Source organism: Ursus arctos, unplaced genomic scaffold, assembly GCF_023065955.2.
Source record: "Ursus arctos isolate Adak ecotype North America unplaced genomic scaffold, UrsArc2.0 scaffold_16, whole genome shotgun sequence".
Classification (NCBI taxonomy): Eukaryota; Metazoa; Chordata; class Mammalia; order Carnivora; family Ursidae; genus Ursus; species Ursus arctos.
In genome coordinates, this window is record NW_026622830.1 from 48,764,576 (window position 1) to 48,825,523 (window position 60,948).

Sequence of the window (60,948 nt, forward strand, 5' to 3'; positions counted from 1 at the left end):
AACATGCTGTTGTACATGAGATGAAGCTAAAGTTTATAAACTATTAGGAATATCTTAACAGTCCCATGGCTCTGAGAGATGGACCAGTGTCACTTTTAGTTGGCTGTGTTAGTTCCAAAAAGGAGTGTAGTTTTTCTGTCCGCTCAGAAGTGCGTTGATAGTTAATAGTTGTAAGACAGTACCTAACTCGTCCTGTTACAGTTAGCTCTTCCGTGAACAGATGCAGGAGGAACTGGGCAGCTGGTGGTTTATGTTCGCACCAGGCAGATGAATGTGGTGTCCTGGAGTCTAAACTGGATTGGTTCGTGTTTGACATTAGCGTTATATGTAATTTAGGAATTACAGACTCTAGATTATAGCAGTCCGTGCAGAGATTTGCTGTTTTTGGTGATATATGGCTGCCCTATAGAAGTTGAGGCTTAGAGGGGAGCGTTTGGAAATGGGTTTATGTCTGAGAAAGTTTCCCTTTTCCTGTTGACAGGACTGTGACCTCCATTAAGGGCCGAGTGTCATGAATGGCAAAGATCTAAGAAATGATGGAATTCAGTGGTGGTGTAGACGTTAGAAGTGAAAACCCCTAGGCTGTTTAAAATATCACCCTTAAGATTTCAGGCTGGGGATAATTGTGATTCCAGTGTAGGTAAAAAGTTTGGCGTCTCCTTGGCTGTGTCATGGCAAAAAAAAGCTTTGCTTTCTGCTTTGGGAAAAATACATTAGTTGTGTCCTAAGGAATTGACTTGATAAAAGAGGTAGCAGGAGTAACTTAGTTTAAATGCAAGTTGTCTACATATGAATTAATTTTTGTCGGGTGACGGTTGATGATTTGGTTGGTGAAGAGTTGATGTTTGATTTTCGTCTTTGAGTCTGCCCTTTCAACTATTTCATTGGAAATTCTAAACTTTTCCACTGGGTGTTTGCCTCCTTTATTTTTATTGTTTTAGGTAGTCTAGGGTTTTAGAGGTTGATCTAAATTTAGGGATCAGCTGGTCCGGGGCTCCCACTGTAGAGAGGAAGAAATAACAGGGTAAGGCTCCTTGGGTAAATGGCTCCTTGATACTGACAGAGGAGAACTCTCAAGATTCTCTCAGCTGTCTTGACCTTTAGCTCACGGGTGATCTTTTTAGTAGATGAGAAGGGTATGAAGACAGCTTCTAAAACTCAGGTTTCCTATTAACTGTCAGGAGATTGAAAAAAATGGATGTAATTGAAAAATGGGTGAGAAATGGACACCGTTGAATCCGTTGTTCACACTGTATCCAAGTAACTTGTGGTTTGCATTCAGTCATTTATTTCTACATTGTCTTGGATATTTGAGGAATGACAAAACAAATCTCACACGTGTATATAGTCTAAGTTTTAGAAGACTAATAATGCCAGTTGTTCTCACTTCTCTACCAGATTTAGAGCATTGTCCTGAGTCACTCTTGACTCTTGAGCATCTTGTCCTGATGGGGATTCATTAAAAAGAAGACAGTCCTGGGGTGCCTAGCTGGCCCAGTGGGTGGAGCATGTGGTTCTTAATCTTGGGGTTGTGAGTTTGAGCCCCACGTTGTGTGTAGAGATTATATAAGTGAGTAAGTAAGTAAGTAAATTAAAAAAAAAAAAAGACGGTCACTGCCTCAGGAAGCTTTTGGGTACGTCAGTGGTCCTGAAAGTAGTGTATGTAAGAATCACCAAGGAGAGTATATGAGAGATGCAGGCAGGGGGGCCTGGTGCCTTAGTCAGTTAAGCGTCCTACTCTTGTTTTGGGCTTAGGTCATGATCTCAGGGTCATAAGATCCAGCCCTGTGTCAGGCTCTGTGCTCAGTGTGGAGTCTCCTTTCCTGCCCCACCGCCTCGTGATCTGGCTTTTTCTTTCTCAAAAAAAAAATTTTTTTTAATGCAAATGCCTGGTGTTATCCCACAGAGATGTTGGATGATCATTGCTGATGTGGACGCCTGTCACCTGCATTTTATTTATTTTTTATTTTAGTTTAGTTTATTTGTTTTTTAAAGATTTTATTTATTCGACAGAGACAGAGACAGCCAGCGAGAGAGGGAACACAAGCAGGGGGAGTGGGAGAGGAAGTAGCAGACTCCCAGCAGAGGAGCCTGATGTGGGGCTTGATCCCATAATGCTGGGATCACGCCCTGAGCAGAAGGCAGACGCTTAACCGCTGTGCCACCCAGGCGCCCCTGTCACCTGCATTTTAAACTAGCATCTCCTCGTGCTGAAAGAACACTGCTGTAGTGTTGCTGTAAGGACGTTGTAAATCATCAGGACCTAGAGTTTGGGAGGCCCCCAAGACTACCTGCAGGTTCCGTGGTTCACTAGAAGGACTTAGAGAACTGCGAGAAGCCATTATCCTCATGGTTATGGTTTATTACAGGGCAAGGATGCGGACAGAAGTCAGTGAAGGAAAGGCACACCGGGCGAAGTCCAGGGAAGACCAAGCATGAGCTTCTAGTTGTCCTCTCGCAGTGCAGGTGTGCTGACTTCTCCCAGCACCGATGCTGCCAACCAGGGAAGCTCACCTGAGCCTTGGTGTCCAGGATATGTATTGGGGGTTGTCCCATAGGCACTGCCTACATGGCTGAGTTTAGTCTCCAGTCCCTCTGGAGATCAAACTGGTGTCGTGTGTGGCGCAAGGCTCCACCAGAAATCAAATTGTTAGCATGGACTGTCTGGTGTGGCCGAAGGCCCCCAGCTAAACAAAGACCGCCTTATCAGGCAGGGGATTCCAAAGGCTCAGAGGTGACTTCCCAGGAGCTGGGCAATGGCCAAATCTTCCCTGGGGCAAGCTTAATCCTTTCCTGCATACAGCCTAGAAAGTAAATTGTTATTCCTGTCATTACTAGGGAGTTCAAGAAATTACTGCTTTTGGGGCGCCTGGGTAGCGCAGTCCTTAAGCATCTGCCTCCGGCTCAGGGTGTGATCCCGGCGTTCCGGGATCGAGTCCCACATCGGGCTCCTCCGCTGGGAGCCTGCTTCTTCCTCTCCCACTCGCCTGCTGTGTTCTCTCTGTCACATAAATAAATAAAATCTTCCAAAAAAAAAGAAAAGAAATTACTGCTTGTAGGTAGAAGATACATTGCAACCACATGTAGTGTAATTTGCCACAAAACTAAAATACCAGAATTTCTGCACCCAAGTGAAGATGTCTCCAGAAGTGTGTCATACTTGACACCTGTCGTAATGTTTTCATCAAGAATTTGAGTAAAGAACAGGAGTTAATGCTGGGAGACCGTTCATTTTTAGAATCAGGATTTGAAAATACTTCGACAGGTTGTAATGAAGTGCTAAAATCAACAAGGTAAAATTTATAAGGAATAAAGGTAAAATGACAGACTTAAGTTAAAAAGAAAAAAACAGCTGAGAAGTTAAAGATATGTGGTATGTGCCTTAGCTGTACCTGTGGTCAGAAGATCTGGGGAAGATGACTGAAACGGATCGGCAGGCTTCTTTGTGAAGGGGCAGATGGTAGATATTTTAGGTTTTGCAGACTAAGAGGCAAAATGAAGGATATTATGTAAGTACTTACATAACAGGAGAGAACACTAATATCTATAAAATTTTTATTGACAGAATTTCAAATAATAGTTGAGTATGTATATATATTTTAATACAGGTCTAATAAGAATGGAATTTTTTTTCGGGGGAGGGTTGGATAACATGTTTTGTAATTGGAGCTCACAGGTAGTGTTCCGTATCATCACAACCAATGACAAATGTTCAGTCTCGGGGCTGATCGTCACGGAAGGTTACAGATGTCATCTCTGACAGTGTCTGCATACTCGTAGGTGCTCTTGCACACTGATACCAGTTCGGGAGCATATCATTTCAGTTTAGTGTATTCATCGTTTGGCAGACATCGATAGAATTCCACTAGATTCTTTTTGATGTTTGCCTTTCCGCACGTCATTACAGCGCAGATTCCTCTCTCCGATGGATGGTCTGATGGAAGTGCCTCAGTTGCTCGGTGAAGTGGGTTTGAGATACGTGAATTTTCATTGTACTTGCATTGAGGTTTGAGAAATGCCGCTGGAACTGTAGTTTGAGCTCAAAACACATCTGCTACACGTTTGTGTGGGGACATAAATCCACTTCTCTCTTTAACTTTTAATTTTTTTCATTTTTAATTAGCCGCTATGCCCAGCGTGGGGCGTGAACTCCACCCTGAGGTCAGGAGTTGCACGCTCCTCCGAGTGAGTCAGCAGGCGCTGCTCTAACTTGTGGCGGCGGGGGAGCCGTGTGGCCGCGTCGGACGTTGCTTGTGAGTAAGATGCTTGCAGCCACTGAAATGCCTTCACTGCCCGAAGTCCCTCATATGAGCGCTGCTGTGCCTTGTCAATTTAGGCTGAGCTCATGAAGAAATGTTAACATGTAGGAGCAAAAGCTAATTTCCGAAGCAATTGAGTGTTTGGTAATAGTGATGAGTAAAGGGGGGGGTCTTTTTCAAGTAGATTTCAGTCTTGGCTCTGCGGTTGAAAAGTCACAACAGAGCCTTGCACAAACCATTGAACTGCAGTGTGGTAGGACAAGTCAGGCTATTTCATGAGGTTGCCGTTGGTACTACTGGCTCAGTAACACATGATGGGTTCGAATACTTTCCAGAAAGCTCCTGCTCATGAATGATAGACTGAATAACCATAGTTTAAATGCTTTAAGCAACTTATATTTTCATCATTGTAAATTTTCCAGCTAACCCTTTTTCTGCTCTGCAGATATTTTTACTGTCATCAGTTATAATGTGTCTTAGCAGATTCTACTCCAGGTTGTATTAAATCAGGGTTTTCTTAATATCTTTAAAAGTGTTCTCACCAGCAGTTCCACACTGACTGCCCTCAGAGGCCCCTTCTTCAGTCCCATTGACCCCTTGAACAAACAGCCTAGCAGTGTGGGGAACACCTGTTGGCTCAGTCCTTCGCCTCGTTCCTTCACTGACTCTCTGTTGTCATCCATGTAAGATGAGGGACCATTTAGGGTTTGGAGCAGAGAAGCGATGCCGTCTGATCTAGGCTTGGAATCGGTCTGCCGTGGTGAGCGTGTATGCTAGGGTGGCAGGGCTGGGAGCGGGGAGGCCTGTTCCGGAGTGCTGTAGTCATTTCGGTGAGGGATGGTGGCTCCGGTCACGATGGTGTTGGTGAGCATGATGGCGAGGGGACAGCGTCTGGGCCTCTTTTGTGGGAAGAACCAACATTACTTGCTGACAAGACCGGATGGGGAATGTGGGAGGAAGACAGGCGGCAGGGATGACGTCCGTTGTTTCTCGCCTCAGCAGCTGGAAGGCGGACGTTGTCGTGAACGGAGAAGGCTGTGTGTAGGAAGGTTTGTGGAGGGGGCGGGCCAGTCAGCACCTGGGCTTGGAGGTGTCGGACGTTTCACTGAGTTCTCTTCGGTGATGCTCCACTTCCCCAAGGAGCCTACAAGCAGGCCCGGCAGAGAGTACACCTGCCAGGGTTTGGTCAGGAAAACCCGGGCCATTCTCGACAATTAGTCGTACGGGGAATTAGAATCCATCCCTACCTCTGGGAGGGCTGGCAGAGTTGAAGAGAATGATGTTTCTCTTCATTTTGCCCACGTTGCCTCTTATTAGCGTTCACTGCCCGCCGCCCTGAGCTGTAGCGGGAAGGGGTTTTGGGAGAAGTAGCTCTGCCGTCTCGGTGATGCGCAGGAGCAGGCCGCGGTGGGGCTGCGGTGCAGAGTGAACAGCGGTCAGTCCAGCGCAAGGCCAGGCAGTCGGGCTGAGCCGGAGGGACAAGTTTTAGCTTTGTTAGCATAGAAGCAGCATTTGAATGAGCTTGCCTGGGAGGTAAGCATAGCTGAGAGGAGAAAGGACAGAGCCCTGGGCGACTCTGGAAGGAGGGAGCCATCGGTGGGGTAAGAAGAAAATCACGAGAACATGAGTGGGAGATCAGCTCTTGTCAGTTGTCGAAAGGACGAGCCCTGGGCTCTAATGATTGGATTGAGCAGTGCAGAGGTCGTTGGTAGTCTTAGAGGGAGAAGTTCGTGGAGTGGTGGGGGCCAGAGCCAGTGGGTTTAAGAGAGAAAAGGAAAAGAAGAATTTGCGATATCGAGTATGTTGTGTGTATGCTTGTTTGTGGAATTATTTGTACAGTAGTTGTTTTAAAGTCCCTCTGGGCTGATTGTCATATTTGTTCCCTTCTTGATATTGGCTTGTGTTGATTTTCTCCTCCCACGGGAATTGACGCTTTTCTGGTTCTTCCTATGCTGAATAAGTTTGGGGTGTGCCCTCCCCATTTAGGATATCATGCAAGGAGACTTTCCATTGTATTGAAATCTGCTGATTTTGGTCGTGGTTTAAATCCAGTCTTGCTTCCTAATCCCCCTGCTCCAGTTTACTTTTCAGAGTGGTCAGAGAGCTTCTGCAGTTACTCTTTCCAGCCTTCCTAGTTGCTCTTTCTAGGAGAGGCAGGAGGGAATGTGCTTCGTCTTCTTTACCTAGATCTGGGACCCTTCGCTTTGCAAACTGCTTCCATTTGTCCAGGTAGTGATCTCCAGTTCCACCGAGGCCAGTGATGCCCGCACGACTGTGTCTCTTGATCACTTACCACTCCCAGGCCTTGCAGGAGATTTCCTGCTAAGTACTGCACGCATTTGGTTCATGGGTCCTTCCTTTGGTGCCTCTCTCAGGTAGACAGAATGACCCTTAGGTATACCTTAGTAGCCCATTCGTTCATTTGTGTACAATTGAAGCGTTGTCTTGTCTTGAATATGTTAACTGTGCCTATTAATTAATTTGAGTAGAATAGTGTTTCGTATTTTTAATGAGCCTTTGCGCAGTGGAATTTTCTATGGATATTATTTACAGTGTAGAACAGAATGGTGGTTAAGAGGATGGGTGTTGGATAGGTCTTGCTTTGAACCTCAGATTCGATTCTTATTCCCTGCATGTTGACCAGGTTCCTTAAGCTCTAAATCTGTTTTCTTATCTGTTAAGTGGAGATTATCATAACTCTTTGACAAATGTGACAGAACATAGTTCTTAGTACATGGCTAGTTAGAGAAGAATCAGCCTGAGGTTCAGCAAATACAGTTCCCAGTGATGTAGTTATTTCTGTTGTGGGGATTTAAAAGCTAATCTTATTCCCTGATGAGTTTGACCAGCGTATCTAAGAAGTGCAAGCAGTTGGTATTCACCGTGTACTCTGCATGTAGAACGGGCGATTTATTGTTGTTGTTGTTGTTCCTAATACCGGTTTTTCAGCAATTAGTAATATTGCCTCTTCATTTCCCTAATGTATTCACATCATCAGTAGCTTACTACCGGTTGGACCGCAGACCCTGTTCCATGCGCTGGCACACAGATGAATGGGATGCAGTGACCTATGACCTATGAGCTGGTCCACTGTCTAGTATTAGAATGTGTTTGACTAGAAAATTATTTTGAAGCGTAAAGAAGCTTTTGTTTGCCCAGATAACTTTAATAATCATGTTTGCATTCTTTATACATTTTTGGTTTTTCAGAAAGTTTCTTCTGACCTGTGTTCTTCAGAGTACAGGTTACTACGGCTTGCCTGAGTGCAGAAACCTTTGGTACACTGAGCTTAGAGGAAGGGACACCTGTGTGAAGTGGTTATATATTTTGGACATTAGAGACCTTCACAGATAATTTAAATGGTTAGAATGTTGTGCATTGAGAAACAGTGGTTTTGGGCTTTATTTGGCAGTTAGCATCAAGCGGACCATTTCCTGCCAGGGGCTCAGCCTGCATGGTTAATTCAAGCCAGAGATCTTCTAATATGGCAGTGTGTCATGTTGACTGTTACTCAGCTTCAGAAAGAATCTTTCTGTCATGTTTGCTTTGGAAAGCCCAAATCATGTCCATTGTTTTAACAGTAATAAGATCTGGGTAACTTGGGAAGCCAGAATAGCATCGTGATTCTAAGGTAAGCTGGTGTTTGAATGCCTGATCTCTCTCTCCCTTGTCTGCTGTGTGACCTTGGAAAATGTCTTAAGTTTTTTTGGACTTTGTTTTCTCACATGCAAAATGGAACAAGAGTAGTAATCAGTTAGGGCTGTGAGGATTCCAGAGCTGGTGCTTGTAAAGCACTTGGGAGAGATTGCTATGACACCACACCCTCCGCAGAGGGCAGGTTGTCACTGTTGTCCGGGTGAGTGAGAGGTGGGTGTCAGGGACTGTCCAGGTTGGACTGTGCACTGAAACGAGACCATTAGAAGCAAAGTGATCGTGTGGAGTATGTTACCTGTTCAGGAAGCATAGATTCAGAGTGTGTTGTGACTGGTGGGAAATTCTCATTTGCATGTTAGGGGGAAGAGAGTTCAGAGTAGCCTGAGGACCCCGTGTACGTATAAATGTCCCCACTTACGCCAGAAACGTAGAGATTGTCCATCTTACAAATACCTTCAAGGAGCTGGCAATTTATTTCATTGTATAATGAGCCAAGTTTAATTTTTCTTTGTCTGGAGCAAAAGAATTTAAGCATTTTAATTATAGGATTGGGGAAATACCTAGTTTTCTGCCCTAGTTGAACTAGTTCAAATTGTTATGCTTGTATTTTAGTAGTTCCATGCTGGACGTGGCCCTAAGCTGCCCGCAGTTCCAATGGCAGACATCCAGCAGGTCCAGTGTTGATAAATGCGGTGTTGCTATCTGCTTGAATTCTCCTTAAAATAGAAACTAAAGTGAGGAGCAATTATAAGGCCCTCAAAGCCAGTGTATACGCTCATTTATTCATCATTAGTTCATTCACGCATCAAGTGCATGTGTTCTGATCGTGTGTTTTAGGTGTTCGGTCCAGTGCGCGCTGTTGGTTATAGAGTGGCGAACAGAAACCAGACGTGGGGAGTAACTGGGCTGTCTTGTGTTTGCGGTTAGTAAGGAGAATAAAGCCAGTTCCAGCGGACTCGCAAGATTTCCCTGAATGACATTTTCAGGTTTATACTCCTAACAGACAAGAGGCAATAAACAAACAAACAAACAACGACAGTAGAAAAAGAGGGCTTTTAAAGAGCAAATGGTACTCACCTGCTGCAGGCACTGGGGCTTTTTGACCTTCACTTTGGTTTTATTTAATAGTGCTTTAAATATTTGTCTGGGATGGCGGTGCTGAGGCTGCGGAACTTAGGCTGTCGTTGTCCCCAGAATCTTGCTGCTTGGGTGGAGGAAGACACTGACAGGCCAGATTTAACATCCGCTCTAGTTTGTTGCACGGGAAGCTCCACCACCGGAGAGTCCTGCGTCTCTCTCGTCTATTGCCTTGTGTCCTGGGGCCGTGCATGGCATTTGTCAGCGACTCCACAGATACTGGTGTCATGTGAAGGCGTGCTGAGGGGGACAGGAGAGAAGTGTCTCACCTGGGGGAAGGGCACGGCTCCCACCGCACATGTGTCCAGGTCATCCCGGGGAAGAAGGTCCAGGTGGAGGAGGTGTCGAGGAGGGCACAGGTTGTTCTGTACACCGAAAATGGCTTAATGTTGCTGCTTTGTAGGATTCACGGGAGATAGCATGACAGTCAGACTGGGCTTGATCATTCAGGGACCGACAGGTCATATCAAGGAGTTGGGATTTCCTCTTCTTCAAAAGGAGTAATTCTAAAGTACTAGAAACCAGGTGTCCTGATACCCAAGCCGGCACTCTTTTCATATTACACAATGCGTACAATGTCAAGCAAGTGTCATCAGGTCTTGGGTTCCATATCCATTAGTGATAGCCGGACTATTAAAGTTCTGTAAGCCCCTGGTGAACTTTTCATCTTTTGGGGAGAGTGAGGATATAGGAGAAATATTTGTTTTCTCAGGTGTGAAAAAAAGTTGAAACTCTTTAAATTTAAAGGCAAGCAAGGTCCATATGTCTTTGAATTCTAGTTCTCCGGAGGATAGCAGGTATATGTAGTAGATAGTACCCTAATAAATGCAAAAAAATACAAAAACCCTTTACTTTTGTGTATACTCTTGTAGCAGGCGTTGTACTGGACTCTGCAGGGTGATAACTGGATGAGAAATGATCCTCTCCAAAAGGTCTTTGCAGCCGAGGGAGGGAGACAGAGAAGTCAGTCAGTGATGATGGTACAGTGGGTAAGTTCTGTGATAGAGGTGCGCCCAGGGCATTATGATGGGTACTTATCTTTCTTCAGTCCCCCACTTTTTTTTCTTTTTTAAAGATTTTATTTATTTATTCGACAGAGATAGAGACAGCCAGCGAGAGAGGGAACACAAGTAGGGGGAGTGGGAGAGGAAGAAGCAGGCTCCCAGCGGAGGAGCCTGATGTGGGGCTCGATCCCATAACGCCGGGATCACGCCCTGAGCTGAAGGCAGACACTTAACCACTGTGCCACCCAGGTGCCCCATCAGTCCCCCACATTCTTAACCCTTTTTATACCTATTGTAATTTACCCCCTACCCCAGACCTATTTTCCCCATACCATCCAGTAGCCTCTTAGTAATTTTTCTTCATGGTCATACAGACTCATCTCTTCTTCACATTTGATTTCTGGGAGACAGTTTCCTGGAGATCTCTGTTCTGTCCTTTCCGAGCTGCTTGCTCCTTCGGTCTTTTATTGTGTTGTCCCTGGATGTTCCTTTGTTCTCATCGTTTGGCTTTTGTCCAGAGTTGGATTTTATGTTTGTGGCAACTCTTGTCTTTGTCTTTCTTCACTGACTTCTTCCTTTTGGTGGCGTTAATTACTTTAAAAAGATAGTACAGTGTTTTTGGACAAGTTGAAGACAGCCTTCAGCATTCCCTCCTCTTGAGCAACACTGCTCCGGCTTGGACTTGTTTCCCTCTCTCCTGGTGCACAGCCACCATTCTGGAATCTCCCTTCATCGTCGTCCTGGGGATTCCCTTATCCCTTCTAATGGAAGCTCACGCCTTGCTCATTTTTTGTTGATGCTCGTGTTTTGGTGGAAGACTTTCTCCAGGGGCTTTCTGACATAGGATGCTTAGGAGGCAAACCTTTTGGGACCATGCATGATTGAAACTTGATTGATGGTTTCGCTGGGTACAGAGTTCTGTATTGGAATTCATTTTTGTTCATAAATTCAAAGATTGCTCCATTGCCTTCTTGTTTTCATGTTACTGTTTTAGAATTCAGAAGCTATTCTCATTTTCCTTCGTATGTAACTTTTCCCCCCTCCCATCTTTAGAAGCTTGTAGGAGTTTTACAATTTGTCCAAGTCTTTTGAAATATCGTGATGGTGTACCTTGTGTGGTCGGTTTTCATCCACTGTGCTGCATATTCAGCGGGTCCCTTCATTCTGGTAACTGGGAGTTTTCAGTTCTGGGAATACTCTTTGGCATTACTGTGCTGAGGTTTTCTCCCTTGCTTTTCCTTATTTTGTTTTTCTGGAAGTCTTATTATCCAGAACTTGGCTGTCCTGGGCAAAGGTTGTAATTATCTTAATACCTTTTTCTTCTTCTTCTTCTTCTTCCTTCCTTTGCTCCTCCTTTTCTGCCTTTTTTTGGGGGGGGGGGTCTTTTTATTCTCTATTCAGGGAGATGACTTCAGTTTGACTTAACCTTTTCTTTAGTTTATTATTTCTGATTTCAGAAAGGTTCTTTAGATTTCCAAGGGCTCTTTTTCTATTTTTCTAGAAGAACATCCTGTTTTTCTTTCTTGATTGCAGTGTTGTCTTACCTCTATATTATTGATAGTTTGTATAGTCTCTGTTTCTTTTAGGTTGTTTCCTTCCTTCTCCTGTCTGACGTGGTGGGGCCCTTTGACTTTTACATCAGGGTATTCTGGGTGGGCCATGTGTTGGGGGTCCCCAGGGTTAGTATCTTTAGATCTGTCTTTTGGAGCTGATCAGATTCCCCAGAAATATTCTCCAGTCTCTTTCCGGCACAATTCTGACTTCAGAATCTGGAAGCCAGCGGTGTGCGTGTGTGGTCTGTTGTAGGAGAGCTGGAGAATTCACTGTTCACTGTATATACGGTCATTAAGTCCAGCTCTGTTCAGTGCAGCTGGGCAGGGTGACTTCAGTCCATAGACGCCTCTACTTTTCCGGGGAATGCCCCCTCCCATCTTCTTTCAGAGTGAGGGGGCATCACGTTGTGCCTGGCTTGAGGTTGAGGTTCTGGTTTCAGCTTCCATGGCCTTCCCCGGCTCCTCTGTATTTGGGGCTATGCCTTTTTTACCCCCGTTCTGTCTACACTGCTGCTGCCACTTCTGGTCTTCTAGGACACTGCTGTGCAAGTGGAAGTGGTTCCCGTGTGTTCCACTGCTGAATTAGGACCTGGCTTTCTTGGGCCTGCTGCCTCCTTTACTCTACTTCAGTCTGTTATAGTTTCTGTCTCCTCCAGGTTTCTTCTTTTTACTTTTTTGTTTGGGTCTCAATCTTCCATGTTAGAAGATTTCCTCAGTACTTCAAAAATCTTGGCTTTTTTCTCCTTTCAGTTCTCCCTGTGCTGTTTCAAACATTTTTTAAAAAGATTTTATTTATTTACTTATTTGAGGGAGTGAGTGTTTGCACAGGAGAGAGAGCAGAGAGCACAAACGGGGAGGGGCAGAGGGAGAGGGAGTAGCAGACTCCCTGTTGAGCAGGGAGCCTGACCTGGGGCTCCATCCCTGGACCCTGGGATCATGACCTGAGCTGAAGGCAGATGCTTAACAGACTGAGCCACCCAGGCGCCCCTGTTTAGAACATTTTTGAAAAATATCTCTTTAGTATAGTTTTGATGGAAGGCAGTGGAACAGATGTCTATACTCTGTCATTGTATCATGCACTTATTAGCCAACCACACCCTGTTAATTTATGATTTTTGATATGTTTGAATAGTTTCCAGTTGCTTGACATGTATTTCTTTTCTTTCTTTTTTTTTTTTTTAAGATTTTATTTATTTATTTGACAGAGAGAGATACCAGTGAGAGAGGAGACACAGGCAGGGGGAGTGGGAGAGGAAGAAGCAGGCTCCCAGCGTAGGAGCCTGAGGTGGGGCTCGATCCCAGGACTCTGGGATCACGCCCTGAGCCGAAGGCACACGCTTAACGACTGAGCCACCCAGGCACTCCTTCCTGTGTGTTTCTTAAGTAGAAATAGGTTTGAAGACAGGGACATGGTGCCCTCTTCTCACCCCTCATCCCAGGCGTTGCCCAGTAGGCTTGTGTGGGAGGTGATGGAACTGGCTGAGGGGTGAGTTCAGTAGAGCTTCAAGAAGTGAAAGGAAGGGGGTTTTAATGCGCATGTTGTCTCTCCTTGTCAGGTTCTCTGAGGACTATGGAAAGAGGAAAGAGAAACCGGGAGCATTTCCTTTAAACCCACGTTTGATTTCTTCACAGAGGTATCGTGGCCTTCAGAACTGTGAGTATAATTCTCTTGCTACATTTGTGTTTTGGTTTTTCCTTTTGTTTTGATTTTTCTTTCATCTGTCTTAAGGTTTCTTTGACATATACTAGAAACAAATAAAAGCTAGTTGATTTTGCAGAGTAGGTGAGGGAAGAAATATTAGTTGTTTAGTGCCTTTTATGTGTGGAGAGAGGCAGGCAGGATGACAGTCCTGTCCCTGATAGTTGTGACAGTAGCAGCATGTGCCCTAGAAGAGTGGCCCAACAGGGTCAGCACTGGGCCATCCAGCTCCTAGGTGAGTCTCTGGCAGTAATCCCCTGAATGAGGCTACACTTTGCCCGTTTCACATTTGCATAACTGAAACAGAGGTTAAAGGTTACTAAGTTAGTAAAAAGCAAAGCTGGGATTCAGACTCAGTCTGGCTTTGGAGCCTGTGCTTTTTACTCGTGTTTTATTCTTATGGGCTCTGGATTCAGATGTTGGCTTGGCTGCTTACTTACTAACTCTTCTCTAACTACCGAAACCTAGCTTTCTCTCCATGCGAACTCTTCATTGACTACTTTTTTTTTTTTTTTAAGATCTTATTTATTTATTTGACAGAGATAGAGACAGCCAGGGAGAGAGGGAACACAAGCAGGGGGACTGGGAGAGGAAGAAGCAGGCTCATAGCGGAGGAGCCTGACGTGGGGCTCGATCCCATAACGCCGGGATCACGCCCTGAGCCGAAGGCAGACGCTTAACCGCTGTGCCACCCAGGCGCCCCTCTTCACTGACTACTTAAACCTAGCTCTTTCCTCTGACAAAGGGTGCTGGTGATGGGACCGCTCTCCTAGGGTTGTGGTGAAGATGCCATAAGAAATGTGAAATGTGCTCAGCATTCACAAATGTTAGCAATTGCTATTCGGTGGCAGTTCCCCCACTTTAATGAGAGGAAAACTAAGCTCCAGAGATTGGGTTATTTGTGATTTGTTAATTTGTAACCTTGGCACTTGTGCTGCACTCCACAGTTGGGAGGTTATAGAATTGAGATTCTATTCCAGTTTGTCTTATTTCCAAAGACTGCTCTTTCTGGTAGGCCTAGTGGTAAATCGAGGACAGATCGTTGATAGAAGATTCATCAATCTGTCTTGTGGTATTAGCATTGGTAAGATTTTAGCAATACATTGCTTTGGTGTAAAAGCCCCATAAACTTAGACTTCATGGATTCAGAATTCAGAATCATTATAATTACGTTGAATTTGACTTTGGCAAGTGTGTTTGTCTTAGATGTCCAAGGGGCAGGACCCTGGATTGTTTTTCCATTTCCTTCTGGGGGTCAGTTCACTTTCCTCCTTTGTTCTCCTTTCTCCCCCAAACCCACTTTTGTTTCTGCCAGGATTAGGTATTAGGGAAGGGAAGGGAAATTGTGTCACGAAGTTTCAGTTTCCAAGTAAGGCCTGGAAGTCTTGCTCCTTTTTTCTGATTCCTTCTACCCTTTCTTGGCTATGAGAGGCACCTGTTCTGTGTGCTGTGCCAGGTGTGACTCTGCTGTCTTTTGGAGAAGGCCATGCCCAGCTGTTTACATCCCTTGTCTCCTCCCCACCCTCCCTGCACATTTCAATGTTTCTTCCTGTAACAGTGGGCTATATTTATTGGGTACAAGTCTGTTTCTGCATCTTTAAGAGCAAAGATTTTGTTATTTCGTTTCTGCATGTTTTCTGCTTGACCCATGGGTAGTTTTCACTAAATGCTGGATGAAGTAGTGTTTAATGCTTGCCACAAAATCAGTTCTCTTTTCTTAGTGGATCCAAACAAGAGGGAGAATATCAAGTATAACTTTTCATCAGCATTAGCTATTAAAAATCGTTCGTCATGGTAGAGCCCAAGACAGTTTCATATTTAGCAGAAGTTACACAAAATTTTTCTTCTTAATGGGATGTGCAGTGGAACGAAGGCCTGACAGGGAACTGAGAGCCCGTTCTTGGCTCACTGGAACTTTGAACACCGAGATATAATCTGCTGCTTCTAGTTTGGCCCTCCCCTCCCCTCCCCCCCGTTTGAAAATATGTAAACCCAGGAAAAATACCTTATAACCAGTGTTTCTATAATTGTTTCCCCCAATTCTGGACAACTGGTGAGGCCACACGAGTAAGCCTGGCTTTGTACAGCATCGACTTAATGGTGTTCCTCTGAGATCCGGGGCCCTTGATGTACCTGAGTGCCCTGGTCCACTTGAGCCCCTGCAGGATGGATCAGGTTCTTGGTTCTTGATTTGTTTTGGGGTGTTGCATTCTTAAGGCAGAACTTGGGATGGAGGTGTTTTACAATCAGAATTCTAGGAAAGCAAAGCAAAGTTTTGGAGGAGTTGAATTGCTGAAATATGTATGGAGATTATTTTCAGGGTTAATGGGGTGTGGGCAGGCAGTAGACAGAAAAGAAGGTTGCCCGGAGACCCATCTGAAACCCCCCATTTGGTGAATAAAGATAGGTTATTTAGCGTCAGGGCAGCTGAGAACAATCGACATAGATTGAACTGTGAGGTTCTGGGGCTGTTTGTCCAAACAAAGAGTCGCTAGGGTAAGGCGGTGCTGGCTGTCGGCTCCGGAGGCCAGCTGTCCCTCCCTCAGTGTTGAGCCCTGAGATTCGGCTGAGGTTTGAAAGGCTAGTGTGTTGGGAATAGACACTGGTGGTGGGGGTTGGAGGGTGGGGGAGAGTAGAGGACAACCAGGAGATTGTCGGCACGCTGTTCAGGGAACCAGGTGAGCGGCAGCGGAGGCTGGGATTGGAGCAGGAAAACTGGAGGTGGTGAGAAGCAGTTGGGCCTTGGATGTATTTCAAAGGTAGAACCAGTAGGATTTGCTGACAGATTGGATAAGGCATGTGAGGACAAAGGGGAGGAGTTGAGTTGACTAGAAGGCTCTTGGCCTGGGCAACTAGATGGGGGGAAGGCTGTGGGTGGAACTTGGTTTAGAGGGGCAGATGGGGAGCTCACTGTAGGCGTTTTAAGTTTGTGATTCTGTTAGGGATCCAAGTAGAGATGTCATGTAGGCAGTTGTAAATAGGCATTTGGTGGTTGGAAGAGAAGTCTGAGCTGGAAGTGGCCATGAAAACGCAGTGACGGTCTGTGGTCACCGAGGGAGTGAGCACAGAGAAGACAAGCAAGCCTGAGCCTCGGATCACTCTGCCATCGAGTGCTCAAGGACGAACATGAGCAGTGTTTGGCACAGAGCAGGTGTGAAGAAGACCACAAGCACTGGCACCATGGGAAGAAGGGAAGAAGTGTCCAGGAGGAGGATGTGATCAACTCTCTGAAGTGTCAGGAAAGGTCATGATGAGGACTGAGGTTTGGCCTTCGGGTTTGGCGACTTGGAGGACACTCTGGCAAGTGCTCGGCGCAGTGTGGGGGCGTGGTCAGAATGAAAGCCCGCCTGGACGGTGGTGTGAAGGGGGAGAGGGTAGTGAGACAGATTGCATCTGGGTGACTTAGGTCCAGGGTGTACGGTCATCCTCACACTTACTCACCATCTGGGTGCTGAGCAACGCAGCCGGGTCCCTGAGGTCCGTGGTGGTGTTTTCATGTCACGGGCGGGGAAAGGTCAGGTTCAGAGCTTACAGTAGCTTTCTCAAGAGTACGGAGCCGGCAGGCTGACGCCAGGTCTCAGGCCATGCACGCTGTCCTCAGCTGCCCTGCGTCCTGAGGGTGGAGAGACACTGTTGAAGGGGAAAGGGGGTAGCGTGGTTGTAAAATTGTAGGAAAACACTTATGTCCTGCTGGAAGTGCTTCTGTTAGAGATTCTGTTTCTTTTTCTTACTTAGAAATTTCACTTCTATCAGAGGGTGGTAGGTGCATGTGTTCAAAAGTAAAAGAGTGTTGAATGGTTCATGCAGAACCCAGCGGGCTCCTGTCCTGCCTCCACCATCCGCCTCCCAGAGCTGCCTGGAATCCTGCTTATCTGTTTCTTATAGCATTTCTGTCCACGGTTCCCAGCAATATCTATGTAGAGGCAGGGCCATCGATGCGTCACTTTTAGAAAAAGTTACATTTTGAACTCCCATCTTTCCCCACATAGTTGTAGCACAATTTTTGTTTAGAACCATAATTTGGCGAATTGTTTTGACTTTGTTAATGTTGCTCACTATTGAGCTGGTGAATGTAGCATGATTATATTCCCTTTTAGTTCAACTTTTTGTTTTCCTGTTTTCTTGAGCTTAACAGTTGCCACTTTTTTTTTTTTTCTGTTTGCTTGATATTCTTAAGAGTTCTCACTCTCCCTGACAGTAAGGCCTCTTAATAAAATTTGCCATCTGCTCATGTGTATTCCTTCTGTCTTCACCCCCAGGGACATCTGTTTTCTTGCATGCTGGACAGGTTACTCTCCCATGGTAGCAGGGTTGAGGTGCGTAGGGCAGATCCTGCAGGAGCAGGCGAGACCAGGTAGAGAATCCTGATGGGGAAGACAGTGATGGGGAGCTCAGAGGGAGGGGGACGGTGTCCTCCTGAGAGAGCAGGTCCGGGCATGGTGAGTGGGGCTCGCGGTAGTTGGGGAAAGGCATTCCAGGTGGAGAAGGTGAGAAAAAGCAGAGCGGGACGAGATCGGTTACTTTTTGTTAACCTACAAAGCCTGTATTGTGGCGCCTCGCTAGGTGGTACATGTTAACTTAGTTACTGACTCTTCCTTTAAGACCTTTAAATAGATTTCCATGGAAAATGTGAAATTCAGATCGTTAAACATCTGTCATAAATTTTTTATTTTTTGAAAGATTTTATTTTTTAAGTAATCTGTACACCCAATGTGGGGCTCAAACTTACAACCCCGAGGTCAAGAGTCGTACACTCTACTGACTGAGCCAGCCAGGGTCCCCCGTCATAAATTTTAATATTTTCTTAAAACCTGAGCATAGAATATATCAAGACACTTAAATCCAAGAGATCATCTTAAACTGTTGATTCCATGTATTTGTTCATGGAAAAATCTTTATGGATATCCCGTCACTGAGGCGGCCTAGCCAGTCATCGTGCAGTGGTGCGAGTTGTAGATTGGTGGTTGAGTCTCTTCCTATAGCAGCACACACCGCATTCTAGCTCTCTCAACAGATGGGCCTCGGTTGGGCTCCCAGGGCCTGATCGCTTCCCTGGGAATTAATCTCCGTGGGCCTCTGCCACTCCTCTGGGATCGTGGCCATCCGGTCTGACAGCTTAAGTTGCTAATTGACTTGTGGGGAAGACAGATTAAAAATACATTTATATGTGAGCGTGTGAATTTATTTTATAATTGTATATATGTAAATAATCTGGACATCTATACGTTTACAGTAAAAGGTGTTAAATGCTTTCCAGAAGAGTGATGAAGTTTTATGAGTGCCCAGCATGAGGGAACAGCTCGTGGTGCCTGGCACACAGTAGCCCCTCAGTGAGAATGAATGCTGAGCTCCAGTCTGTCCCCCGCTTGCCCTGATGCCAGCGATGTTGTGAGACACTGCCTCCTCTGCACGGGCCTCGCCCTTAGCTCGGCTCTGAAGGGCTCCAGCCTCAGCACTGCCGGCTGGTGCCTCTTCATGCCACCCCCCCCCCCCCCGTTATGCTTTTGTTTCTCCTTTTCTGCTTGGAACATTCATTCTTTTTAAAGGGGAAACTTTGAGGGTTCTGCCCTAGGGCATGGCTGTGTGTGTGTGTGTGTGTCTGCCTGTCTCCCTCTCTCTCATTTGGACCACAGGGCTGGGCTTTGGCATCTTTGTGCATCAGCTCTGCACACACAGGCTTAGCTGGTAACTCATTCAACTTTCTTTATTTGCTTGTCTCACTTCCTTGGTTGTCAGTTCTCGTGGGCCAGGTTCTAACGTTACTGCTTTTTGAATCCATGTGATCTGACATGTTATCAGCACTCAGTGATTGTTGAGTGAAAATAATCCCGAATTGTTGAAATCTGGGGCATTTTTCTAAAGGAGGTGCTGTTTCATGCCGGTGGAGACGGTGGGGAGAGTCTTCCATACTGTAGGAATTCTGGGGGCAAAGGCACTGGGAAATGAACTTGTGTGTGGAGTGTTTAGGCAAACATGGGCTTTCCTGCTGATTATAGTTGGAGGCTGCGTTAAGGTTCGTGGAGAGAGGTGAGTAGGGAAGGCTTGCTCCTCCGCCCACTGTCTCTAAGGGGTGAGGGCGGGGCTCTTGTAAGCCTTTACCCTGCCCCTAAAGATCTGTGCTCCCCAGGTGTGGTTCCAGCCTTTTTGTCTTATCCCTGTCCACCCACTTGACACTGTTCTCTCTTTTCCTGGGAGGCTCACCCACCATTTGGCTTTGCACACCTTGTCTACCTCTGTCCCCCGCTGCCTGGTCACCAGTGCCTTTCCCCTGTACCTGGGGACACCCTGGAAACCACCAAGCCATTCTAGCTTAGATTCCTAGTGTGTGCTCCTTTCCTTGTCAATCCGAATTGTTGGTAAGCGTCAGTGGAATGTGCTTGCGCCCCCAGCATGTGGTAGGTGTGCAGAAGAGGGGAGTTCGTGTTAAGTAGGCCTTTCTGGTGCTGCAAAGAGGCGGGCTGGGCTAGGGGACTGAACACATGGTGCAGGGTGGAGCACCGCAGTAGGGCAGTGCTTGGACAGAGACGGGAGCACAGCCTGGCCAGCGTGTTCTCCGTGAAGGGCTCACCTTTGCTTCTGAGGTCTTAACCGAGAGAGTACAGTGAGCCCCCTTTCAGCCCTAGTTTGGATATTATTAACATCAACTTCCTCATGCACAGAAATAATATGGTGGGTATTATAATTTGTCTCTCAGATTGTTTCACTTTCCTCATTGTGTTTGGAGAAGAAGCCGCTGGTTTCCCCGTGTTCTTTTCATGTGCAGTTTTAGAGCTTTTCGTTTCACGTAGGACCTTTCGTTTCACGTAGCGCGCGCCAGGAAATGTGTGCACCAGCTGATGCTTTATCGCAGGCTTCCGTCCGTCTGTCATGGCCCCCGCCCCCAGTCTCCTGGTTGAGCAGTAATTATATGAACCCGTAGAGTGTGTCGTCCCCCCGATCACCCTCCTCCCGGCACCACTGTCCCCATCTGTCCCGGCGCCCGCTCCTGCTCGCCCTTCTCACCAGCCGGCACACTCTGGGGTCTACTTGTTTGCGCTGTTTGCTGTCCTGCAGTGAAATGCACCGCCCCCCACCAGGCAAGGAACTGCTCATTCCAGATTAATGCTGCACCCCCAGGGCCTCACACTACTAGACTCCTGTAGTGAGCCGATGAGTAGATTGATGGATTTAGTCACCTTGTCTGCTTGCAGAGACAGAGGTTCACATCACTAGAGGCAGATGAGAAGGGTCATGGAGGTTTTTGTGAAAATTAAAAAAACTTCTTTGTAGTGCCTGAATGGTTAGTGACACTGAGTTTTTAAAGCAGATTTCACAAATCTTTCCTTTCAAATTCATCTGTAATTGTTCAAACTATTAGGAATTTATTGTAAATTTAACAGTTTTCTGTATTTCATAACTTTATCTGTTTTCAGTTAAAGAGAAAAATCCATTTTGAAACAATTATCACTGAGTGGTTTTGTTTTGCCTTTGAGTAATATTTGTATAAATGGTAGTGTGATTGACTGTAGCTCCCAGAGCGGAGGTTTATATGCCCGTCTACATTATCTTCTTTACCTTCTTCAGATGATACATGTCGGCATTTCTATACCTTTCTCCTGAAAAGTTGTAGAAAATGAGTCCTATTCTAAATGTTGTATAGGAGTTTGATGTTGAAAACCAAGCAGTGGTGGTAAGTTTTTCCTTTGAGCGTGAAGACCAGCGTGCCGTTGGCTTCTTTCCTGTGCTCTGACGCTCCGGAGTGTGTGTCCGTGTCGCCCTCTGCGCACAGTCTGCGGCGGAGTCTTTGGTCAGGGGCTGGTGCCTTGCCAGTGACAGCAGCTTCCGCAGCTGACAGGCTTCGGGTTCCCTTCTGTTTCAGCTGGGGCCCTGTCACATCTGTGCATCGATTTGGGCGAACTGGCCTGTGGACAATAGTGTGACTTCTGGTCAACCTGTCCAGGTAGCGAGGTCTGTGAGCTCCCTCAGTTGTGTGCGGTACGTCTCAGTTTGGAGGGCTTCGTGCTGTTCCAACGCCGTTGTAAGGGGCAGCGCTTGGCTTATGTGTGGCAGTGGTTCATCTTGTTCGTTTATCTCGTGGCCTTAATATAAATTCACTTATTGGTTCTGGTGGTTTACTGGAGCAAGTAGAAAATCCAAAGAAATCTATGCTCGTGTAATCTGAAAATAACCTTTTCTGTCCAATCTTTATGTCTTTTATTTCTCTGTCTTGCCCTCTCGCCTTGACCGGCACCTTCATTACAGTGTTCTTGTCATGTGCTGGCCTCAGGGAGCAAGTTCTCAGTGTCGAGTAGGGTTTAGTCCTCGTTTTGTCTTTGTTTTGGTAGAGGTCCTCCGCTGAATGTAAAAATTTTCCTTTTAACTCCTGGTTTTCTGAGAGGTGTTGTGTTTTTGTTTTTGTTTTTAAATCGTGAGAGGGTGTTGCATTTTGTCAAGTGCTTTTTCGGTGTGTATTGAATTGCTTGTAGAAATTTTCTGTTTTATAAAATAATGGGTGAATTACGTTTCGATTGTTGAATCAGCCTTGCATTTCTGAGGTAAATCCCACTTGATCATGTTGTATTATCCTTTTATATATTGTTAGATCGATAGGCAATATTTTGTTTAGGAAATCTGTATCTATTTGCGTGGGGGTATCAATCTGTCATTTTTTTTCTTGTGACCTTTTTGTGGTGCTCTCATTTCAAGTACCGCCATTCTCATAGAACAAGCTGGGAGGTGTCCCCTTACGTTTCCGTTTGCATGACCAGTGTATGTAAAGTTAGGGACACTAATCTCTCGTGGCAGTACTGGGAGTCTTAGTCCCATTTGGTGGCGAGGTACTAGTCACAAAGGGCTGTAAAGCAGCAACAGGAATGTGTTATGTCTTGTGGAGTTGTATTCCAGGGATGGGGATGCACACACGCATGTATGCGTGTGCTCATGTAGAAAGCCGTGGAGCTCTGCGCTCGGGATTTGTGCATCTCACACGTTAGGCTCCAGTCCAGACTAGCAGAATTGGACCGTGTGTGCAGCCCCCACGCAGCGATGCAGCTCTGGAGGTCTGGCATTGTGCTCAGTTTGGAAAGGGAAGATCAGACGCATCAACACGGTATCTTAAGCCAGGTTCCTAAAGCCCAGGGAAAAGAGTATATATAAAATCTGAGATACGAGATTTTAAATGCTTAAAAATACCCTAATATTACACGTGTAATAAAGTGGTACAGCGTTAAAGGAATTTGTTAGAAAAAAATGCAGACAAAAACTTATAACAGAAAAGGAAACCATTTCCTAGAACCAGGGAGCAAGGAGAAGAATTGAGGCTTGAATGTTGAGGAAGGGGGCCGAGAGCCGCTGGGCAGGGATTCAGGGGATGAAGGGCGGCTCCTGCAGAGTCGGACTGGAGCGGGTGCCAGAGAGGCCCAGTGCTTCCTTCTGTGTGGCTCTGCTGCTGGGAACATCTGATGAGCTTCCGTCAGTGGCTGATGCTGCAGGTGGAAACATTTCAGACCGGAGCTGTGTTTACACCCCCATCGCTTATACTGTAATGTCTCTGTGCGGTGCTGTGAGAGGTGTCAGGATGTTGACGGAAGAAAGAGCTCTGCAGCAGTCACTTCCACAGGGAGGGTTCCCCTGATTTTCGGACACCTTGCTTTTCAGACTGTAGGTGGTTTCAGTGACCTGCAGATTTTATTTGGATTGCAGCTTGAGACTTTTTCACACAGTCTTGTTTAATGTTATGTAATGAGTTTAGGGGACGTGAATATAAACTTTCCTTATATTTATGTTGGCCAGAAAAATGTTGTATTGAAAGATATACGTAGTCTGTCTTATATTAAAAGCAAACAAACAAAAACCAAGGAAAAAACTTAGGACCTTGTTAAGCAGGATGAGGCCGTATGTTGTATTTCCCCCAAGGTCTGTTTTGTTAACCATTTCAAATTTTTTTAAGAGGAACAAAATACTTCCAGAATATCATATACTAACTTTACTTTTCTACTGTGAAAATCTTACCTATTGTAAAGTTGACAGAATCATTGAGAAGATAATATCAGACTGTCGGGTATTCTGTTTGTTTTAACTTTTATGTAAGATCATGATGGAATGGTGTACTGCTGGTATATTTTCAGTTTAGAAAAATGCATATTGTCTTTTTATAGGGCAAGGTTTAGCGGAAAATTCTTGGAACACTTGTGCTTCATTTGGTCATTGGGTTTAATTACAGATTTCAAACATACCAGATAGTATTATAGTGGGAATGATAGTCTGTTGTTTTCTTTTTTTGACAAGGATTCATAAAGCTTTGAAGTGTGGCAGGAAAGATGCTTTTTAGGGCTATGATGGGACTTTTGAAGTATTAATTAAATGGGGGGGGCCTTTTAGGCTTTCCATTTTGAAAACAATCTTAGCATTTCCCTTTCATCGGCCTAGAGAATTCAGGTTATCCCTCCTAAGCACTGCTGCCGCGGATTGGATGCTGACATCGTCTCTAATATATCTTGGTAATAAGCACTCTACCTTCATTATCTCCTCTAGGATGGTGGGTGTTACTGCTTGTGCTCTGCAGACAAGGAGCCTCTAATAATTTAAGAGTCACTTGTTGGGAGCGGGGGAGGCAGGTATAGTCTTTAACATTAGTAACACGCACTGCTTCTCAGTCGGGATCTTGCTCAGAAGTCACGGCCTCTGGAACCGTCACTGAGACTTGTCTCTTCGGTAGAATTCACAGCCTTCTTCAGTTATAGGCTCAGGGACTAGATTGGGCTCATTCTTTTAAAGGTTTATTTGTGTGATTTAGGTGAAGTTTTAGGTGTCCTATAATCTCTAGGGTGTCTTGCCCATAGAAAGTAAATGGATGGCTCAAGGCAGAGATGCTTTAATAGTCTTGATAATCCAAGGGATGTGCCTGCCTAACCACTGAAAGTCGTCAAAGCCATAATAGTTGAAATGCTATTGTAGTACATTATTTTCCCCATCGTAGGTTGTTAACAGCGTTACTATGGAAATTGCATTCTTTTTTTTTTTTTAAGATTTTATTTATTTATTTGACAGAGATAGAGACAGCCAGCGAGAGAGGGAACACAAGCAGGGGGAGCGGGAGAGGAAGAAGCAGGCTCATAGCAGAGGAGCCTGATGTGGGGCTCGATCCCATAATGCCGGGATCACGCCCTGAGCCGAAGGCAGACGCTTAACGCTGTGCCACGCAGGCGCCCCTGGAAATTGCATTCTTGCACTCAAAATTGGGGATTAAGTGAAGTTAGCCACACTTTCTTTCTCTTTGGCTCCCAGAATCCTGTGAGGAGTCTTTTACCTGATCTTAGCAGGAGATGGAAACGTTCTTTTATAAGGGGACTGGTCCAAGAGAAAAGGCAGACTAACGTTCTGGGGTCTCTAGCCAAGCAGCTGATTCTCTGCTCAGCGCAGAGATCATCAGGTCGCCCGCATGTACAGGGCTCCTCGACAAGCAGGTGTTTAAAGACAGCGTCTGCAGCACAGCAAGAAGAAACAAGTGGGACAACATCAAACTAAAAATTTCCGTGCAGCAAAGGAAACCATCAACCAAAGGGCAAGAAAAGGGCAGCCTGAAGAATGGGAGAAAATATTTGTAAATCATATATCTAATAAAGGACTAATATTTAAAATATATAAGCAACTCATACAACTCGATACCAAAAAAAAAAGTGTTGAAAAAAATGGGCAGAGGATCTGAGTAGACATTTCTCCAAAGAGGACATCCGGATGGCCAACAGATACGTGAAAATATGCCCAGCATCATTCATCGTCAGGGAAATGCGAATCAAAATGACCGTGAGGTATCACCTCACACCTGTCAGAATGGCTGTGATCACGAAGACGAGAATAACAAGTGTTGCTGAGGATGTGGAGAGAAAGGAGCCCTCATGCACTGCTGGTGGGAATACAAACTGGTGCAGCCACTGTGGAGACAGTATGGAAGTTCCTCAAGAAATTAAAAGTAGAATTAACCATATGATCCAGCTGTTTCACTATGAGGTATTTATCCAAAGAAAGTGAAAATACTAATTTGAACAGATATATGTGTACTACAGGATTATTTCCAATAGCCAAGACATGGAAGCAACCCAAGTGTCCATTAATGAGTGAATAGGTGGAGAAGATTGTGTGTGCGTTCGTACACACACATATAAATACATACCGTGTAGTATTATTCCGCCATTAAAATGAAATCTTGCCATTTGCAAGAACATGGGATGGATTGTGAGGACATTATGCTACATGAAATAAGACTAATCTTTCAGAGAAAGACAAATACCTTGTGATCTCAGTAACGAGTGGAACCAAAAAAACCAAAACAAACGAACAAATAAAACTAGATACAGAGAAAAGAACGGTGGTTGCTCAAGGGGGGCTTGGAGGGGTGGGCGAAATGGGTGAGGGGGTCAAGAGGTACAGAATTCCAGTTATCAATAAGTTGTGGGGCTATAACGTACAGCATGCTCCCTGTAGTTGATAATATTGTAGTGTATACCTGAAAGATGCCGAGAGAGTAAATCTTAAAAACTCTCATCACAAGAAAAAAGTTCTTTTTTTGGGTGACTTTTTATGGTGACAAGTGGTAACTAGACTTGTTATGGTGATCATTTCATATTGTATACAAATGTCAAATCATTACATGTACACCTAATACTAATTTGTTGTATGCCAATTATATTTCGATAAAAAAAATAAAGACAGCCTTTGCTTTCAAAATGTGAAGCCAAAACAGAGAGAGAAAACAGTTTTGAGTAACAAAGAGGAAACCACAAGCAGAAAGAAGCTAAAAGAAGATAAAAAATTTAAATGTCAGTAGAACTGCATCCATGAAAGACCAACAGAATCCTTTTTTTTTTTTCTTTTTAGGATTTATTTATTTATTTTTGGGGGGTTGGCAAAGGGAGAGGTGGAGAGAGTCCCAAGCAGACTCTGCTGCTGGGCGCAGAGCCTGACGCAGGGCTCGCTCCGACAGCCCTGAGATCACGACCTGAGCCAAAACCAAAAGTCAGATGCTTTAACCAGCTGCGTCACCCAGGCACCCCTAGAATTCTTTCAAAAAGTGCATTCAAAGAAGAGGAAAATTGAAAGCACCAAAGTAGACATAAACTCAGTAAGAGCAGTGGGAAATAATGTGGAAGATATCTCTCAGAACATGTGTAGGAAAGAAAAATGAGGGAGAAAAGAAAGCAAGTAGGATGATGAGTTGAGAAGGTCCAACATCCAAATAATAAGAGTTGTAGAAAAAGACAAAAGGATTAAATCATCAAAGATCTGATACAAGGACATTTTCTGGAAGCAAAGGGTAAGGGTTTCCAGATTGCAGGTTCCTGGATACTGAAGCCCCGTGGCTACCCCTTGGGCCTCTCCTCCTCCGCCCTTCCCGTGGCAAGACAGCCTCCTTGCGGCCTTGCGGCACCTGTGCAGCTGTGACGTTCTAACTGTGGAAGGGGTGAGGTCTCTTCCTTTACAACTCTTCCTACTCTTGCCATTTTTTAGTAATATTTATTACAGTTGTAATTAGTCACATGTGTGTATCTCCCTTGACTAGGCTGAGAGCTCTGCAGGGTAGGGTCATATATATATATCCACACATCTGTTCCAGTGCCTAGCCTAGTACTTGGTAAAGTAAGTATTTTCAACTTAACTAATCTAAGGGTGGTGTGGCACATTCATTTGCCCCTGGGGGACAGGCATGGCTGGATGACTACATGAAGCATTGTGGCCATGGAAAAGCGGGCAGTAGCAATAGCATATCCAGCTGACCCTTGGCCCAGGACAGGGGTGTGTGGTAACAACATGATGGGCGAATACCTGTTGCCACTCCACTGTGTGTTGCCACGCAGGAGTGAGACCCGCCAGTGACAGTGTTTTCAAGAGAGGATGGGAATCCAGCAGCAGCAGGGCTTGGCAAGCAAGAGCCCAGTCTTGAGGTAGACTGCCTGGCTGTGAGGCTCATGTAGGAGGCATGTGGCCTTGGGCGGGTCACTTCTCTCTGTTCCCACATGTGGAAGGTGGGGAAAAAGAAGGTCTTTTGCTTTGTTTTGTTTTTAAGATTTTATTTATTTTGTCAGAGAGAGAGAGAGAACCCAAGCAGGGGGAGGGACAGGCAGAGGGAGAAGCAGGCTCCTTGCCGATGTGGGACTTGATCCCAGAACCCTGGATCATGACCTGAGCCGAAGGCAGACACTTAACTTACTGAGCCACCCAGGCGCCCCCCAAAATAAGGTTATTATGAGGATTAAATTATTTCATTTTTAAGTTTTTAGAACAGTCCTGGCATGGTAATGTTGCATCAACAATTACCTACAGAAACCTCTGGAAGCCCTGAGTCTAGATGCAAACCTTCCTGTCTCAGGAGCAGCTTTTACCATGATGAGGTCCAGGTCAGTGTTTGTATAGTAGGGAAATTGCTCTTTTATTAGGCACAGCAGTTTAACTCCACATTGGGAGTCTTTGTCATTATGCTGTTTTGCTTTTGCAAAATGCTCGCCAAAGAAAGAACCTATGGAAATATTTTCCCAAAGGTAAATTTACGTCTCTTTCTTAGGAGTACAAAGACTCTGTTATAGCTGTGAAATTATAGGGTTTTTTTGAAAGACTTCAAAGTGCCCCAGTCAGAATATCAGATGCCTCCCCCTTCACCCCCCAGCCTGAGAGCAGATGGGGTCCACCAAGCCTTATTCCGTTTCCCAGAGTTAGCTTCCAGAAGTCCAGCTCCCTGCTCCCCACTCCTTGACTCCAAGCAGGAAGCATCTCTATTCGCATGAGTTCAGGCATGTGGGGCTGTATTGTTCCCAGTAACAAATACCAAACCGAAGTAACTCTTCTGTTTCTTGCTCATCCTCATTCCTCTGACAGTTTCTGCCCCTCTTGTGTTCTATATCTCCATGGAATGGTATCACTTTTCCACTCAGTTACCTGAGCAAGAAAAATGGTTGCTGACTTTCCTTTAATTGTATGTGGGCAATCTAGTCACTCCCTGTCCTCTTGATTTTTTTATAGCTCTCAAATCTTTCCACTTCTTGAGCCATAGTTAGTGCTGTCAGGATTATAACAGAAGCTTTCAGATTGGTCTGTATGGGCTTAATTGCTGCCCAGGTGCAAATCCTAAGACCGTTCAGGCTCCCCACCTGCCTCTGGAGCTGGGCCTTGTCTAGCTTCTCTGCTGTTTGAATTAAAGCCGTGTTGACCTTTGCATTGACTCCCTGGATCACTAACATACACCTGCAGCCATGTCTTTTGTTGGGTGTAACTTTAGACGTACCCATTCTCAAGATCCCGGCTTGGAACTCATATTCTAGGAACTCGACCATGCCCCATGTCTGGGCGGTACCTGTTTTCCCGGCATCACCCCTAACACCATGTTCTTCATGTACTTGTCTGTGCTGGTCTTTCTTATAAGGGCCATAGGGGCAGGGGCTATTTCCTGTGTCCTGCTCTGTCCTGATGACCAGTCTGTCTCTTTCCTAGTATCAGTCTGTCCTGATACCCTGATGCCCAGGAAAGCACCTTATAGTCTACTATAATACGTTTTGGTTGGGGCGAGGGGATGAATGAGTAGGTGGGAAGTAAATAAATACAGTAAAGAAAATTAGAACGTTTCTTTGTTTTGATACAGGTACCTAATGTTGTGGCTCCCAGACAAAACTTGCATAGGGATCTCATGGTAGTTTTGTTGAAGTACAGATTCTTTTTTTTTTTTTTTTTAAGATTTTATTTATTGGAGAGAGTAAGCACACAAGCGAGAGCACAAGTAGAGGGGAGAGGCAGAAGCAGCCCGCCGAGCAGGGCACCTGACTCCAGGCTCGATCCCAGGACCCCGGGACCATGACCTGAGCCAAAGGCAGATGTTTCACCAACTGAGCCCCCCCCGAGGCGTCTCTAAAGCACAGACTCTTCTTAAGTAGGTTTGTGGTAGGGCTCTTACAGCCTCTTGATGATAGGATGCCTGTGCTGCTAGTCCGTGGACCGTCCTCGGATTGGCGGGTGTCTAGTGCGGAAGGGAAAGACAGACTGTGAGCCAGCACAGGGAGTCGCAGGGTCTGGGGCAAGTCGTGCAGCCGCTCACTGTCTGCGCCCCCAGATGAGGCTACTCCTGGGAGCTGCCGTGTGGGGTGGGGTTGCAGATCAGACCCTCAGACCGAGCACATCAGTTCCTGCTGCCTGGTGGACAAGTGTTCATGACCAAATGAATCATTGGCATTGGCTTCCTCGTTGTGTATGTAGCACATTCTAGATCACATTGTCTTTGTATATGTTTTTATATTCAATCCGTGTGATAGTCCTGTGAAGTCACTGCTGTCCTGCTGTCAGCACACTGGTGTTCACAACTAGGTTAAATGTCCTGTTGGCATGTTAACCGCATGTTCGTGGAGCTGGATTTGAAGCCAGCCCAGACCTCTGTCTCAGCACCGTGATACCGTAGTCCCTCCTAACTTAATTTTTCACACTAAGTTCTGGAGTTAGTTTTAAGAGACTGAAATGTTAAGATGATGATCCAAGCCCATTAAAAACATTAATTTTTTCTTTGTGAACCACTGGACAGGACTATTTTAATGAACGAATGAATTCAAATACCCAAATGTTCAAGGGGAGTTCCATGGAGAATTTGGAACTTTTTCTCTGCACGACTTCTGGCAAATTCTAGTTGTCCTGCCTCTCTGTTCTTCTTGAGCTCATCAGGCTCTGTTTGGGTTACCGTCCCTGTGCTGCTGTCCAGAAACTGCCCCCTGGCAGAGAGCCAGGTCTCACTCCATCTGTCCCCTCCTTCAGAGGTCATGGTGAGGTGCTGCGTGTGTCGGGGTAAAAGCAGCTGCTTCCCATGTTCTGTGCAGTTTTCTAGCTGCTTATTGAGGAGGGTGGTCCATCCAGACCCTGCTCCTCCCTCATTTTTATGTCTTCGTTTTTCTCTCCTGTGTTGGGAGGGTTAATGTGTACTTGTTAGGATTTGTATCGGGATTACATTAAGTGAGTAATGTATATAAAAAACTGCTTAGGTGGCTAGCACATTGGCAATATTAAGTAAAAGGCTTTTTGTTTTTTATCTTGTAATACTAGACTCAATTTTGCCTTTTTTTTTTTTTTTTAAGTAAACACTACCCCCGATGTGGGCCTTGAACTCACAACCCTGAGTTCGAGTCTCATGCTCTACAGATTGAGCCAGCCAGGCGCCCCAGGTTTTTTCTTATTTAGTAGAGGCTGAGTATATACTGTGTTCGAGTACAGTGAGATTTTAGTCATGTATTCAGTGAACATCTGCAAAACCTGACCTGACCTGTTTCCAGTTGGTATATCTGTTGTGTGGCTTTCATGTGGCATGCACAGGGCCAGCAGAAGTCCCTGCCTTCTCTGCAGGTGGGTCCCCATGTCTGCATTCTCCCTTTTCAGCAAAATGCCATGAGTTCCTTGCATGTCCTGCCTGCACCTCCTTTCTTTATAAGCTCTGTGGAACTCCCTCTCAGCAGGCATTTCCTCCCCCCATCACTGCACTGGGGTGCAGAGAGAGGTTCTTCCTTTGACCAGGTCGTGCGTTTGGCACCTCCTTCCTTGACTTGGTCTCTCAGCCTCTCGGTTTACCTCCTAGCCCACTGGGTGCAGCTTCTTCGTTTCCTCTGGTAACAAGGAGCTTTCCCTGTCTGTCTCTAGACATCACAGAGGGCTAGGCGCTGTTGTCACACCTCTTTCAAGTTGGAAAGTGCTTTCAGGGGAACAGACATGACGCTTCAGCATCTGTAACCCTCCCAGGGCTCAGGGATCCAGTACAGGGCGCATTGCCTAGCAGGGCTCATCACAGGGGATCCAGGAGCCAAGCTTGAACCATTACTAAGAACAGGAGGTAGCAAGGAAGTGGGGGAAGCATGAGAGCCCTGTTAGGGAAGACTGCTCTGGAGTACGGCTGTGGAACATGGCGAGGAGAACGTGGGTGCTTGAAGCCGGTGTAGGCCAAGTGCTCACGCCTGTAGAGAAGAGGTTCCGGAGGAGCACCCTGCCCCCGGCTACAAGCGTGATTTTTCTGCTCTTCGAAGGCCTCGTATTGAGATAGTTTCTTTGTAAGGAAAGTGTTTGGATGCAGTATGCACAATGATAGATACAAGCTCAGAAATGTTGCAGTGCTGGAGGAATTAGTTAATGTACGTTTTCTGCATGGATTTTGAACGCCTGCATTAACTCTGTTTTATTTTACATTTTTAAACATATAATTCAATTATAAAGTAATATTATAGAAAAATACTTTAGCTGTGTTTCTTTTCTCTGGGAGATTTGCAATTAGTAACAAAGATGTGCTCGAGAATGTGTATCATTGATTGATGTGCTCAGTAGAAGTAATTAGGAACCAGGCATGGACCTCCTCAGCCTGGCTTTAAGGGGACAGCCCTTACTGCTGTGATTTCCAGGAAACCTGGGGGTCCTGTCGTGTGACACAGACACACCAATCCAGGCTCCCACCGGCCGTCCACCCATTCCATCTGGCCATACTTCCTCTATTTCTTTTCATCACGTTAGCTACCATTGATTGAGTGATAAGGAAAAAGATGTCTTCCTGCCTTCTTCTTCCCATTGCCAGTCAGTCGCGGGGAAGCTGCAGTAGGAAGCCCCGTTCCAGGATGTGCCAGATTTCTCTGGCCTTTCCTGCCATAGGTGTGACAAGATGTGCCGCACCCATCAGGGTACACTCTTTTACTCCTAGTGTGGGGACTACAGTAGTTGTGTGTGTGCACACGCATGTGTGCATACTGATGAAAGTGGGCTGCTTCCCCCAGGTCGAGGGTTTCAGGGGCAGAGAACATTGTTAGGTGGGGGTGAAAGGGCTCCCTAGTGTTTAGATGTATGGTGTACCTTAACTGAAAGGACTTCAGAGCCCCAGTGTCACACTGTCACCACCTGGCCATGGAGGAGACTTATGTCCTTGGAACATGCAGCGTCTTTCATCTTAGACTTTTATGTCGCTGTAACCAGGCAAGCACCACCCACCTCTAGCAGTTGAGGTGGAAATGAAATTAACCGAGATGACCTATGTCTTCCTTGCATGTAGAGTCACCCAGGAAGTAGTAATTTTGTTTGTAATGAGTGTTGGCAGTGGCAGACATTTGCCTCCGTTGATTGGACTGTTGGTCTTAGAGCTGGGGTCCAAGTTTGAGTTTTAGGGGATCCATGAACTTTTCAATCATATACAAAATTTTGTGTGTTTTAATGTATATGCATTTTCTCTTGAAAATGTTCATATTTTTCAACAGATTCTCAAAGATCTCTGTCATATGTATGTCAGTACGTGTGTAAAGAACTCCTTTCATAGAAGATGGTAAATGAATGGTAATTTGGTATTTGCAAGCATCATTCATTTTACCTGTTTTGCACAATAACATGTTCATGTACAATTAGAAGAGAGGCCTAGGCAGAAACGTAAAAATCAAGAACAGTTGCCGTTTATGAAATGTGCCCACGTGAATCGTTTCTTTGTTAGGTTGATAATTGTGGCTCAGGCAGTTGATTTTAGCCAGTGCATTTGGCATGGCATGTTGCTTTTGGTCATTTGTCTTCTGGGAAAAATTTTTGTTCTCATTTTGTAAATAAATGTGTGTGTGTGTGTGTGTGTGTACTGTAAAATGCATACATCTTGTGTATCCTGGTATAGGTTTAACTACTACCTTCCATATCAGTGTTTACAACGTCACCAGCCCCAGCAGCCTCCCTCATGGTTCCTTTCAATCAATATCCCTGGGAAGGTGACCAACATTTTGATTTCTGTCACCATGACTCTGTTTTGCCTATTTATCATAATGTCCGTGAAATTCATCCAAGTTGTTGCATGTAGCACTTCCTCATTTTTCATTGCTATATAGTATTCCATTTAAGAATATACCACAGTTTGTTTTATTATTGATGGATGGTTGGGTTGTTTCCAGTTTTGAGCTATGTGAATGGCGCAGCTATGAATACTGCATGCGTCGTCGTCGTCTTTTTTTTTTTTTTTAAAGATTTTATTTATTTTTGACAGAGACAGCGAGAGAGGGAACACAAGCAGGGGGAGTGGGAGAGGAAGAAGCAGGCTCTTAGCGAAGGAGCCCGATGTGGGGCTCGAACGCAGAACGCTGGGATCATGCCCTGAGCCGAAGGCAGATGCTTAAACGCTGCGCTACCCAGGCGCCCCCTGCATGCGTCTTCTGGTGGCCCTGCGCCTGGGTGTCTCTTCGGCATGTACCTAAGAGTGAAGTGGCTGCTTGTAGTGTGTGTCCCGGTGCTCTCCAGCTGTAGCAGAGATCGTTTCCGACATGCCTGTATCAGATTATAGCCCAGCTACCAGCATAGAAAAGCTCTATTTGCTCCACATCTTTGCCACGCTTATTAGCATTGTTGGTGTTTAAGATTTTGGAGCCATAGAAAAACTATACTTAAAAAAAATAAATTTTAAAAATGGAGATAAATTTCACATAACAGAATTTCACATGTGACATGAAATTCTCCATGTGGTTTTAAGTATACACACAGGGTTGTGCGACCATCGCCGCTGTCCGGCTCCGTCACCCCAAAAAGAGACCCAATACCCATAGCCAGGCACTCCTCATCTCCCTCCCTCCAGCCTCTGGCAAGCACGTACCTGCTTTCTGTCCCCTTGGATTTGCCTCTTCTGGGATTGTCATATAAATGGATCCTACAACATACGGCCTTTTGTCTGGCTTCTTTGACTTATCCCAATGACGTCAAGGTTTATCCATGGTGTAGTGGTACCAGGACTTTGTCCTTGTTATGGCTGAATGCTCTTCTGCTCTGTTGTATGGATAGGCCAGTTTGTTTCAGCATTCATATCACTAAATGTTATTGTTCTGTTAGAATAGAGAAGATGGAAATTATTAAGCAGCACCTTTACATTTGTGTCTTGATCTGACCTCTGGCTGATTGGCTGCAGTTTATCGAAGTTTGCTTGGAGCACATGGATGGCGTCTGGGAGGCAGCCTCAGTTCCCTGCGGGTGCTCCTAGAAACAGTGCAGTGTGCGTGACATGTTCCTCTATTGGGTGACTTCGGCTAGTGGCCTCTTGGAGGCCCTTCTTCTTTAGTTAGGCCACTTCTGGGCCATTTTCCTCATCATGGTTTCTCCAGACCACCTTTTTATCCATTTCGGTTCCTTTTGTTACTGTAGCGTTAATTGGATCTTAGCTCAGCACAGTGGCTTTGTTACAATATTTAAATATCTAGCTACCTAACACAGAAGAAGATGCTAACACAACAGTCACGAGAAACTGGGGGAACCTTCATTATGGCTGGTTTTCTAGTTCGCTTAAGGCCTGAGAGAAAAAGTCTCTTGGATCAGGTTGGTCCGTCTTGGATAACAAAGTGGACTTTTTTTCCCCCTCGTATCCGTCAGTTATTTCCCCTTTTCTAAATTATTGACCCAGTATACCTGTTGTACAGTTCCGCCTTGGCTATCCAGTGAATGGTCGAGAATGACTATAACATCTAAGCCTGTGAGCCGATGAACTTTTGCTGGTGAGGTGAGCCCTTAGAGCTTGGGCTGGTGTCGTGTTCCGTGGGCCGTAGCTACCGGTAACATGGTCCCGTGCTCTCGGCTGGGAGCTCCTAGCCAGCATAGAGACCCTCCTACAGACCGGGGAACTACAGGTTTTCAGACCCTCCGACCGTTACTAAATACAAGGAACTGCAGAGTTCATTTGATCAGGTATGCTGGGGGCGATCACCTGATTCCACAAAGAATAGTTGGGTGGTTATGTTTTGAGAGGATATACATCTATTGCATGTGATACCTGGCTTTTAACAGTCAGTCTGTAATTAAATTGGTCTCGGTGGGGCATACAGATACCCTGAGAGAATTTAAATAGAGCCATACTAGTGTCGGTGTAGTTCTCTGAGGAAGGCTGCTGGCCCAGACTGTTGATCCTCGGGGTCACGTGTTCTCCCGATTCCTCAGAGTCCCTGAGCTCCGTTGGGGCTCAGGGAAATACCAGTATTGTTGGTTAGTTAGTGGCGCCTGGAGCCTAGTTTAGGTGTCTTGGGGTTAATAATATTCTGGTATCGGAGGTGAAAGGAAATGTGATTCTTAGATTTGGGGTGAAGTACAGTACCATTTGTGTTCCTAGCTTCAGTTCTAAGGTCCTTGTTAGAAAGTTGTAGGGGTAGAGAATCAAATAGACAGTTGGACAGATTGTCCGCTAATGTGCTTGTTTTGGAAAGACAGGGAAAGGGAAAGATAGTAGGAGGGCAGAGAGGACTGGAACGGTCACTGAACTGGTTAGTAGACTGAGCCAACATAAGATAAAGATGTCTAGTATCTGTGAGTTTTGGTAGGGTCAGTTGGGTTATCTGATTGAAGTCCTTCTGGCTTCATTAAATCGAACTGGACAACTGTTTCATGATACCGGAAATAGTAGAAACATAAGACCTGCTTGTTGTGTGTAGGGCCTCCGGGATTCTCCTTTTACCTTCACAGGTGTTAGTACAGGCTTCAGGCTTTAAATGGGAGGACATATGCCTGTTAGAGCCATCAGTGCAGCCACCCGAGCTCACAGAGGTGGCTTCCGTAACATAGCAATCAGAAGTTTAGAAATCCAGGGGCACCTGGGTGGCTCAGATGGTTGAATGTCCAGCCCTTGGTTTCCGCTAAGTTCATGGTCTCATGGGTCATGGGATTGAGCCCGGCAATGAGTCCTGCATCCCTCCTCTTGTTGGGCTCTGCACTCAGCAGGGAGTCTGTGTGAGATCCTCTCTCTCCCTCTGCCCTCTCCCCACCCTGCTCACATGTTTCCCTCCCTCCCCTTCCCTCCCTCTCTCAAATAAATAAATACATCTTTAAAAAAATTTAGGAAATCCAGCACAGGGTATGCCTTAATTATTTTTAATATTCTAAATTGACAAAGCAGTTGTATAGTTTTGGTTTTTGTCAAGTACAAAAAATGAGAAGGGTTTAGCAATGTTAGAAATGTCCAATGTAGAAAGTTACTATAATATTCAGAAAGGAAAAGATCAGTTTTCCATCTGGATCCCAAGATAGAATCTCTTTCATATTTGTTTTAGGTGTGCTAATTGGATCCATGGAAAAGATTATTTCTGATTGTTTCTAGGTTTTCCTCCTTTTATAGATGACAGTGTTGGCCAGTGGCCACCTCTCTGTTTCTGAGTTTAAATATATACAAGTGGGGGCACCTGGGTGGCTCAGTTGGTCTGCCTTCGGCTCAGGTCATGGTCTCCGGGTTTTGGGATAGAGCCTCACATCAGGGTCTGCTTCTGTCTCTCCCCTGTGCCCCTACCCCCTCCTCCTCCCCCTGCTGTGCTCTCTCTCTCTTTCTGTCAAATAAATAAAATTTTTATTTTTTTTAATGATTTGTTTATTTTATTATGTTAGTCACCATACAGTACATCCCCGGTTTCTGATGTAAGGCTCGATGATTCATTAGTTGCGTATAACACCCAGTGCACCATGTAATACGTGCCCTCCTTACTACCCATCACCGGTCTATTCCATTCCCCCACCCCCCTCCCCTCTGAGGCCCTCAGTTTGTTTCTCATATCCATAGTCTCTCATGTTTCATTCCCCCTTCTGATTACCCCCCCCTTCCTTTATCCCTTTCTTCCCCTACTGATCATCCTAGTTCTTATGTTCCATAGATGAGAGAAATCATATGATAGTTGTCTTTCTCTGCTTGACTTATTTCACTTAGCATTATCTCCTCCAGTGCCGTCCATGTTGCAGCAAATGTTGAGAATTCGTTCTTTCTGATAGCTGAGTAATATTCCATTGTATATATGGACCACAACTTCTTAATCCAGTCATCGGTTGAAGGGCATCTCGGCTCCTTCCACGATTTAGCTATTGTGGACATTGCTGCTATGAACATTGGGGTGCATATGGCCCTTCTCTTCACTACGTCTGTATCTTTGGTGTAAACACCCAGTAGTGCAATGGCTGGATCATAGGGTAGCTCAATTTTTAACTTTTTAAGGGACCTCCACACTGTTTTCCAGAGTGGCTGTACCAACTTGCATTCCCACCAACAATGTAGGAGGGATCCCCTTTCTCCACATCCTCTCCAACAATTGTTGTCTCTTGCCTTGTCAGTTTTTGCCATTCTAACTGGCGTAAGGTGGTATCTCAGTGTGGTTTTGATTTGAATTTCCCTGATGGCTAATGATTTTGAACATTTTTTCATGTGTCTGTTAGCCATTTGTATGTCTTCATTGGAAAAGTGTCTGTTCATATCTTCTGCCCATTTTTTGATTTGTTTATTTGTTTCTCGTGTATTGAGTTTGAGAAGTTCTTTGTAGATCTTGGATACCAGTCCTTTATCTGTAGTGTCACTTGTAAATATATTCTCCCATTCTGTGGGCTGCCTCTTAGTTTTTTTGACTGTTTCCTTGGCTGTGCAGAAGCTTTTTATCTTGATGAAGTCCCATAAGTTCATTTTATCTTTTGTTTCTCTTGCCTTTGGGGATGTGTCATGAAAAAGGTTGCTTTGGCCGATGTTGTAGAGGTTGCTGCCTGTGCTCCCCTCTAGAATTTTGATGGATTCCTGTCTCACATCGAGGTCTTTCATCCATTTGGAGTTTATTTTTGTGTATGGTGTGAGAGAGTGGTCAAGTTTCATTCTTTTGCATGTAGCTGTCCAATTTTCCCAGCACCATTTATTGAAGAGACTGTCTTTTTCCCACCGGATGTTTTTTCTTGCTTTATCAAAGATTAGTTGCCCAAAGAGCCGAGGGTCCATTTCTGGGTTCTCTGTTCTGTTCCATTGGTCTATGTGTCTGTTTTTGTGCCAGTACCATGCTGTCTTTGTGATCACAGCTTTGTAGTACAGCTCGAAATCCGGCATTGTGATGCCCCCAGCTTTGTTTTTCCTTTTCAACAGTTCCTTGGAGATTTGGGGCCTTTTCTGTTTCTATACAAATTTAAGGACTATTTGTTCCAGTTCTTTGAAAAATGTCCTCGGTATTTTGATCGGGATAGCAGTGAAAGTGTAGATTGTTCTGGGTAGCATGGACATTTTAACTATGTTAATTCTTCCGATCCATGAGCATGGAATATTTTTCCATCTTTTTCTGTCTTCCTCAATGTCTTTCAAGAGTAATTTATAGTTTCTAGAATATAGGCCCTTTACGTCTCTGGTTAAGTTAATTTGAAGGTAACGTATGGTTTTTGGTGCTATTGTAAATGGGATGGATTCCCTCATTTCTCTTTCTTCGGTCTCGTTATTCGTGTATAGAAATGCAACTGATTTCTGAGCATTGATTTTGTATCCCGCCACATTACTGAATTGCTCTATAACTTCTAATAGTTTGGGAGTGGCTTCTTTTGGGTTTTCCATATAGAGTATCATGTCATCTGCGAAGAGAGACATTTTGACTTCTTCTTTGCCGATTTGGATACCTTTGATCCCTTTTTGTCGTCTGATTGCTGTTGCAAGGACTTCTAGTACTATGTTGAATAATAGTGGCGAGAGTGGGCATCTTTGTCGTGTTCCTGATCTTAAGGGAAAGGCTTCCAGCTTTTCCCCATTGAGAATGATATTTGCTGTAGGCTTTTCATAGATGGCTTTTATGAGATTGAGAAGTGTACCCTCTATTCCTACACTCTGAAGGGTTTTAATCAGGAAAGGATGCTGTATTTTGTCAAATGCTTTTTCGGCATCAATTGAGAGGATCATATGGTTCCTGAGTCTTTTCTTGTTGATATGATGTATCACGCTGATTGATTTGCGAATATTGAACCACGCTTGCATCCCAGGTATGAATCCCACTTGATCATGATGGAGAATCCTTTTAATGTACTGTTGGATTCTATTAGTAAGTATCTTGTTGAGGATTTTGGCGTCCATATTCATTAGGGAAATCGGTCTGTCATTCTCCGTTTTGAGGGGGTCTTTGCCTGGTTTGGGGATCAAGGTAATATTGGCCTCATAGAATGAGTTTGGTAGCTTTCCTTCTGTTTCTATTTTTTGAAATAGCTTTAGGAGAATAGGTATTATTTCTTCTTTGAATGGTTTGGTAGAATTCCCCAGGAAAACCATCTGGGCCTGGAGTTTTGTTCTTTGGAAGGTTGTTTATCACTGACTCAATTTCTTCATAATTAATTGGCCTGTTTAAGAAATCAATTTCTTCCTGTTTCAATCTTGGTAGTTAATAGGTTTCCAGGAAGGATTCCATCTCTTCCAGATTACTTAGTTTATTGGCATATAGCTGTTGATAAAAATTTCTAATAATCCTTCCAATTTCAATGGTGTTGGTCGTGACCTCTCCTTTTTTCATTCATAATTTTAATAATTTGGGTTCTTTCTCTTTTCTTTTGGATAAGTCTTGCCAGTGGTCTGTCAATTTTATTGATTCTCTCAAAGAACCAGCTTCTAGTCCTGTTGATCTGCTCTCCTGTACTTCTGGTTTCTGATTGATTGATTTCTGCTCTAATTTTGGTCAACTGCTTCCTCGTGAGTGGATTAGGCCTGTCCCTCTGTTGCTGTTCCAGCTTCTTGAGGTGAGAATATAAAAGCTGCATTTTAGATTTTTCTATTCTTTTGAGTGAGGCTTGGATGGCTGTGTATTTGCCCCTTAGGACTGCCTTTGCAGTATCCCATAGGTTTTGGACCGTTGTGTTTTCATTCTCGTTCGTCTCCATAAATTGTTTAAGTTGATTTTTGATTTCCTAGTTTATCGAGTCATTCCTGAGCAGGACGGTTCTTAGTCTCCAAGTGTTTGAGTTTCTTCCAAATTTTTCCTCTGGTTGAGTTCCAATTTCAGAGCGTTGTGGTCTGAGAATATGCAGGGGATAATTTCAATCTTTTGGTATCGGTTGAGACCTGTTTTGTGTCCCAGAACATGGTGTATTCTTGAGAATGTTCCATGGGCATTAGAATAGAATGAGTATTCTTTGGTTCTGGGGTGTAGTGTTCTATATATATCTATGAGGTCCAACTCGTCGAGTATGGCATTGAAAGCCTTTGATTCTTTGCTTATTTTTTGCCAGGGTGTTCTGTCTATTTCTGATAGTGGAGTGTTGAGGTCCCCTACTATTAATGTATTTTTATCTATATGTCTCTTTATTCTGGTTAAGAGTTGGCTTGTGTATCTTGCTGCTCCCCTGTTGGGGGCATATATATTTATAATTGTCATATCCATTTGTTGAATACTTCCTTTAAGAATAATATAGTGCCCTTCTTTTTTTTTTTTTTTAAGGTTTATTTATTTATTTATTTGACAGAGATAGAGACAGCCAGTGAGAGAGGGAACACAAGCAGGGGGAGTGGGAGAGGAAGAAGCAGGCTCACAGCAGAGGAGCCTGATGTGGGCTCCAATCCCACAACGCCGGGATCACGCCCTGAACCGAAGGCAGACTCTTAACCACTGTGCCACCCAGGCGCCCCAATATAGTGCCCTTCTGCATCTCTAACTATAGTCTCTAGTTTAAAATCCAATCTATCTGATATGAGAATTGCTACCCCAGCTTTCTTTTGAGGTCCATTTGCGTGAACTCCATCCCCTTACTCTCAGTCTGAATGCATCTTTGGGTTCGAAATGAGTCTCTTGTAGACAGCAAATGGATGGGTCATTTCTTTTTATCCAGTCTGCAACCCTGTGGCGTCTTATGGGAGTATTTAAACCATTTACATTGGCACTAAGAACTGAGAGATAGAATTTTAATGATGCCATGTTGCCAGTAAAGTCTTTGTTTGTATTGGTTGTGACTTTCTTTTCTGTATCACTCTTGGGGCCTTTTTACCTTTATAGAACCCCCCTTCATATCTCCTGTAGGGCTGGTTTCGTGGTTACGAAATTGGTTAATGACTGGCGATTCTGAAATGTCTTTATTTCTCCATCAATTCTGAATGACAGCCTTGCTGGATAAAGGATTCTTGGCTGCATGTTTTTCTCTGAAAGAGCTTTTAAAATGCCCCCCCCCCCAACCCTTTCTCTCATTCCAGGTCTGTGTAGACAGGTCTGACGTAATTCTGATGCCTTTGCCTTGGTACGTGAGAAATTTCTTTGCTCTGGCCGCTTTCAATACTGTATCCTTGGATCTAATATTTGCGATTTGCACTATGACGTGACGTGGCGTAGGTTTGTCGTGGTTGAGCTTGAGAGGGGTCCTCTCTGTCTCTTGGACACGAATGTTTGTTTCCCTTGCTAGATTAGGGGAGTTTTCAGCTACAATTTGTTCAAATATCTCTTCTAGACCTCTGTTTTTCTCCACCCCCTCGGGGATGCGGATGATTCTGACATTGGATCATTTCATTGAGTCAGTAATCTCCCATAACCTACATTCGTAAATAAATAAAATCTTTAAAACATAAATACATAAACACAAGTAGGTTATGATGACTTAACTGCTATGACTTAACTACACTTGTCACATTAACTTTAGATTTAAAACATGTTCATCTTAACAACACTTTGTTAATGTGGGTTTTACAAATAACATATGTTTAAATTGGCTGAATTAAGTAAGACTGTATGTAACTCAGCACAGTTGTATTCTTTATATTTTGCCATTCCTCATTTCCTTAGGAATTTTTTTAAGTCTCCAAAAATTATTCACCAATTACTTTCAAGGTCTCGGTGTTAGCAGTCTTAGAAATTAATTTATAGTTGATATTAAAGTCTAATGTTGAATATTTTCATCAGATATATAGCATTAAAATTTTTATAGTGATATCTCAAGTAAAGTAAATGATTTACATAGTTTGCCATATTATCCGAAATCCAAAAAACAGTCTGTGTAATGAAGATATTAGTTGAATTGTTATGCCGGCAGTCCATGCTTTGCATGGTTCCAGTATGTACGAATATCAGTTTCTGTGGCTTAAATAATGCCCGTCCTCAACAGAATGGTTCCGTTTTAGTTAACACAGGTATCACCTGTGGGCAATTGCATCAAGTACAGACTTGGTCTGCAGATCACTATAGAAACAACAGATGTGAAGTGTGACCAGCGGCCGGTCACGGTAGCTCTTTCCCAGTCTGCTGCTGACTGGCCACCCTGTGTCTGTTACTCAGTTTATACACAGACAGCAAATGTGTAGTCGTGGTGCCTTCTTGTTTGCCAGGGATAAACCCTTGTGACATTTTACAAAAATGGATCATCATAGGAGGGAATTGGACAACAAAGATGAGTTGCAGCGTTGAAGCAGGAAATGGTAACACTGGAAGTGAAATCGAACGGGCCGAGGTCCTGTGAAGCTGGTGACCGTGGAGCGGGAGCAGCCGAGCCCTCGGCTTGCATGAAGCCGCCCCAGGAACCAGCGGACTTAGTTGCGTTACTCTGGCCAGTGGACCCAGCAGTTATTTCAGCTCTTAAAGCCGGTGTGTGGAGTTTGGGCAGGCTCTGCGTGCTACAGCTGGAGGTGATGCGGACGCAGAAATCCCAGCAGTGCGGCGGGAAGTAACGGAGAGTGTAAGTGTGTGGTGTGCGGTGCGGCAGAAGCTTCCTGCGCCGTGCGGGTCACCGTGCAGCGTTCTGACTGAGACGGTCACAGAAGCACATAGCTGACTGTAGGAATGTTGACTTTGCTGTGGAGCCAGACTTTCTAGTTGTGTGGTCAGAGGAGCTTTGCAAATAAAGGTGAACTTATTGACAAGTGAGGAAGAGAGTTGTGACAAAAAAGAGGATGTTCCGGAGGAGGAGACGTGGCAAGAAAGTTCGTAGCAGAGGCGGTTTCGGAGGTGGCTTTTGACACTGAATGTACGAGGCTACGATGATGGAGGCTGACCCAAAACTTAGAAAGGAGCATGACAGTTTGCCAAGGCATTGGAAAGATACTTACTCTGTGTCTTTAGTCATAGAGCGAGGGGAAGAAGAAGGCAAGTGCTGTTCAAACCACTTTTGTCAAGTCATCGTAGGCCCCACGCTCCTGTGCAAAGCGAGAACCACCTGTGCTTCCTTTAGTTGGGATCCATGCGATATTAGTTATCTTTGCTGATAACAAGTCATCCCAACACTTAGTGGCTTAAAATGACAAGAATTATTTTGTTCCAATCTGTTGTCTGGACAGGACTCCAGAGGGACAGCTGTTTCCATGTGGCGGGAGCTCAGGAGGCACAGCGGGCAGCCAGAGGGCCCACTCGGAGGCTGGCTCTGCCACGGGCCTCGGAACTCGATGCTGCCTGTCAGCGGGCAGCTCAGCTCAGGCTTTGGTTGTTGGAGCTCAGTTCTCGGGCTTCTTGCGCTTCTGGGTAGCATGTGGTTGGGTTTCATGAGCGAGCAGCCCAAGAGAACCAAGGGAACCTAGTTTGCCTCTTAATACCTGGCGCGGGATGTTTCTTAGGTGAGTCAGGAGCCCCCCCAGATGTGAGGGGAAGGAACGTGGCCTCCACCTGTGGAAGAGAGAGGCAGAGTCACACTGGAGCAGGAGGCACTTTCACAGCGACTTTTGGAAAATACAGGCCGTCACGTATTGATATAACATTAAATATTTAAGTAACGTTAGCTCTTTGTTAAGTAAAATCAATATAGGAAATTTAGTGTATTCAGATTAGACTCTTGATGAGAAGAGAAACCCAAATCTTGTATGAAAGAACAACATTTGGGAGAGGAAAGTTTTTACAGCAGTCTAGTTTGTTTAAGGATTTACTGTAACTAGGGTCATCACCAACTTCTTAAAAACTCTCCAAACTTGTTTATGTCTGAAGTTTTTAAAATTGAGCTGTATCAGTTTGCATTCTTTGCTCCTTCTCTCATGTTCTGGCAGACATCTCAAGTTTTATTAAAGGGCTGGCATATTTCAAGGAGAATCAGTTTGCTGTCTTGGTGGGATCTTGGTGTGTTATAGTGAGTATCATCTAGGGAACTCTGGGAGTATTTTGCTTCCTCTCTTGCATCTGTGCTATTTTATGGAGTATTTATATCAGACTGTGGGGTGAGGCCCAGCTTGAACTCCAAGGTTTGTCAGCACCTTGTTTCCTCACACCCTGACTTGGGACTGCCCTACTTCTTTCAAGAGCAGAAAAGGTGTCTATCTCCTGTGTTCAAGGGAGAGCCGAGGCTCCGATAGTCAGCAGCGAGATTAGCATTCCGTTTTAGGAAGCCCTGCCCTGCACCCCCCTCCCCCACCCTCCCCGCAGTGCTGCCTGGGGCAGTGTGCTGAGTGTCAGAGCTCTGATGCCTGAGCAGGTCTCAACTATGGAATGAGAAGTCCCAAGCGAGGCTTTTTGCTACACTTCCCCATTATCAGCATCCCCCAGCAGAGTGGTACATCTGTTATAACTGGTGAACCTACATGGACACATCAGTTATCGCCGAAGTCCACGGTTTACTGTAGGGTCACTCTTGTGGTGTACGTTCTGCGGGTTTGCACAGATATATAATGACATGTATCCTCATTATACTGTCCTACATAATCTTTTTGCTGCCCGAAAAGTCCTTTTTGCTCCACTTTTTCATCCTTGCCCCCCCCAAACTCTGCATCCACTGAAATTTTTACTGTCTCTGTGGGTTTGCCATTCCTAGAATGTCATGTATTTGGAATCATATAGTGTGATCGGCTTCTCTCACTTAGTAATACGCATTGAAGGTTCCTCCAAGTCTTTTCATGGTTTGGTAGCTCATTGCTTTTTAGCACTAAATATTCCACTGCCTGGATAGACCACAGTGTTTTTTATCCTTTCACCTGCTGTAGGGTGTCTTGGTGGCTCCCGTGCTCTGACAGTGTGACGAAGACTGCCGCAAACAGAGACCTCTGTCTGAGTGTTTATCCACCCTTGCCTTCCTCTGACGGGTCCCTCTTGGTCATGATACATTATGAAATATTGCGTGATGACATTTGCTGATCTTTTTTTTTTTTTAAGATTTTTGCACCTGTGTTTATAAGAAAGATTGATTCGTACCCTTTCTCATATTGTCCTTGACTGGTTTTGTATCAGTGTTTTGCTGGTTTCATAAGATAAGTTGGGAAATGTTCCCTATTTGTTCAGTGGAAGAATTTCTGTAAGATTAATATTATTCTTCCTGAAATTATTGGAAGAATTCAGATATTCCTTTGTGGGAAGAATTTTAATTGCAGATTGACCATTTTTAACGGAATAGGTCTATTTAAATAGGCTTTATATTTATGGTTTTGGTTTCGTACAGCAGCAGTTTCTAATGGCTTGGGCTTAAGTTGTACTTTGCAAAGAATTGTGTATGCCCCATCTCAGGGTACCTGGGTGGCTCCGTCGGTTAGGTGTCCGCCTTCGGCTTTGGTCCTGATCCCAGGGTCCTGAGATCAAGCCCCAAGCTAGGCTTCCTGCTCACTGGGGAGCCTCCTCCTCCTTCTCCCTCTCCCTCTGCCCCTCTGCCAGCTTTTGTGCTCTCTCTTTCTCTGTTAAATAAATAAATAAAATCTTTTAAAAAAGAATTGTGTATGCATCTCAACTTTTATGTTCATTGACATAGTCATGATATTCTCTTAATAATATCTGATATTCTATCATTACTTCCTATTATTAACATTCTGTTAACTGTTCTGCTTCATTCTTGATGTCATTAGTTTTCGCCTTATCTTTTTTTTCCTTGATTAGTCTTGCTAGAGGTCTATCAGTTGCATTATTCTTGTTAAAAAAAAAAACCAAACCTTGATTTTGTTCAACTTCCAAATTGTACTGCGAAATATGGATATTTAGATGATTAATTTCCAATCTTCATTTCTAATACATGCATTTAAGAGTATTGATCTTAGGGACGCCAGGCTGACTCAGTAGGTGGAACGTGCAACACTTGATCTCAGGGTTGTAAGTTCAAGCCCCAGGCTGGGTGTAGAGATGACTTAAAAATGAAGTCTTTAAAAAAAATAATAAAAGCGTAGATTTTATTCTAATCACAGCTCTGTCTGCATGTAGTATTGATCTTTCTTTTTAATTGTATTGTTGAATTGAGAATACTTTGAGTTTCTTTTTGGCTAATGGGTTACTTGAAATATGTTGCTTAATTTCCAAACGGTGATTTTTTTCCAGACAGTTGGTGATTTTTTAATTATTTTGTTGTTGTCCAGCTTTAATGCTAGAGACAGAATATACTTTTAATAATTTTAGTCCTTTGATATTTATTGAATCTTGCTCTTTCACCCGCCACGTGGTCAATTTTAGTGACTGCCTCCTGTGCGTAGTTAGTGGGTACTTCTCTTGCGGAGGTGAATTGCGCTTGGGTGTAGTGCTTTCTGTTGATTAGATTGAGTTTGTCTGTCATGCTGTTCCCGTTTTGTCTGCTGGGCCCAGGTGGACTCCTAGTCTCTTCTGCCTGTCTTCAGCTTCACTGAGTTTCTAATGGCTCCCTTTGGGCTTGGTTTCAGGATTGGTAACTATCTTAAAGGGACAACTAGCGGAGTGTGTGGCTCAGTTCTCCACCCTGTCCTGCTCACCAGAGTCCTAGGGTCCCCATGCTCATAACTTGGTCTCTCACTGCCAAAAGCTCAGCCGGTTTCTCTCTCATTGGTGGCTTTTTCTTGGATCTTCAGGCTCTTGAAGGCCCAGAATTGGCAAATGCCCTTTGGGAAGAGGCAGCTGTTGTTCAGTGTCTCTTCATGTCTCCACCTATGTCCCCTGCTGTCCTGGTTGCCTCACAACATCTTGGACTCCAAACGTTGGTCTGGTTTTTTTGGTTTTTTTTTTTTAAGATTTTTATTTATTCGACAGAGATAGAGACAGCCAGCGAGAGAGGGAACACAAGCAGGGGGAGTGGGAGAGGAAGAAGCAGGCTCATAGCAGAAGGGCCTGATGTCAGGCTCGATCCCACAACGCCGGGATCACGCCCTGAGCCGAAGGCAGACGCTTAGCTGCTGTGCCACCCAGGCGCCCCGTTGGTCTGGTTTTTAACCTGACTTTTCTCAGTGGGAGTGTTCATGTTGGCCAAGCTATTGCCCCACATTCAAATGGAAGTCTTCCTATCACACCGACAGACCAGACAGTGGTTGGTTTGTGCTTTCTGGTTTCGTTTTATTTTCAGTTGTGACTTGTCTGACTCTCCTCCTGCTGAGGGACTGGATAAGTGGGAGGACTTGGTTTTAACTCTGGGGTTTTTGTCACCAGTGCCTAGTATGTGTCATGACCACTCATTGCATTTTTATTGTATGAAGAAAGAACTTGCATCTCATGTATAGGTTTTCAGAAGTAGTCAGCAAAATTAACATATTTGGCTTTCCTGTGAGGTTTTCCCACAGATTTAAAGGCTATGATTTTAAAAGGGTGGACGGTGAGGTGACATTGTTCATAGATAACATGGTGAATTTTTGACAGAGCTAAAATAGGACTCCTGGTCTTTTAATTTGTTAAGACAATTTAACAAATATTTGTTATGCTATCGTGAATTCGGTAGTGCTCCGGGTGCAGGAGAGTACAGCGATTATCTTGGTCAGTCAGGTCTCTGCTCTCCCGATGCTCACCTTCTGCATATGACATGACCACAGGGGAAGAACATAGAGCAGTGTTGTTAATATAAGGATCAGTATATCATGTTTTAATAGATTTTAACCACATTTTAATAGATTTCAAATATGGTACACTGACAGCTTTTTTCCCCCCTTCTAGAGTATGACAGATACATAGCATCTAGCAAAATAATGGCAGCTGCTTACCTTGACCCAAACTTGAATCACACACCAAATTCGAGTACCAAAACTCACCTGGGTACCGGAGTGGAACGTTCCCCTGGGGCAATGGAGCGAGTGTTGAAGGTCTTTCATTATTTTGAAAACAGCAGTGAGCCAGCCACTTGGGCCAGTATGATCAGGCATGGAGATGCTACCGATGTCAGGGTAAGTGCATTTTCCTGGGAGAGACCCTTCATGGACATTAAAGTTACATGGGCCTAGGTTAATGGCACACACCAAAAAAGATAAAAATTTTTATTGCCATATTACAGTGATGTTAACTTTTTCTTTATATTATTTATTCACTTAATATGTGACTGACAGAATTTTAATTGTAAAATATCTTAGGAAAATAACTGAATCATGTTATTCATATAATGCTATTGATGTTTTTCTGTCCTTTTTTTTTTTTTTTAAACTTCTTAGGACATAAGAGAACAAAGCAATTAAAACAACCTCTAATACTTAGGAAATAAATTATTTTCTGTAAAGTGAATTTTGAAGGTATCTGCATGACTCCAGATAGGATAGGTTCTTCAAAAACTGATTGGTTCCACACACCAGACATTTGTCAAGGTTCTGGGGATATAAAGGGTCCCTGCTCATACAGCTTACTGTCTACTGTGGTGGGGAGGAGACACCCATGGCCTTAGTTGCAGTGCAGAGTGTGCTTCCCAAGGCAATCCTGGTGGCGAGGTTGCCTGTGTGAGTAATGTTGAGTGTGGGTGGTAGCCTGTGGGCGGCCAGTGAGCATCGTGGCCAAGAGAGGTGAGAGGCGCTTCGTGGGCCAAGATTGCTGAGAGTGGGGGATGAGAGGGTAGCGGTGTGGTTTCAGAAAACTGAGTTCAGGACGCCAGTTTTCAGCAGGTGTTTACTTTGGCCAGGTGTTACAGAGAAACTGCTCCTTCCTTCCCTCTGCCTACTCCGTGTTCATCTCTAAGGAGGACAGTGTCCAATGCCAGGATGAACAGATACATCTTTTTTCCCCCCTTTCTTTTTATACTAATGAAGCTATTTAATCTGCTGCTCTTAAACTTATATGCCTTAAGTACTTTTAAGCAAATTAAAGGGATTGACAGAATTTAGATTGAAGGGCACAGTATTACATTGAAGTTCTATGTAATTTCCATTACCTCTATAATATTGCAGTACTCACTGTTCAGATGGATTATTCAAAGGTGAATAATTCATTCAGGGTTTAAATATGTACTAACATCTACTTGCGGTATAATTGAAATATAGTAGTCTCTTGTTTTAAAAAGCTTCAACTTTTTATGAAGCTTGATGGCTTTTTCTAGCTTTCCCATAGTTTTATTTTATATTTAATTTTATAAACAGAGTCACTTGGTAGAAAGGCCAGCAGCCAGTGTTCTACCTTAATGTTAACTGGAAGATTCATATTGGAGAGAAACCTTGCAAATGTAGAGCTTACGGGAAGGCTCTTAGTATATGTTCTAGTCTTTGTGAATTTCAGTTACAGTGAATGAGGAAGTCTCTTAAAGCACTGCATTAGCCTTAATAAACTTCCGAGTATTTGTACAGGAGGGGAGCCCTTTCAGAGATGTGAATTTGACAAGACATTTAGCAAACATTCAAGATTGATTATAACTGAAAATGCACCGTGGAAAGGCTCCGCGACAAAGGTGTTTTGGTATCAAATTTACTATACACAAGAGGATCCATATCAAGGAGAAAACCAATGATCCCTGGGCACATGTCAAGCCTTTAGCCAATGTTACAAACTTACCAGATGAAAACATTTATATTGTGAAGAAGAACTTAAACCAGATTCACATTCCTAAGTTATGAGAACATATTTGTCGGACTTTTATGAAGATCAGTATGAGCAAATCCATGTGCCTGAGAACCAGGTGGTTTTACTTCATAGTAATTGATAAATGTTTGAAATTAAATAAGTCCCATCAGTTGATGATTTTCACCTTGAGGCAAAGAACTCTGAGTTGGCATTGGTTCACCACAGCTTTTCCTGTGATGGAAGGTGGGCGTTATTCATCACTCACATTCATTTAATGCTATAACATTTGAAAATGCAGTAGTTTAATTCTAAAGTAATGGATTTGCACAACTGAACAGAAGAGTACTGAAGCACATGTCCATGCAGTCTTTCTCCCCAAGAAGCACCACACAAGGAACACTACAGATAAAGGAACCGGCATATATCGTTAGGGGTACAGTGGAAGGAACGTGGCAGCGTTTGAGGCCCAGTGACCTCCGGCAGAAATGGGGTGGGGGGCTGAGTTCAGAGTGGAAGCATAGGCACTTGGTAGAAAGCAACAGACCATTTAATAATGGTAGCAAAGAGGAAGCCAGGCCGCCCAGTTTCTGAAAAGAGATCGCTTACTGTTATCCAAAGTAACCGAATATTAGAAAACAACCCAAAGGAGCTGAATAATTCGATTCAGACCCCACCCTGCTGCACTGCCTGCTCCGGTCGCCGTGTGCAGCAGGTGGACACTCGGGCGTAGCCAGTCTCAGCCGATGTCTTGTAAGTGTAAAAATACAAGGTTTTGAAGACTTAGTGTGAAAAAAGAAGGTAAAATATCTCATTAATAACCTGTTTTGATTGCCTGTTGAAAAGATCATGTTCTTGACATATAGTAGGTGAAATAAAATGTTATTAAAATGGAATTCACCCATTTCTATTTATTTATTTATTTTTAGAAATTTTAAAGGAACATGTACAGCTTGCATTTTCATTTCTGCTAGACAGTTGTGCTCAGTAGAAAGTAATTTGCTTGACTCAAGAACCAGCACCTTTGGAGATGTTGAGAAAATATCTGGATTCTTGTTGTAATTCATTATAGAGGTTTTATTTCTCATGCTGCAGTTAGTAATTTTACTCCTTTTACAGATATGTGCTACTTTAATTAATTTAAATGTTTGGTTGTTGAAAGGATTCCTAGGACTCCACCATTTATAGGCAAAGCGTACAAAGCAGTGTCTCAGGTGCAGGCCTCATGGCCTCGGACACTCGGAGGCCATCCCTGGCCCACGTGGCCACCTGTGTAGGAGGAGGCCCAGCACCTTCTTCGGGCGGGGGGGGGGGGGGGGTCTGTGAGATGGGCACGTAAGCACGTTCTGTCTACGTCATCTGCCTCAACCTGACTGGTGTGGCTGCCCAGATGCGACCAAAATCAGGTGCGAGTCATAACGCCGGTCATGATTCCTGCCAAGTGCTGGCAGACTGGTGCATCCTGCCCCTAAATAAGCAGCAGCCCACGGAGGCAGACATCACCTACCTCGGCCATAGCGTTGGCCCCGGGTCAGTAGCAGGCCCCAGGCAGCTCCGGAGCTCAGATTGGGGTTAACTCATGCTGGACTATATTGAATTAGAATGGTCATCTAGAAACATTGTAGTGGTACTTCAGAATAATAAGGGTGTATAGAAAATTCCAGATTCTACCAGAGGAATCCCCTACTTGGGAAACAGAATGACATTTACTTTTCATCAGCAATGCTGGATGCAGGACAACACTGGAACAGCATCTTCTCAGGGCTCAGGAAAGTAAGTTGTACCGCAGAAGTCTTCCAGACAGACTACCAATCATGAAGACTGGGAATGAAGATGTCTTTAGAGAAATAAGGGGGTAGACCGTTAATCCCACAGGCTGTCTTTAAGAAAACAGGAGACATAATAGAACAGATCCGTGAACCCAGAAAGAAGTGCTGTAGGGATGCAGGCGGCCACAGGTCACCACCGTGCTGTGGTCTCCGTGCAGCCCCCGTGCACCTCTCCTCCATCTTCTTGGTCTCTTCAAGCTGTGACCACCGTTTAATCCAGCTCTGCCTTTTCCACACCTGCCCTCATTCTGACTGGTCTCCCTCTGAACTTGGGACCTGTGTGCCGCCCAGCTGCATCTGCCCCTCTCCTCCGTCTCTATGCTTCTGACTCTGAAAGGACTGTGTGTCAGTCTGAGGGCTTCCCTTCTTTCAGACACTTAGAATCATCTGTTCCTCCTCCTTTGCTTACGTCCTACACCCAGTACGTTAGACGGTCCTGCCACACGGTCACCAGATGCACCTAGAATCCTCCCACTTCATCTGACCCCTACTGCGACACCTTCTTCGAGCCACATGGTCTCCTGACATCCCGCTGTCCCCCTGGAACCCCTGAGTCTGTTCACAGCCCAGCAGCCAGGTGACCCTATGAAAACGAAAGCCAGAGCGTGTCACTCCTCAACTCAGAACCTTCCTGTGGCTTCCTGTCTCATGTAGGGTGAACGTTCAGGTCCTTCAGAAGCCCCTGACTCTCCTCTCCCTGTCACGCCCCATGACCTTCTCTCCTCCAGCTCGCTCCCTTTGACTTTCAGCTTCCTGCGCTGTTTCTCTAACATGCCAGTCTTGTAATCAGTCATTTGCTCAAAACCTCCAGCAACTCCCCATTTCTCTCAGAGGAAAGCCAGATTCCTTCAGCAGCCTACGAGGACCTACAGGATCTGGCTCTTTGTGGCCTGTTCTTATTTCCAGTGACTGCCCTCGTTCCCTCGGCCTCCCAGCCCCGGAGAGCTCCCTCTCTGCCACCTTTTCTATTGCCCGTCACCCCATTTGGATGATGATTGGTCCTTGCTGAGATTGTCTTGTTTCTTGATTGGTTTGCTCTTTTATTCTCTGCTTTCTTCCCTAGACCGTAAGCTCTGTGACAGCAGGGGCCTTTCTGCCTCCTGGTATTGTCCCCGGCATCTTCAGCAGGGCCTAGCAGGCACACAGACTGGTGCTTGACAGAACCCCATTGGAGTAACTACACGAATCCTAGATGAAATGGAGTACTTCTGACAGAAATGTAAATTAGGAACATTGGTTGCAGAAGTAGAAAGTAGTAGACTGATGACCGTAAAAGAAATTGAATTGATAATCAGAGATTACACCTATTGAAAACCATACCTGTCCTTACTGATAACTTCTGTTAGACCTTCATTCCTACCTTGTTACTATTTTCCTTAAATCACAGGGTCTAGAATAATCCATTTTCTACCCAGACACCAAATCTGGGCAAATACCATATAATGCTGCTAAAGATTAAGTTGCAGTTGAGTTGTTGGACAATATTCTTGTCACCTTCAAAGTTATCTTCAAGTTTATTAACAGGCCCAGTGCCCTTTCCTGACTACGTAGTACACTGCGAGGTTTCAGTGCTCGTCGTGAGCCTCTAGAGGAAGGTGATGTAATTACCTGAACCTGCAAGAGGAAGTGAACACAAGAAATTCAGTCCTGTAGTTTGCTAAAAGGTGAATGGAGTTGGTTGGATTAGGACTAACTATTGTAACCAAGCTGGTAGTAGGAAGAATAACAGTAGAGAGAAGCATTCTGACCAATTTAAAATCGGCTTGCTGACCAGAGTGGGCAGACACGTGAACAGTGTGGGATTCTCTGAGTTTGTGGGAGTTAGGAGCTCTGTGAACAGTGCTGTGCTAAGAATGGCTAGTGGCTGTAGGGGAAGGCAGCCAGCGGGCAGTTTTCCCTGAGTTCAGCCCAGAGGGCTGCCTGGGGAACTCCGTGTGTGGTAGTCCCGTGGTCTCCAGTGTTCACTGCTAGGTGGTGTCACAGATGCCTTATGTGTGTCTCAGACGTAAACTTCTTCTGTCTGATAGAGGATCGGGTGAATGCGCATTTAAAAGCTCGAACGCTGATTATGGTTTTTCAAATAACTTTGGTGCAGGAAAGGACTACAGAGATTTTAGTTAAATTATTCCTTTAATGGAGGGAGAGTATCGTCCAGGAAGAAACTAGAAAGAAAATCCTTAAGGAAAAAAACAGACTCAAAAGCAGTGTTAAGAAGAATATGGGACAGTAAGAGCATGAGAAAGAATTCTCTTATCACTAGATGCTTAGAGGTGGCGATTGTGGTAGGGAGAAGAATGGCCCTTAAAGACGTCCACATCCTAATCTAGAACCGGTGTATATGTGACCTTCCATGGCAGAAGGGACTTTGAAGATGTTACCGAGATGAAGAGGACCTTGAGATGGGGGAGATGAGGAGCCGCAGACCTTTTCTGGCTGTGGTCCGAGGGAGGGGACTGCGGATGAAGGGTTGGCTGCAGTGCAGACGCACAGAGGGGCCTCTAGCAGCTGGAGAAAGCCAGCCGAGATCTTCCAGAAAGCAGCACATCCCTTCCAACACCTGGATTTTAGCCCAGTGAGACCCATTTCAGATTTGGGATCTTCCAGAACGGAGAAGTATACGTTTGTGTTCTTTTAAGCCCCTCCGTGTGTGGTTATTGGTTACAGCAGCAGTAGGGAGCAGATAGACACAGGCGTGCTTTTTCTTGGCCGAGTTGGGGCCGACTTCTGCGTGAGTGCTGAGCCGACAGAAGGGCTGCACTCATGTTGGAGAGCAGGGTGTGGATCTCCACGCCTTCTTTGTGGTACAGAAAGACCTGCACAGGAGGAGCCGAGGACAGTAACAGCTGTCGGTTTCCTTACTGTGAGGAGCATCTGAAAGAGAGACGCAGAAAAATAACGGCTGGATGTTGTAACAAACAGATCAGTAGTGATGAGTGCACTTGTAACTCCTGGGGGGAAGTAGAGACACGAGCACTGTTCACAACACAGTGTGTGGTTTTAGATCTCTCTCAGAATAAAGACATCTTGCAAATCACTGTGAGAAGACAGCTAGACACAGCAAGTATCTCTTGTTATCTTGTTGCCACCTTCCCCACAGACTGTTCATGCTCACCTCTCTCCTTCTAGATTAAGGCTTTGGAGGCTAAGGGTGCTGTCTTACCACCAGATGTAGGCTAGATGCAAATGACCAAAAGAGTGAGTGAACATTCAAGAGTGGATGAACATGAAGGAATGGTTTGCAGGATTTCTTTCTACCAGTGGAAAGGTCATTATTTCTTTCTAGAGCATAGTCTGAAAGATAAGTGACCAAGTGGAACCAAGCAGAATCATAAAAAGAACTTTTAGAAATGAAAGTACAGTGTCATCTCACTAGTATATAATGAGGGAAATGTAAATTATAATAATGAAATGCCCCCCCTTCTATGGTCCATCACATCGATAAACACTTTAAGATTAATTTTACCCAGCATTGGCATGAGGTGAAGGACAGTCTCTAACATTGTGTGCCAAGTATAATTGGTATAGTTTCCCTGGTGGCCATACTTCCAAAACGTCACATTTTAAAGTAGCTTTTGACCCAGTGCGTCTGTTTCTAAGCAGTGCTGCTGCATGTGTACGATGCCAGCTAGAAGCTCGTTCATAGCAGAATTGCGTGCACCTCCACTTCCCTTTCTCCCCCGGAGCAAGGAAGCTGACAAGACAATAACTGTCCCCCCGTAGTAGAATGGCTCTGAGGCCACGTGCTCTGTTCCTGATAAGATGGAAGCCTCGTGTACACACTGGCTAGTGTCTTTTCATCCTCAAGAAGAATTCTTTTCCTGCGAATATCTCATGTGAAAATTAATCAGGAAAATTATATATTTCCAAATTCTGGGATATGATACAGATGAGTAAAGGGATAGTTCAGAGTAGCAAAGTGTAGGTTTATCTACTGTAGGGTAGGATTGTCCTGGGACATCAAACCAGGATGAGAAATTTAAATGTAATTCAGCTGCCATTAGTGGCAAATTATAAAGCCTTGTCCTGTTATCTCCCTAGAGATCTTTTTCTGAATGTACGTCTTCCAGAAATAATACATGCATACTTTTCCATATGGTAGTAATGTTGGGTTTGGGGTTTTTTTGTTTTTTTTTTTTTTTTGAGTATGCATTCCTTACTAAATACCTAGTCCTCAAAGTTATTTTTCAGTTATGCAGAACCAACTATTTGGTTCTCAAAATTATTTAAGTTACTGAGTGTATGTACTGAGCTTCAAATATAGAAGTCCTTGTGTATTCATAATCTTGGCCACCATTCAAACTGAGTCAGCAGTGAGATATTCAGGAGTTCTAGAGAAATAGGACAGAACACAGTATGGAAGCATAAAGAAAAAGCAAAACGTGAAATAAAGGGAAATGTCTGTGTGTTTATTGCTTTTAATTTTTTAGTGGAAAGTGAAAGTTGCTACCTTGTTTAATGAGGAGGTTCTGTAGGATGGGAACTCTTTGTTCAACAGAACCCAACCTGAGGTCACACTGGGTGTCTTCAGGTCGCGTGATCAAGTGAATGGACTAAAACTGTATCTATCCCATAAAACTCCAGGTTGGGAGCCTGTCTTTCCCCTGGGCTCCACAGCTCTGGACTAAGCGTCCGTACACTTGCCTCTCTGCAGGTAGGCATCTGTGTGCCCATTCCTTGAGAGGTCATGAAGATAACCTTTGCTAGGGGTCATCAGGGAGGGCATCCAGAAAGGGTAGGATTTCTCTCAGACTGTGGATGGTACATCAACAGTAAGAAACCGTTTGTCCCCGAAGGATAGACCTGGTGAGACAGAGGGTTGGGGACGGATGTGAACATAAACTTCGGCCCTAACAGTAGAGAGGCAGCTCTGGAATCTGTGCTAGCAGGGAGCTGCTGTGGAGTAAAGAGATGTGCTAAAACCCGAGCTTTAGTGAGGGCCACCGGTGTCGGTGTGCTCTCGGTAGTGAATTGGCAGAGCTGGGACAGGAAGACAAAGCGCTTTCGTGGGAATTCGAAAGCGGCGCCAGTGCCTGTCCTGTGCAGCTCAGGGATTTGTGTTGTTGGCAAGGAGAAGCTGCAGAAGTTGCCGCTGAAAGAATTACTCGAAATGGCTGTCTCTTCCCCCTAGGCAGATCCCCTGCCCCAGAGCACAAGAGGTGAAGACTAGGGGGCGGGCTGGGTTTCGGCTCCCGCTGCCCCGTGGCTGGGTGCCCTTGGGTAGACACAACCTGCAGCGTCTTTCGTGGTGGCCTGACAGAGATTCTGGGCCTTGAATCAAAAGCCAGGAAGGACATTTATGCTTACTTCAGTTTCACCCAGACATCTGTAGGCTGCACACATCCTTCCTGTCCCACAGAGAGCTCATCTGCCTTTGACGCCTCCAGCCTGTCCTTTGTCCGTGCTTTCTCCCCGATGATGTCACTCTCCCGTGCTTGATACACAACCTTCTCCTGGGATCCAGTAGTCTGAAGGGGAGGCTGAGCATGGGCAGGTGATGATGCCTTTAGTGTGGACACACTGGGTCCTTGACAGGTTTTGCATATATAGGACACGTTACTTCTCTTTTCTCATGAGTAGGGATAGGAACATTCTTATTATCAACAGCATCATGCCCTAATATAGACATATTTAGTATACGTAGGAACTTTTTAAGATGTGCCTTATATTACAAGTAATATGATGCTTTCAGTTAATTGCTAATTTAAAAAAACAGTGATTTTCTTTAGCAGTCATTTGCATGTTAATAGCAGCCTCATTAAAAATTATGAATGGCCTGAAGTGTTGAGAAGAGTGCAGTGGTTATCATGAGCACACCTTCACGTAAGGGAGCGGATGGTCTCTGCTGTATTCCCATGTGAGTCTTCCATATGTGCTGCCCATTTACGTCCCTGTACGCACGAGACCTCCACAACCGTGAGAGCACAGGTCAAGACTCGGGGTTACGGCTTCCTTGCCCTCGTCCCAGGATAAGCTTCATCTTTGCGAGGCAGCCTTCCCTGCCGCCTTCAACTCTGAACTCATGGGCACGTGTGTCAGGAGCATTAGGTTTGGGGACTATTTTAGATTGCTGCATTGTAAGCGACAGAGAGCTCATAGTAGATTGGGTAGGCCCAGCTTCCAGTAACTTCTCCTACATCATCGATACTATCAGAAGCGTGGCCTTCATTGTATGTTTCTAACTGTGTTTCTTAAGAAATGACATGAAGTTGCAGCCTGGTCTAAACCAGTATGCTGTCCTGGGTTCAGAAAGTGGGACCCCCTCCTTAGGTCTAGTTCTCAGCACGTGACCTCCAGGGGCGGCCAGAACGCTTGGTCAGGTTTTGGGGGTGCCGCAGAGGTAGAGCTGCAGAAATGCATGTTACGTTTCCGTGCCTCTGTTATCACTAATGAAAAGGGAAGAGCCTCTTGTGTTTTTTTCAGAACTTTTCCTTGTTCATAAAAATACTATTTGAGAAAAAAGATTCCTGAGAAAAATGAAGTAATTTATTTAACTTGATACTCTTTTTACCAAAGATTTCTGCTAACTAAAAGAAATGCACATTGCATTAATTTTTAGCATACAGTTGTTTTTTTTCTGTTTGTTTATAACAGTCATTTTTGTGGGGGGTATGTTTTAGGGGATCATTCAGAAGATAGTGGACAGTCACAAAGTAAAGCACGTGGCCTGCTATGGATTTCGCCTCAGTCACCTGCGGTCAGAGGAGGTTCACTGGCTCCATTTGGATATGGGTGTCTCCAATGTGAGGGAGAAGTATGAACTTGCACACCCACCAGAGGAGTGGAAGTAAGATTACATACCTACTTTGGCGTGACTCACACTTGATTTGTTTGCATATTAAATCACACACAAGAGGATGAACGTCTTTCCTTAATTTTCTTACTGATTGTAATTACGACTCCTGTATAAATAAAATTGGCTGGTAATGATTAACCAGTGATCTCTTCTAGACTTCTGTTCCGTCTGTCTTTGTGGCACCACCGACTCTGGACTGCCTGAGCTTCTCAGGGGTTCTGTGGTGATGGCCTTTGGCTAGTCACACTTCTCTTGTCAGGACTCCTTTGTTTCAGCCTCGGCTCGAAGAGCTCAATTCCTCATTCTTTTCCTTTCTGTCCTGTTAGCATTCTTTTGTGCAGCAGGACTTCCTGAGCCCTGAGGAGACCACATCTAATTATCTCATGAACGGGCAGCACGGCTCGCGAGCCCGGTACGCTCCGGCTCGCCTGAGAGGACTGGGTGTGTACTTGACGTTCACGTGCTACAATTAAATGAGGTAGTGACTCGTCCTGACCTTAGTGAGACTGCTGTGACTGAAAGTGAATTAAAAGGATTCTCTACAATTGTCCTTTCTCTGGTTCTCTCCAAAAAATAATAATTTTTTCCACTGTTAAGCAGAGCAACACGTTAGTCGGAAACCATATGTGTAAAACACTAGAGTGTGAGAGGAGGTGAGCCCCGTGCGCAGGCACCCTCATTTTTGTAGACACAGTCACAGAGACAAAGGTGGTTGTGGATTGGGGATGGTACTCAGTGTTGGTCACTTTCAGTTCAGCACCCAAATCGATTAGAAGACACATTTGGAAAGAAAAACAAACATGTGAGGTTAATAAATCTCTAGTCAAATGCGATCTTGTCCTAGTTACAGTTTACCAGAGAAATATGCTTGTATTTTCAGCTTTATCAAACAGCTGGAACTGACAAGCTAACAGGATATTCCGTGATAATATAGTTTGGTTGGGTTACATCAATGGCTAGCAGAGATTTGACCTCCAGCTCTTTTGCCAGTCAATCAAATAAGTGTTTAAAAGCCAGGAATACCTAGAAGTTAGTTAAAAATACCTGTAGGTTTTTTTATTCCATACAATTCTATTTCCTTCTTAATTTATATGGACAAGTCAGAGGCACAGTGCATTATGACGGTAGCCCTAGTGCTCAGTAAGATGCGGAGTGTAGACCTCTGCATATACAAGCTCTGTTTCTGTTCTTTTAAGCCAATTTATTTTGCTTGATATCAAGTAAAGGTGAGTGGGCACTACTCTTTTTCATGGAGCCTGAACCCTCAAAAGAAAGGCAAGCATAGACTGGGCGAGGTAGAACTTTGCCACACGCAGTGCTGAACCTGACGCTGACAGAGGTGTGAAGATGCCGCCACTGCTGTATCGTCACCGAGTCGTGGCTGGAGCCAGGCGCCAGGCCAGCTGTGCACTCTTTGTACATTTGCAGCCTGTAAAATATGTATGTCACATAGCTCTCCCCAGTCTTATAAGGTGAAGACGGAGGAAACAAGCAACAAACTTGATTTAAGTTCCAATTACGGACAGAGCTCGGGACACAGCTTGACTTGAATGTAGCTGACTTCACGGTGCAGGCTTTTTCAATGAACGTGCCCATCTCAGGAGGACTGCTGCGGTTTTAGCTCCAAGAAGTGGTCTGACAGTGTGCTGTCTGCACCAGTGAAGGTGTGTGGACAAGAGGCTGGAGGCACAGGTAGGCCCTGTAGGTGCTTCTGGGAGGGTTAGGCTTTATACTGCCTGTCCATGCATGCCAAAGGAGGCGGAACTTAAAGTGTCAGTGAGAAACAGGAGACTATTCTAAAAAGAACCAAGTAGATTTGAAAAAAGACCAAACACAAGTTCTAGAAACCACTGGATGGATAAAACAGCAAATTAGATATAGCTGAAAAATTAGTAAACAGAAGTGTGGATCTGAGAAAATTTTCCCAAAAGATAGCCCACAGAGATAAACATGTGGTAGGTATGAAAGCACGTTATGTAGCATGAAGAATGAGAAGGTCAACCCATTTCTGGGCAGGGCTCTCAAAGAGAATAGAAAGAAAGAGGAAAAAGAAATACTCCAAAGAGATAATGGCAATAGCTGAGAATTTTCTAGAAGTGGCAAATACCAGAAGTCCTCAGGTATAGGACTAACGTAAGATCCCAAACAGGGTTAATGAAATAAATCTACACTTTGGTGGATTATAGTCAAATAGTGTACAAAAGAAAAAGAGATGATGCTAAAAGCAACCAGGGAAAAATTCACAATTCTCCACATTTCTCTCCAAGTGGTGAGAAAAAGTAACTGGCAACCTGTATTTGTTCGTCAGATTCAGTTGCCATTCAAGAGCAGGGTGACAGAGGTACTTTCCTCAGAGAGTTTGCCACCCTACAAACATATTTCAGGAGAAAGAAAAGTGATTTCCGAAGTGGTTTTCAGATACAGGAAGGAGTACTAGGGAAAAAATTGGGTGGTTCAAAGTAAGCATTGGCTCTAAAAACAAATAATGATAAGAACTGATTTTTTTATATTAAAAAAGTAGAACCCAAATAGTGGATGCATGTCAGAAGAGAGGTAGTCAGAATTGTAGCTCTCAACCACGTTTTAAAATTATGTATTAAAAAAATAAAAAATAAAAAGATTGTATATTAAGACAGCCATGAAACATTAGAAGTAGATTTTATAAGCTAAATAATATGTGGGTGAGTAGGTGTTAGGGACCCACAGCAAGGAGAGAAGGAAGGGACT

The 60,948-nt window shown here is 44.6% G+C and overlaps 1 protein-coding gene across 1 annotated transcript; it reads left to right on the forward strand.

The window, feature by feature from the left end:
• Positions 1 to 2,936: 2,936 nt before the first annotated feature.
• LOC125281394 (focal adhesion kinase 1-like) lies at positions 2,937 to 58,359 on the forward strand. The gene is made up of 5 exons (XM_057312746.1): positions 2,937 to 4,253; positions 9,923 to 10,039; positions 13,164 to 13,261; positions 47,785 to 48,011; positions 58,046 to 58,359. The coding sequence occupies exons 4-5, from the start codon at positions 47,817 to 47,819 to the stop codon at positions 58,214 to 58,216; spliced, it is 366 nt and encodes a 121-aa protein (XP_057168729.1). The 5' UTR covers positions 2,937 to 4,253; positions 9,923 to 10,039; positions 13,164 to 13,261; positions 47,785 to 47,816; the 3' UTR covers positions 58,217 to 58,359.
• The last annotated feature ends 2,589 nt before the right edge of the window (positions 58,360 to 60,948 follow it).

Coding starts and splice junctions, on each gene's coding strand:
- LOC125281394 (XM_057312746.1), top strand. CDS start 47,817: ATGGCAGCTGCTTACCTTGACCCAAACTTGAATCACACACCAAATTCG. Junction 48,012..58,045: donor GAGATGCTACCGATGTCAGG/GTAAGTGCATTT, acceptor GGTATGTTTTAG/GGGATCATTCAGAAGATAGT.